Consider the following 67,805-nt stretch of genomic DNA (forward strand, 5'->3'; position numbering starts at 1 on the left):
CCCAGCACGAAAAAGGCCTCGCGGGCCCGTGCTTGGGCCACCGGTGAGGCCTGTGGGCTGGCACGACACGGCACGACGAACCCCTCGTGACGGGCTAGGCCCAGCACAAAAATCAGTGGGCCTTGTCGGGCCCGGGCCGAATCGGGCCAGGTGGTCCGAATGGACATCTATACGCACGCAGATACGATTGCCCTAGTGTAATGGAAAGTTTAGAGAGAAGATAACACCATGGGTGCGTTGGTCTAGTGTTAAAAATGGTGGAAAAGTTTAGCTAGTGTTGCGAAATTTTAGTGCATTATTGTAGATGTCTAGGAAGATGGGTAGCTAGCGACTCAAGATTCAATGCAGTGGAGATTTCTTCCTCGATGCTTCCCGTTCCCTCCTCTATCATTCGCCCCTCTCCTCTTCCTTCGAGTGTGCTACTATCTGCACTGATATATAGGAAGATTGGTGTGCACGCAGATATGATTGCCCTAGTGAAATGGAAACTTTAAAGAGAAGATAAAATTGCCCTAGTGAAACGGAAACTTTAGAGAGAAGATAAAATGATGGGTGCACATATGATTGGTACGGTGTTAGAAAGGGTGGTGAAGTTTAGCTAGTGTACATGTCAAGAAAGATAGAAAAAACAACTCGACTCCTATCAGTGGACCACACACACTTCTCTAAAATGTAGCACAGAGTGGTCTCTTTATGGTCAAAAACGGGGAGTCGAACTCCCGACCTGCAGGTTGCACATCTGCTTCCCTACCACTGCACTACGCACACGTTCTCTCAGGGAAGATCCTACACGTGCTCCGATCGTCTCTCCGCCCGTGTGCATTATCAAGTGCAGATGATCACCTCTTGATGGTTGTTGCTACTTGCCAGTAGAGTTCTGGTTGGGAGATATGGGCTCATCCAACTGTTGGATTTAGGCTCGTATGTGGTCCAATCTGAAAATTTCAAAGCATACACAACCTTTACTCCTATATTGCTAATTCAAGAAGAGGTTGCCTTGCTTAAATATGAGAGTCTTCTCTCTATGCAAAATAGGTGCAAATAAAAGAGAAGGAGACTGTTGCTACACGCACGCGCAGCTCACGTGCATTTTTGCGTGAAAAATCGCGTGACTTGTGACAAGCGTGAGCAGACTATTGTTTGTGCAGTTACTATTTTTTTTTAAACAGCAATAAGGTGTGTCAGTTTCAACAATTTGATGGCAGCAGTTTCTATCATTCAAATTGGCCGTCTTCACGCGACCGTTTGGTGATTCTGCAACATCTGCTTCAACAAGTTCGACTACGTTCTGAGCTGGATCATTGTTTCCTTGCGCAATCTTGTTCTAGATAGTATATTGTCTGCTTACTTGTATTATTTGCTTGCATCATTTTTTATCAATGTGTTTTTCTTTCAAATAAAATCTGGAATGTTTTTTAGGCACATATTTCCAACACCAACTGCTCACACAAGTTGTTTGCTGACTCTTGTGTGGTACGAGGTCAAGGATTGAGCATGAATTTTAGCGTGATTGGTTGAAAAGTCAAAAGTGTAGGGAAAGAAATGAAAATAATAATCTCCACAATATGGTCATGTTCAGACGAAGTATATTTACAGGAATTACAACTACTCTTCATAAACGGCCAGGTACGTCTGATAATTATAAGTTGAAAGAGATGGTGTCATGTAAGACTTTGTAATGAATCATAGCTCTTAGACTACAGGGGCATCTTAAAAAGGACTCACAACTTGGTAGCTCAACAACAACACGAGCAGACGCAAATTAATCACTAGTGAACCGGAGCTCTTAAACGATCATAGCATTAATTAGCATGCATCAGCTTACCGTGTAGGCTTTCCACATGGATTTCAAACCAAAACAAAATATGCACTATGATACTGGGTCAATTTAATTCAGCAGATCGTTCTCGTGATGCTAGAGTCCAACCGACAGACCTAACGGCCTTGTATCGACGTGTGAGTCAGTTCTCTCGTAACCAAGACCCTTGTGTCTATGTCTATGTGTGACTCATTGATTTTCTCGTAACCAAGTGCTTCATGGATGCAGAAGGAACCGTTGGACGAGTGGGGAATAGAGACAAGAACGTAGCGATTCTCGGATACGATGTGCTGGCTCTTCCTCCGATTCCTCCCATTCCCAATGGACCTCCCTCACCATCTCCTGTTCTCCTAGCTAGCATGCACATCCTCTCCCCCCTCTATCTTCTGGTTTATTGCCAGTAGGTCTATATACACAAGTTATGAGAATGGTGGATACATATTTGGTGGATGCACACTTTTTTATTTTATAATTGCCAGTATGATTGTATCATATCTTCCGTACAAGTACCTGGCATTATATTCATGACCACTTATCTCCACTGTCTATGCTGAGGTCACAACATAAGTGGAGACAATCACTTCAACCCTTCGTATTTATGTTCTCTTATTATCATCTGGACCGGTTCACATGCTCGGATTTATCACGGAATTAATGTATTGTGTTCTGACATACTTTTTTTTTATCAAATAGTATAGCAAAAATAACATCTTCAGTGACATCAACATGGCAACATGACCAGGTGAATGATAGAAAGAAGTAAACACTCACCTTGAGTAGCTTCAAACTCTATTTGGAACATTGTTCAAGGAGGTTAATATTGTCAGTCGCTGATTCATTTTAGTGGAATGTTCCTTTCTCCTTGCCCAACATGGCAACAGATGTGTTTTCTTCGGTTTTGATTTCCGGTCATGCCTGAAGGTCATCCCTCTGAAATTGGCGTTGTGGAAGAAGCATGCTGAATCAGGTTCAGAAATGAAACACATGGCATGAATTGAACAGGAGCTGGAAGGTCCTTCACCTCGGCCCGGGTTGACCATCTGCTTCTATACCATGGCCCAGTTGCGTCTTCACCATGGTTGGCGTGACAAACGGCTCGTCGACAGCGCCGAGACCGTGAGACGTAGCAGCTGCATCTCTTGAGAATAATTAAGGTCGGTTTCGCTTCTCCATTAGCTTTCTCTCCACGAATGACCCGTTGGTGTTCCAGATTACGCGTGTTCTTCAGCCTTCCAAAGACGCTAGGAAGCCGATGCCACAGACCGTGTTCTTTGTTGCACCACGACCGCCATGAAACTCACGATTTTGCTAGCCAAACACCAACCCGCTTAGCCAGTGAATCACGCACACCTAGACGACCGAGACACATGTCTTCCTTATCCCGTAGCAGAATCGCCGTATCATGCGGCCTCGCAGTGTCGACAAGCAAGGGTGTTGCGGCGGCGGACGCAGCAGGCGCGCGCCCGGCCGGAAGAGGGAGGAGGAGGGCGGCACATTTTTCTATTTTCTTTTTTTCCCTTGTATATTGCGATTAATAATAGCGATGTTCGATCAAGCTCACACGGCTAAGATCTAAGAAGTCAAAAGAAGTCGTAAAAGAATTTTTATGGGTGGGCACTGTGCAGCCCCTGATCCGGCCAGATAATTGCATGGATTGCATATCGTAACGTCACTTGCCTGATGACCTCTATCAGCTGCAATAATGGTGGACTCATCGCTCCTCCCGTGATGGCCTGAAGATGGGTAAATAGTGCATCCTCTTCATTTCGAGACAACCCAAGATAGATGCTGGAGGTTTTCGATTCCATTTTCCACTTTTTTCGGTCTCCATTGAAATCATCAGAATTTGTGAGTTTTTGTTTTCATTTTTATAAAATATTTGCTTAAATTTGGAAAATTTAAATATTTAAAGTAGAGAGTTGCCAACGTTTTATTTTTTTAATAACGTAATGTAGGGGAACCGTTGGTCAGTGAAGCAAAAAAGATGTGCCGAGCACAAGAATAGATCCTAGGACGCCATCTTTTTATTTTTAATAACGTGACGGAGGAGGATCCCGTTGGTGAGTGAAACAAAAAAATGTGCCGAGCACAAGAATAGACTAGGACGCAACCTTTTTATTTTTAATAACGTGACGGAGGTGGATCCCGTTGATGAGTGAAGGAAAAAACTGTGCCAAGCATAAAAATGGATACTAGGACTTACATAGGAAAGCAAGCCGGACCACTAAACTACGCTTCAGCACATGCTCACAATAGCTTAATCAGTGTAAATAAAGATAATTTAATTCAATTTTTTAAATTTTCTTGGCCCAAATCAACTTTTTTTTTCGCTCCCCATTGAAAATCACGAATTTTGCGGTATCTCCGAGGCGAGGAGATGCGCGCGTCTAGCCATAAGAAGAAAGATTGCTGCTGCTCAGACTCAACAGGAGGAGGGGAGTGGCCGTTTCTTCCACGATGCTTCCCATTCCCTCCTCCATCCCTCCATAGCAAAAGCATTCAGGTGGGCGTCTATACTTGTCCTGCGAGATCGTACGCGACACCCCCTTTCGCTGGTACATAGAGGCCATCGTTGTAATGACCTTGACCTCAACTCGGCGGCGACGGTATGGACTTGTGTGCCACTTCAGTGACGAACGGCTCTCCAGGGCTTGTGGCTGTGGACTTATCGAATTCTCAGAGTTAGTTGCGCAGACTTTGGAGGATCAATCAATTCATGCCGCTCTATATATGAATAAATCTGCACAATGATCATGGTGCATACATATGACAAATGGCCGGCCTTCCGATTCTGTTCGAAGAAGTTCAGAAATACACTGTGCATAAGATTGAGCTGGAACTGAGAAGCTCCTGCTGAACTGGCTAGCACATCAGATGTATAAGTGTAGCCAGGAGGATGTGCGCATGAAGATGCTGAGAGAGAACGAGAACGACACCATACGCGCAGTAGCAGTACACACTTACGGTTCCCCTTAGATGATCAGCGGCAGCATGTTTCTCGTAAATAACGCTACATACCAGCAGAAGCATGTTGTAGCTGCGGTGAACCTTTACGCATAGAACTTCTTGGGTCCCAAGCCGTCGTACTTGCAACTTCTCCATGGCCAGACCGTCCACGCCCACCACTACTACGGCTCCTCTTCGCGTTCAGGGGGCCATGTCGCGCGCTTCCTCTCCGAAACCAAGACCCCCGCAGAACGAACAGACAGCTCGAAGCAGATACACACATTGCTGTTGGGCGAAGTCCAGATCCCCAACACCAGACTCGGCAGCAGAGTATCCAAAGTTTGCAGGAGCCGCGCCTCTCTTCAAAGGCTAATTAGAAGGACTAAACATGAGTTAATTATAAAACTAATTATATAGATAGAGGATAATTCGCGAGACGAATCAATTAAACCTAATTAATTCATGATTAGCACATGTTTACTGGAGCATCACAGTGTCAAATCATTGACTAATTAGGCTTAATAAATTCATCTCGCGAATTAGCCTCCATCTATGCAATTGATTTTGTAATCTAACTAGTATTCGATGTGACAGGGATTAAACTTTAATCCTAAGAACTAAACGAGGCCTTAAGCCTGTCGTTGGGAGGGTACGGACGTATCCACGCTTAGAGCAGCAGCAGCGCGTATGCGTTCAAGGAAGTAGCTCCAAAGACATGTCACCAAGATAGTTCAGCTTTATTTTGCTCCAACGTGTAGCAACCCATACCCTGGTACCAAGCTAAGCTAAGGCCTATTTAGATACCCTGCTAAAGTTTAACATTTGTCACATTGGATATTTAGATGTTAATTAAGAGTATTAAACATAGGTTAATTACAAAACTAATTGCACAGATGGAGTCTAATTCACGAGATGAATCTATTAAGCCTAATTAGTTCATGATTTGACAATGTGGTGCTACAGTAATCATTTGCTAATGATGGACTAATTAGGCTTAATAGATTCGTTTCACGAATTAGCATAAGGATTCTGCAATTAGTTTTATAATTAGCTCACGTTTAGTTCTACTAATTAGTATCCGAACATCCGATGTGACGCTGCTACACTTTAGAAGTACCCAGACGCCCACTGAATAAAAAACTCACGGATCCAACTTTTCTCCTCCCCCTTCTCTACCTGCTCAGCCAGCTTTTTGATCCAGAAAACATATTTTAATCGGAGCTCCCGGCGCAAAACGAAGCACCAGACCTAGGGTGCTGCTAGCTAGCATCCCATGCTCCAGCGTAAGCAGCCTCAGAATTTTTCTCCCCCTCCCCGGAGCACATTCATACCCATGCCTCAGTTGCCCAATCAACACCCTCCCCAGTTTTCCCACACCCATTTTATCCATACCCATCGGGTAATTATTACTCACTGGGTAATACTAGCAGCAGAAACAGTGTTGTATTCTCTTTGCGAGCTTGCATAGCCAAGCACGGCAAGATTGTGAACTGTTATTCAAAATCAATTAATAGAAGAAGAGGAAAGATATGGACACAACGAATCGAAACTCCAAGACACAATCCAGTTGAGGAACAAATCAAAACTTTGAATCACGACCTTTCCAAGTAAAATTGGAAAAACGAAAAATATTTTTTTAACGAACCGCACAAGATAGTGCGTGTTTCATTGATATAGCAAAAAATACAAGACTACAGCCCTGGAAGGCCATAGGCAGGAAAAGGAAAAGAAAAGAAAAATAAAACAGACTTGCTCGGTTGGATTGGGACATCAACGCGGGTAGCCACTCAAAATTGCCACACTTGACCGATTGGATTGGGACGTCAACGCGGCCTAACCACTCCACTCGCCACGGTAGCACCCACCAACATTCATGCTCATGTATTCGCCGAAACTTCCAGGCGTGGTCCTGCATCGACAGGGAACCGATAGAAGCAGACTGCATTGTACCGAGAAGGTCACCGCCATGCGGGACCCTCTGATGTAGTGCCGCTGCAACGCCGCACTCCACTTGACAGAGTGATACCACCGAATCCGGATCTCTCGCAGGGTGCCTAGTAGTCGCCACCACGATAACACAACGCGCGGGGGACTCGCCACATCTGCTGTTGGACTCAACTTCGCCCCTGTCGCCTCGAAGAAACACCATGTGCTGGGGCCTCGCCACGCCCGCCATAGTACTCCACGTCACGAATTCGTTTCTTTTGTCGTTGTCAGAGTGGTGAGCAAAGTTGCCCCGCTCTATAAGATCTCCGTCGATCAGCCAAGGCGTCGCTGCAGATCGACTTCACCTCGTTGCTTCATCCGCGTAAAAGCATCCGCTACCATATCAGCAAGTCGGAGAAGCCGCTCGCTGAAAAACAAAAAATATAGCTTCAATGTAGAACGACAGCTAGTGATTCCTAGAGCTGATGCCTCCTGCAATCAGCCAGGACGGAATCCCAAATCCCAGCACCGCGGTGCTACTGCTTAGCGCGGCAGAGCTAATGCCTCCTGCAAGCCGACGAGCGACGCTACAGGGGAGGGGCGGACGAGCTCAGGACGGCGGGCTCGCGACTCGCGAGCTCTGGGCGACCAAGAGGTCCTAGACGTGCGCGACTGCTCGATGGAGCCGAGGACCGAGGAGCGGCCGCACGATGAAGGCGGTATGTATTTTTTTAGCGGCGGCGGTGCTATGAGCTCTGCTTGGGAAGAGGAAAGGCTGGAGACGATGCGCAAATACGGGGATTACCCTACCCATCGGTAAACTAAGGGAGTGTCTACTCGTCACTCAGGTGTTTTAGAGCTCCCAATCACTTGATTTTATTCCTCCGCCTGCCGCCCCCTTTGCCTCCACCCATCCTGCACGGGCCGCCGGCGCGGAGCTCCGACGGGACCCTAGCTCGCCCGCATCGGTCGCCTTACTACCCCTCCCACCGCCTCCGCCGCCATCGTCGGCCGGCGCGGAGCTCCGGCCGGACCCTAGCTCGCCCGCACCGGCCGCCTTCCTACCCCTTCCGCCGCCGCCTCCCACCGCCTCCGTGCCATCATCGTTCCCCCTGACCTAGCACCGCCCAACCGCCATCCACCACCGCCTGGCCGGCGGCGCCCCTGCCGCCGTGCCTCACCGCCCCCGCGCTCGCCACCTCCACTAGGCCGGCCAACCGCTGCCGGCCTTCCCTCTAGGGCCGTCGGTGAGCACCCACCCCGGAAATCCCGAACCCCTAACCTCGGCGCCTCTAATCTTGCCGGAATTTAGCCAAAGTTGGAGAAGAGCATGCAGATGGGGAGGAAGAGAAATTCGGGTGCTGAGGAGCTCTAAAATATCCAGGTGATGGTTAGCTTTTCCCTAAACTAATGGGGATATCCATACCCTACCCTTTCTTCTATTGGGTAGAGGAACCTGTACCCGTACCTGACCCGTTTGAGCGGGCGTGGATTTGGACGAAAGATACCCTTATCCAACGACAGGCCTACTCCCGTTCCCTCCATCCCGGCCTCCATGGCTACTTCTCATCAAACTCTCCCGCATCCTTTTCTTTGAGCATCCATCTCTCTCCTTGTCATTCAAGCGTGCTTATTGCTCCAGTGTTAAATATTCCCTCTGTTCCAAATTATAAATTATTCCAACTTTCTTGGAAGCATCTCGAAGTTTGACCAAATTTATACAATAAAATACTAATATTCATGATACCAAATAAGTACTATTAGTTTCTTCATTAAATATATTTCATAGCATATCTATTCGGTGCCATAAACCTTTGTGATCCTCTCTATAATTTTGGTCAAAGATAAAATGATTTGACTCTCCAAGAAAATTGAAATGACTTGTAATTTGGAACGGAGTGAGTAGGAGAGGAGCCTGTTGGGGGCTTTGTATCTCGCACAGAGGATCTTCCACCATTTACATGCTCTGATTGCCTCCATCCCGGTGTATACGAATGAACTCAACCACTGCACATCATGTGCACATAATTGCTTTCATAATAGTGACTTACTACTTATAAGGGCTTGTGCACGTCTCTTGCAACTCAGACAGCGTATGGAAGAATAATGTGGAGAGGTCGTACAACAAAATGAACTAAATAAAAATAATCATACAACTCCACAGGTGTGGCCGTGTGGGCCTTCAAATCAAAGTGAGGTTTGACCGAATTAAGGAGGAATAAGGTTGAGACATGAGTTGACAAAAGTACCACAAAACATTTACGTCGTGCCAGAAGTCTTTCTGGGCAATATATACTAATTCACAAAAAAGGCGTTTGTTGTTTAAAAAGTTGCAGGTTTTAGTTGTGCGCATAGTTTCACCAGTCCTGTTTTAGGGACCTTCTGCTGCAGTTTTTTTATTACCATTGAAATAAAACAAACAAATTAAATTTATTATCCATGAGTGTGGCTGTTTGAATTAATTGGCTTAGAGTATCTCCGACCTCTCCATTTGACTCTCTATCCAAGTTGGCAAAAAGATTCCTCTCCATATTGAGTTGCTCGTTCCAATAGATTATCCATTTCCCACTCTCCAAATCTCAATAGCTAGATTCCTCTCTAAAAATATACACCCTCCATCCACTCCAACAGTCTCTCCATTTCGTACTACAACAACCTCTCCATTTTGCACTCTCCATTCTAGCAATTACTGTGCGTGGGACCCACACTTTGGCAAGGCAAATTGACTTGTCAAAGGCTTGCCAAGTTTGGCAAGTGTGAGGGAAGTTTGTCAAGCTAGATAGGATGGAGAGCCAGATAGCAACTCTGTTGGATCACGATTTTTTTTTACTGTAGCAAGTCTATTCGAGTTGCTCTTATGAAACAAGGCAAAGTTCCTTCAGTGCTTTGACCACGTTCTTCTTGGGTTTACATTTTATTTTTCCTCTGGTCTAAAGCACATCAATCAACCAAGGAAAAAATAGGGACAGTGCTCATCTTCCTTTTCCCTCTGATCAAAATTCGGTCCTTCACATCATATGTTATCATCGTTGTACGTAACTCAATCTCCAATCATGTAAATAAGTCAGAAAAAGAGATCCATCATCATATGAAGTTTAGCACTTACAATTTTTTTTTGACAGAACACGAGATAAATGTAAACTCTTACATACACGTAACCACATCTATCACTCCTAAAATACACGTATGCACACCTTATTCTTGTGAACGCGCACACTCACCGTATGAACACACACCTGCCCACCCTATCCCTATGAACCTATGAACGTTTAGGAGTAATGTGCTAGCGGATCTTGAGATTGACAAATCCACAAACATGCACGCACACCCACCCTAATGCTGGATGCACCATACTGATCCTGAAGTCTAGTTCTTGGAAGTACTTGCAGCATTATACACACATCATTAAAAAAAATTTGGGGACATACCGATATGAGTACTCTACCGATATTCATCAGGAGTTGTGTTGTTTCAAAATAAAAGAACATTCACTCCGTCTTGGATGTTGTAGCAAAAATAGCCTCTTGATCAATCAAAGCACGAAGACCCAACACCCCTTAGCAACGCTACTTGCCTATCTGGTGATTGTAAGGAAAAACATGAAGACCCAACACCCCTTTGCAACGCTACTTGCCGATTACAGATCTGGTAATTGTAAGGAAAATGGACCTAGTTAAGCCATTAGTAATTTTGGTGATTGTGGGTCAATACTAACCTATGGACTAACAATGTTTGCGAGTATACAAGGTTTAGTCTCATGGATGCGAGTGATGGACTTGAGGAATCAAACAACAATAAGCAAAGGTCAAGAGGACATGCAAAAAGAAAACCTAGAAAACCTTAAAAGCAACCTAAGACATCATAGAAGAGAAGCCGGGACAAAGCACGCGAAGACTTGAATCGAATCCTGCTGAAGACAGTGCACTGACGCATTCACCGATTCATACGGTGATGTGTCTAAGTGTCACCGAATCAGTCGGTGACCAAGGATCAGCAACAGGGCCAAGGGACTGTAGTCGACGAATGATATGGCGTGAAGAATTCCAAATCATCGAATCAATTGGTGACAAGAAGACTGCAGCAAGACTAAGAAGCGTGTACTATGACCACTGGCTCATTCGGTGGGCACAAGGGATCACCACCGAATCAGTCAGTGTGATCGGCTCGGCTCACAATCAGCTCAGATTTGGCTCTGTCTAGTTTGAAGCAAATAAAAGCCCTCATTGATTCATACGGTGGGACAACAGGCAGGGTAGCGATTGAGTCGATGAAGCATGAAGGCAGCGACACATACATTGACAAGTCCAGCAGGGCACCGAATCATTCGGTGACCCGGACCCAAGTGTCAGTGTCAGTGGGCGTAAAAGCCTAATGGCTAGTTGAGGTGGCTCTCACCGATTCATACGGTGACACCTCCTGCACATCACCGAATGAGTCGGTGCTACGCAGAATGTTGCAATGGCTAGTTCTTGAGTTGGGGCTATTTATACCCCTTTGCCCGGCCATTTGAAGGATGTTAGAGCTTGGAGAAGTTATGGGCTTAGTTCTCGCATTCATACAAGTGCTCTATCCACCAAAGTGCTAAAGAGAAGATTAAGGCAATTAGTATAAGGCTTAGATCTTGATTAGTGCTAGTTTAGGCCCATTAGCGCATTGCTTTAGGGATTAAGGCAATTAGCATAAGGCTTAGATCTTGATTAGTGCTAGTTTAGGCCCATTAGCGCATTGCTTTAGGGATTAGTCTAGAGTTAGGTGAGGTTTGCACACCTTCTTTGTATCGGTGCTTGCGTACACCAATAGTTGTAAATCCGGGGCTTGTAAGTCTTGCGAGACCCTCCGACCGCGTTTGTAGAGTGGCCGCTGGTAGTTGTGATAGGGAGGAGAGGCCCTAGGCATTTTGCCAAAAGCTCTACCTAGTGAAGAGCGGCAAGGAGCATCCGGGAGAGACTAGGCGGAGACCCACTTGCATGTGGGAAACGCCCGTCGGCTATCCTACGGAGTTACTTGACCAGGAAGCTTATGCTCTGGCGCGGGCATTCCCTTGAGAGGGGCTCCAACAACGAGGACTAGTGGAAAGCGTTGTTTTTCGATACCTCGGTAAACATCACCATGTCGCCATGCCGGAAGTTTGCTTTCTCTACCTCATTTACTTCCGCTTTTTTTTCCCACTTACCTTTCCGCGTTACCTTTCCTAGAATTGCCTTGTGTAGTTTATAGGATTGGAACCTAGGGTGCAAACTTTTTTCAGTAGAGATAGCAACATATAAAAAAATTAGTGCACAGTGCACATCTAGATAGAAATTGGAATATGTTTTATATGTGCTTGGAGCCTTAGCTTTTAGAATACGCAATTCACCCCTCTTAGAGTGTCACGGTCCATTCGGTGATGAAGGTCAGCAAACCAGGAAGATCATCAGAACGGTCACTAGCTACTCATTTGTTGGTAACAAGTTCGGACTTGGGGAAAGAAAGTGGCCGTTTCTTCCCCAAAGCCTCCCGTTCCCTCCGCATCCATCCATGGCTAAGCTAGACTCCGATCCCCCAGACCCTTCTCTTTCGACGTCCGCGCCTCTCCTGCGCTCTTCTTTCATTAGATGTGATCGCTGTGCATGCAGCTGCAGTGCTGGGGTAAAACGGCAAGTGGGTTGAAGCCGATGTTGGGGCAGTTGGAGTGATGTTAAATAGGAGAAGCCCAAGCTAGCGTCCTGTATGTTGGTTATATTGAATTGCTTTGGAGGGGGTTCCTACCTAGCCTTATATATCCGGAGGCAGGGTTACACAAGAGAACTAGTCGGATATGACTACAAGAAGCCTACTCTGTTACAACAAGTATTTTCCTAATCCTTAACTAGTCTATGTTCCTTTCCATGTAGATCACGTCGTCCTGCAACGTGGTCTCCATGTCAGACACGAGTATATGTTCAGCCCCACATCTAGGAATGTCGAAACCTTCTGGTGGGCTCATAGATGTATGTACGACACATGTTATTAGTACCGCTTGGCTGGTCTGGCTAATACGTACTGCTTATTGTTACTAAAAAATCAAATAAAAATCTAAAAAAATAATTCAGAAAGAGAGTAGCTGAAGAGTTACTCATTTTACTATCCATTAGCATTACATTATCCGTGATGAACAAGACGTGACAGCTATTTTCAGTAGATCAACTCGCTCTTTAGCTTTTTTAAAAAAAAATCGCGTTCAACAAGACATCTTCTTAACACTTACAAGAGACTGCAATATGATGTTCAGACTAATACACGGATCACTAGATAAGCTTGCGCTGAGATATCAAGAGGCGATGTCTTCTTGTCCAGCGAGTTTAGCAATGTGAACAACAGCAGCTTGCAGACAATTTGTAGTGATCGCAAACACATCGGAGAACTGTCTCTATGAAGTGCATGTGAGCGCTCATGAACTCACGCATGCATGGTTGACTTGAAGTTCACTTTGCCATCTGCAGATAAAAACTCTGCCTTTACCTGAGCACAATGGAAGAAGGTACATGATGGAGCAGTGTGCTCTGTTCTGGACGATCCCGTGTAAACATTATGTGCTAAAACATTATTTGCAATGCAATCGAACTGGGGTGCTTCTCTTTTTTTTTTAATGGAACACGCAGAAGATTAGGAGGGTGCTCCCCTGGAGTTCTCAAAAAAAAAAGGAAAAAAATAGAAGAAGGTACATGAGATTGAAATTATCATCAGTTCATACAATGAGAACCCCAATGTAATGTGCCCGGTTCAAGATGCAGGCCGAGGAACCACAAAACACAAATCACTCCACTCCCGGTATCTTTTTAACCAGACATTTCAATAGAACGTCTCAATGCAGTTCTGGATTCTGATGCTCGAAGCAATTTACTTCAGTTTTGTGGTTCAGTTGTGAACTAGATAAGGGAAAATTACTACTCCATCAATTTTGTGGGGGCGAGCAGACTGCAGACGGGTCTTCGACTGAGATAATGGCGGACAAGCAGGGGAACGGTAAGCAAAGGCGCCAGAGGTGTGCTCCAGCGGTGCTTTGCTCACCGCCAAGCGGACGACCACGAGAGCTTCGTTGGAGGCAAGCGCAACACTCCGTGACGGCGTCATCCTGCGGCAGCGCTTGAAACCAAGCACAAAAGAATTGGGATACTAGGTTTGGCAGAAGTCTAACTATCATGGAAAAAATGACTTATGCATGTTTGGATACGAGGTGCTAAACTTTAGCAAGGTCACATCGGATGTTCGGATGCTAATTAGGAGGACTAAACATGAGCTAATTACAAAACTAATTGCACAGATGGAGTCTAATTCGCGAGATGAATCTATTAAGGCTAATTAATCCATCATTAGCAAATGGTTACTGTAGCACCACATTATCAAATCATGGACTAATTAGGTTTAATAGATTCGTCTCACGAATTAGACTCCATCTGTGCAGTTAGTTTTGTAATTAGATCATGTTTAATACTCCTAATTAGTATCAAACATCTGATAGGTGCTAAAGTTTAGAGGGTGTTCCAAACACCCCCCTTAGTAGCATAACAATGTGGATCGAAGCAACATTGGGAGTGGCTGAGAAAATGCAGCACGAGTTGGGGGCATCATGCTGAAATCTTCCCAATTGCCCCTCATTCCCAATGGATCTCGCCAAATCTTCATTGTTATTGCTAGCATTTTCTCTCCTTCTTTCTATGTCTTCTTAATAGTTTGCTGCTATCTAATTGATGCATGCCCCTCTATCTAGGTGAACGTTGCAAATGGTGGTGTAGATGCTTACATTTTATACTTGCCAATAAGCTTATATCGAAGAAGATATCAATTATCAACATTATATTTTCTAGAATAAATCCATATTTGGCACCAATATTGTATAGATATGGTACTTCAACTATCAATACTATTAAATTTTGACCGTGTAGATGCGGTCCTCAAAGGAAAGATACCGTGTAGATGTGGGTTCGTTGGATCTCAGCAAAACGAGCAGACGCACTCGACCCACTTCCATCCTGTCAACTCCATCTCGAGTCCATCCATGCACCGCAGAGGAGCTCACGGGGCCACCCAGGGGAGCTCCGCCGCCGGCCAGGGCGAGCTCAGGCTTCTCCGGGGAGGGTCTGCTGCCAACCGGGGTGTGCAAGCTCTGCCCAAGGGTGCTCCACCACCGGCTAGGGCGAGCTTCGCTGAGTGAACTAGGGCCGCACGGTGTGGGGGCACGGGCGACGGCGGCTGGCGCGGCAGGTAGGGGTAGGCCATCGGGGGAGGACAGCGCGGTAGAGAGGAGGATGTGGTGGTGGACGGCATGGTGGGGAGGCGTTGCAAGGGATCGAAGGATGGCGCGGCAGAGAAGATAAGGCCGGCTAAAAGAAAAAAGAAAAAAGAAGGAAAATGAGCATGACACGTGGGACCCGTTGATAAGCGTGGCTAATGATGTTAAAATGGCATCCATTCCAACCCTCTCAACCCCTCTAACCAAACAAAAAATTGGAATGGAATCATCCCGACTAGCTAAACACGAGATGGGTTGAACCCAACCTAAAAAAGTGGGACAAACCCAACCTATTCCACTTGGTCCCCAATTAAAACACATAGTATACAATACAAAGACTGCTATTATATTTCCATTCCCTATTAGAACTCATTCAGTCTACCACTACTCTACTCCCTGGAGCGAGGATAGTGGCAAGTATGTCAGTTGAATACAAGTAACAGACTAAACAGTCATTGCAGTTATAAATTATACTCAGTTTGATGGCCTTGGGCTGAGGAAGACCCATAGCATATACACATGTATGTCAGGGGTATGGGCCCCTATCTGGGCTGGGTCCTAGGCCATCACACTTTTGGTGAATTTTTTTATTTTTTATTTTTATTTTCTGATTTTGCAAAAATAAATACCGGGTAGAAAAAATTGCAGAAGTATAATTATGTCGCCGATTGAAACGGCGGTAAGTAGGCCTACCGCCATGGGAAATGGCGGTACGTAGGCCTACCACCATGGGAAACGGCAGTAGCATTTTGAACTGGCGAAAGGACAAAATCGTGACGCCGCGTCAGCTACAGCAGGACACCGTGGCGCCAGCTCACGAAGAATGAGGCGAAAAGATGATACCGCTGGTTGAAATGGCGGGCGGCCCACCGAGGGAAAAAACTGCCTGGTGAACTAGCAGAATGCTGTCGACACCAAGGGCCCACGAGCCTTCTGCCAGTTGAATTGGTGAGAGCTCCTTCCACCCTTTCAAACGGCGGAAGCGGGTAAATCCCGCCGTCTGTGGTGGTAAGCACCCCACGCCTTCAAAAGGCCAAAACTGGCCGGCCCTGCCTTTGATTCAGGAAAAAGAGAAAGAAAGGGAGGAGAGGAGAGGATAGGAGGGGAGGGGAGTGGAGAAGAGAGGGAGGGAAGGGGAGGGGAAATTGAAGCAAAGCTCTGCCAGATCTGCGCTTCGCTTCAGGTAATTTTTGAAATCTAGTAGTTTATCTTAACTCATAGTTAGTAGATGTAGTAGTAGCTATGATTTGTAAATGGTGTAGTAATCTAGGTGTACATATTAGTCATGGATAAAGATTAGTTATTTGGCACAGTAGATTTAGCTTAGTTTACTTACTAGTAATTTTGGGTAAAGTAAATGTATTTTCTTGATATACTTAGACAACTCTAAAATTAATATTATTGACAATGCATGTTTTATGATTTTATATACTCTTTTAGTAATAATTAGTAATTATGTGTTTTAGGTTAGTTTAAATTAATAAAATTTAGTAATAATATTTCTTGATGTCGTGTATGTTGACAAGCATGTCCGATAGTTTGTTTTTCCAAGTGTTCTATGGTCCAGGGGATGTTAGATATGGTCTGAAAGGGATAGATCTGTCTGAATTTAAGTCATTCTGCAAACAAGTAACGAGAGCAAAAGAGAGGACTTGGGGATCAATATGCAACTGGCTATTTAAGACTTTCGAACTTGATAGAGACCAAGTTAAGTTGTTTGTCACGACTGTAGTGAGGTTTTGACCTAACATAATATTTTGGAAGTTGATACCACTTGAAGGAACCCAGAACTTGATGGCTTATGTAAATACTGCTACTGAGCGCGGTTTACCGCTCATATTGTTTGTTGAAGTGATCCAGAAAGTTAGGTCTAGCAGTCAGTTTCAAGAGGAAGTCGGTGGTGGGGAAGTTAGAGCTGAGGAAGGTCTGGAGTTACCGGTGGTCAAACTGAAGAAGATACTGAATATGGGGTAGAAGAAGCAGATGCAGAGGATAAGAGGCACCCCGTGAACCAAATGATGAGGCTGATGAGGGGGAACACATCCATGGGTTAGTTGAGCAAGTAGAGAGGGAGGGAGAAGAGGACCTTCATACCATGGATGATGACTCATCAAATAAGGATGATGCTAATCCTGTCTCATAGAACTGGTCAAGTTATGACCATTCGAACCTAGCAGTAAATGAAGGGGAAAATGTCCCTTGGAAGTATAGGGAGAATAAGGTCTGTGTCGATGCATTGTACCCTACTAGGGATGAGGTGAAGGCAGCTATAAATCAATGGTCAACTTTATCTTTACGACGATAGTTCAGGGTGGTAAAGAGCAACCCGACAATATATGATGTGTGTTGTGTCAAAAACAATTGCCCTTTTAGGGTGCACGCATACAAGGGCAAGTGGAAGGATTACTGGGAGGTGAGTAGATTGGTGGAGCATGAATGCGTGCTTGATGAATAGGAAGCACAACACCGCAACCTCACTTCTGATTTTATTGCTCAATACATGTATCCTCAAATAGTCTAGAATCCTAGCTATGAGCCCAAATCGATTATTTGTGCCATCGAGGAGAAGTTCCAGTACAAAATTAGCTACAATAAGGCTTACCGAGCGAAGTAGAAGGTGTTAGAGATTAACTGGGGTACATATGAAGAATCATATGATAATCTCCCTACTCTGTTGCTCACCATATGCCAGAGGAATCCAGGAAGCTACTATGATCTGAAAGCCTATCCATGTGCTCAGAATCCAGGCAAACAGGTTCTGCAACGCTCATTCTTGGCCTTGGGACCTTGCATTGGGGCTTTTCAATATTCTCACCCAGTCATTTGCATTGATGGCACATTTTTGACTGATAGGTATAAAGGCACAATACAAATAGCTATTGGGTCTGACGGTAACAACCAGGTGTTGCTGTTAGCGATCGCTTTTGTGAAGAAAGAGTCTAGAGATAGTTGGTATTGGTTCCTGGAGAGGGTTAAGCAGATGATTGTGAAAGATGTACCGAACATTTGTGTTATTCATGATCGGCACAAAGACATTCTACAAGCAATCGAACACATGTAGAATAGCAACGTGGAATGTCGTAGGACAGCGTAGTGGTCGGACTTGAAGAGTAGGTGGTGCCTGAGGTATATGGGGGCAAACTTTCATAGCCAATTCAAAAACAAGACCCTTATGAAACTATTTAAATGGCTATGTATCCAGAATCAGGAGAGGAAATTCAATCTACTTTGGAAGAAAATTGATGACCTTACAAAGAAACAATCTGAAGAGCTAGCTAAGAGGCTGGTAAACAGTGAGGTGGACCACCCTGTGTCTCTGGAGGACGTCGGACTGGATGGTCCAAATGTTAGGCGAAGATAGGGGAGGTCCATTAAGACATTCTCACAGTGGATTGAGCATGAGTCGAAGGAGAAGTGGGCACTACTATATGATAAGGGAGGTGCTAGGTATGGTATAATGACTGCAAACCTAGTTGAGGTGTATAATTAGATCCTGCGTGGTGTCAGGGAACTGCTCCTTGTTGGTATCATGGAATTCTTCTTAGATCGCACCATTAAGTATTTCAGAGACCGGTACGCGGTGGCCAATAAGTCAACGGCCGATAATCATAAAATTTATGGATACAAGATGACAGAGTACATGGACAAGGCGATCAAAAAGGCTCGTAAGCACTATGTTAAAGAAGTGGGTGTCGTTGAACACCACTACGAGGTTTTTTGCAGGGACATGGGTCAATTGGGAGGGAACCTCCAACACAGGGCTCCACCCAGGAGTGTGCGACACCAGTTACAGACGTAGCAGGACGTCCGGCTCGTGAGGTTGCCCTTCCAGAGCCTCTTACGTATGACCAACTCCAGACCACAGCAGCGCAGCAGGCGGCAAGACATGGTGCTGATGCTGTGCGTCACAAGCGATGATGTATTTAGTCCATAGGTCTTTCTTTATCTTTATGCAGATCATCTTTTGTAGGCCAGTGCAGACTACGATGTGTAGACCGGTGGAGGCTATGATGTCCATGCTCATTCTTTTGCTTTACTATGATGAAGATGGTCTCTGGACAAGGTTACTAGCGTTCTATATAAGAAACGTCCAGGCATACTTCGAACGCACTACTAGCACTATCGAACCAAAATCCAACTGTTGCAGTGAGTTTGTTTGTCATTATAAGAAAAGTGTCGTCATGGAGGGATAACCAACATGGGATTCCACCATGGAATAAGCGCCCCAAATGCCATTGTGGCTTCCGTGCATGGTTGCAAGTGTGGGATGATCGATTACCTCAGGGTAAGAAGGGGTGTAGATACTTCAAGTGTCCCGACATTGATGATGATTTCAAGGTCCGACCGTTCGTTACATTTTAAATTTATTTTCAATGTACGGGTACCTACAACTAATCACGAATCTACATGCAGGTTTGCACATTCATGGAATGGATTGATAGTAAGCTTTTAGGGGAGGTGGGCATAATCCTTCACAGACCAAAAGGCAATACTATGCTAGGCATACATAGGCTCGAGAGGCGGCACATCTTGCTCAGCTTGAAGTAATAGCGATGCATCCGCCAACAACAGATCCGTTTGAAGTGCAAGGAGGATGAGCTGCAGAGGTGGCGCGAGCAGTTAGGAGCTCAAGAGGCAGCACTGAAATGGCAGGAGGAAGAATTCAAAGCTCGTCAAGCACAAATCCTCCAGGAAGAAGAGCGACACAGGAACATGAAGAAGCAGGATGGAGAATGTTCCTCAAAAAAGCAAGGACGGGGAAACTTCCCCGGTTCACCTAATAGATCATTAGTTGTGATCCACCAATTTACATTACCTAAGGCATGTTATCCAAGGCAAGGTGCCCTTTAGGTTTGTCATGTTGGGCGCCTCACATGCCATTGTACTGTTGTTTCTACTGTAATAACATTGTTTCTACTGTGATAACATTTTGCTTCAAGTACTCAGATTCCACCCTATTGTCAGTACACTGCTCTGGTGCCAGTACAATACTCAGATTGTGGCAATCCACTGTTGACGTGAACCATCACTGAAAAGCCTACACTATAGAATGCAGGGATCCTAAACATGAGCCTTTTCAAGCAGATAGGACTCCACACTTATCCCTACGTCCATAGACCTACATAGCATATATTTAAGCCTTTTCAGGATGATTGAACATGATGGGGTACTGAACACAGGGTGGCAACATGCATCTCTATCTCAACTCTCATTATATGGACCTCTCTCTCATATCCTTCCATAAAATTGCGTAGGAGGAAGAACAATGGCATCCGCAAGAGGGAGAGGTCGTGGGAAGAGGGGAAGAGGAGGTGATGCTCTTATTCCCACCATCACTTGGCCAGGTTCTTTTGGCCCAATGGAGTATGAGGAACCCCCTCGACGACTTCCCTCTGCATGATAGGGCTAACTATGCCGCTCCAAACTCCCTTAGACCTTATGATGACCGGCATAATGCATAGCCAATGTGTCACCATAGCGTGGTGCAGTTGTTTGATGGCTACAGTGATGGTAGCCGGCGTTTCTTTCGATGCCCGTATGGCTCAGTGAGTCATGTTATTACTTCATTACTTTTGCTAGACTTTTTTCTTCTAGAAACTAACATCATATTCAGTCTTATCTCGATGAAGAAAATTGCCGCTATGCAAAGTGGGTGGATCCTCCACTTCCTGAGCCAACCCAAGAGTACATCCACTACCTCAAGTGTAAGATCTTTGACCTCGAGCGTAGGGTGAAGGATCTTCAATTCGAAGTTGATGCAAATCCGTGGGCGGTTAACATCGCAGGTGACTTGATTTGTATCGATCCATGGTGCAAGTGCCCCTACCACCACAACAAGGATCGCCCACCATCACCGCCTTCCTCTGGGGGTGCTGGATACTTATGAGGTTGGGCCCTCCCAGCTCTCGCAAAACCAGTTCTACTAGAAAGTAGAGATGGCTCTATCCCCGGCTATTTCAATGATCTGAGGCATGTTAGGTTTAGCAATGGCACATGTTTAGGATAGCATCCATGCTGCACATGCCACTACAATCTATAATTAATTTTTTAGTCTAGAGTCGTTGATGTTCATATGTTGTGCACGAATTTTATTTTCATGTGTTGTAATTTCGCTGGAAACAACTATGCATTTCATGGCTGGGAGTTAATTCAATTTGCAATATTTCATCGAAGCACGCTCTCTCTCCAATTTGGAAGTTTCATATTGCAACCAATAATAACATATTTGGATATTTAACGCTTCCGATCTAACTTACATTTTCATATCTGAGAAAAAATCATGAAATTAAAATAATAAAATAAAATTACTGGAACTTATAGCCATCTTACACGGCTATAGCCGCTCCAACTTGCTATAGGCGTGTCCAGCTCTTGCTACTGGCGGAAAGCAGGCATGAGGGAGCTTACCGCCGTTTCAAACGGCTATAGCTCGTTTGAACTGGCTATAGCCGTTTCAAACGACGGTAAGGTCCTGCCTCATCACCGCCACATGCCTAACCGCCGATTCAAACGGCGGTATCTATTTTTATTCTTTTTAAACTGACCTACCGTCATTTGAAACAGCATCCGGCTGTATAGATCTAGTTGTGCTAATTTTTTACACGGGTATTTATTTTTGCCAAATCATAAAATAAAAAATAAAAAAATTCCACTTTTGGTACTAGACCAGATACGGCCCAGGCGAGATGTGCGCCAGCTCTGACTCAGCATGTGTCGTCTGCGGTGCTCGTTTCTTCCCCGACGCCTCCCGTTCCCCCCTCCATCTCTCCATGGCTACTCTCATCGCACTCGTGCTACATCCTTCTGTCCCTTTCTGTCAGCTTGCGCCTCTCCTCTCCTCTCAAGCGTGATCTTGCTTGGGGCTGCCAATAGATCAGATTGGTGTGTATGCAGCTGCATTTCCACTGTGAAATATATAGTAGCATGCGCAGGTGCATTAGTGCATTAGATCTTGCACGGGAGATCCTCCGCATTTACTTTCCTCTAATCATCTCCGGCCCGCTAGCTGTCTTATCTCAGCCTAGACCGGCAGGCTGCAGGAATTGAATGAATTCAACCACACTAATGAAAAACAAGCGTATAACAGTGCAGCATCAGACAAGATTTGAATTTAGATGTCGTGATCGAGTTGTGTGATAAGCCAAAAGAAAAAAGAAGGATCAGATGCAGCTACCATTCCAGTTCCACCATAATAAAGGAGCATGAATTTCGTTGATGCTTTGTTAAGCATGGCTCTAGCACATGGTTTAAGAAACAAAAACAGGTCGGAGATTGTTAAGCATGGCTCTAGCACATGGTTTAAGAAACAAAAACAGGTCGGAGAAACTATCATTTTCTGTCAGCTATGCCACAGCACCCCAGGAACCTGCTCACACAATGCTCATGCTCCTACGTAGGTCCTTGCAATCTGCTCATAGTCCGATCAAATACCATGCTTCCCGGACTCCACTAGCTACTAACTACTTCACCCACTTCATGGCTCTCAAAATTTCTAAGGCAAATGCCCAAGAACGTCAGGAAGCCATTGACGTCAATGATCCAGCTACACGGGAGAGCACCGTCGCAGTGACACGGGCAGCTTGCCAGGGGGTCCTAGGGGTGCTACAGGACAGGCTCGTTTCTCCCTCGACAGCAACCAAACAGCCCCGCCCCCGTCGTAGGCTGTAGCTCTGTTGAACGCAACCGCAGCAGGGACGCCAGGCTTCAAGCAAGGGCTCGTGCTAGAGCTTCCTGTCGCTCGCCTTGCTGAAAACGAAGTCGCGGCTGCATCTTTTCCGACGCCTCCCGTTCCCTCCATCATCCATGGCTACTTCTCATCACACTCCCACATCCCTTTTTTTTTTTGTATGTACCTTTTCTTTCTGCATTCGCCACTCTCCTCTCAAGCCGTCAAATGACAAGTTTAAATAGGGTAAGGAATTGCTGCCTGCGTCACGTACCATCCACGTTTATGTGCGACGGTGGTTGGGTAATGAACGCATCACCGCGAGATTTGACAGCCCTGTCAACGCTACGATCCAGTGGCAAGACATCAAATACTTGCTGCATGCCTGCATCAGTGGCTAGTGGTCCATTTGCGCCACGTCAACGCGGTCTTCTCATTTATTTTGGAGTTGTACAATACACGAGTTAGGGATGTTTGTTTCTTTAGTGACTCCTAAAATTCCTATCATATCGAATCAAATGTTTAGATACTAATTAGAAATTCCTATCATATCGAATCGAATGTTTAGATACTAATTAGAAGTATTAAGTATAGACTAATTAAAAAATCAATTGCACAGATGATGAAGACTAATTTGTGAGACAAATCTATTAAACCTAATTAGTCCATGATTAATTAGTCCATGATTTGACAATATTATGCTACAGTAAACATGTGCTAATGATGGATTAATTAGGCTTAATAGATTCGTCTCGTGAATTAGCCTCCATCTGTGTAATTAGTTTTATAATTAGCTCATATTTAATCCTCGAATATTCGATGTGACATGAATTTTAATCTGGACTAAAGATCCAAACACCCCTTAACCTAAGGAGCAGCAACATTATGCCCACTCCTGGGGAATATACAAGGTCTACAGCACACAAGTGTAAACAGCAATTCGAAAACAAAGAGCCCCATACTGCTCCAAACAAAAAGGGTCCATCTCCAGTTCCAGAGTAATCTCTTGAGAAGAGGGAGTTCAGCCTCAAGCTTCAGTGATGCAGCATAGATCTCCGGGATGCCCGCACCAGGACCAAACTCTGCTCTTTGTCCTAGGATTATCCTGACTCCCGTTGTTGGTTCCAAACCCTCAGTGATACCCCTCATTTTTAGTCTAATAACCTGGGATTCCGAGGAATAGCCAGACAAGAGGGAGACGCTTCGGAGAAATGTCTCTATGAAGTGCATGTGAGCGCTCTTGAACTTAAGCATGCATGGTTGACTTGAAGTTGAGATCACTTTGCCATCTGCAGATAGGAACTCTGCCTTTACCTGAGCACAATGGAAGAAATGCATGAGGTTGAAATCATTGTCAGTTTAAACAATGGAAACCCGAACATGATGTGTCCAGTTCAAAATGCAGGCCAAGGGACTGTAACGAAACACAAATCCTTCCACTCCACCACCACCAACAACAACAACATAGCCTTTTAGTCCCAAGCAAGTTGGGGTAGGCTAGAGTTGAAACCCAACAAGAGCCACAAATCAAGGTTCAGGCACATGAATAGCTGTTTTCAAAACACTCCTATCCAGGGCTAAATCTTTGGGTATATTCCATCCTTTCAAATCTCCTTTTATTGCCTCTTCCCATGTCAATTTTGGTCTTCCTCTGCCTCTTTTCATATTACTGTCACGCCTTAGGGTTCCACTACGCACCGGTACCTCCGGAGGCCTTCGTTGGACATGTCCAAACCATCTCAACCGTTGTTGAATAAGCTTTTCTTTTAATCCTTCCACTCCACCAATATCTTTTAATCAGGAATTTCAATAGAACGCCTCAATGCAGAACAGAGGTCATCAAGCATACTTCTCCTATGTTGTTAACGTCAATTCATCTACAATGCTTCAATTGGATATTCTTTTCTTAACAGTTAAACATTGTCTTCAAAGAGATGAGTATGTAGAATGCAAAACCCAACTCCGTATGACCTGTTGCAATGCAAACCCAGCATAATGTGTCCAGTTCAAAATGCAGGCCAAACCACAAAACAAAGTACGAACCATTCCACTCCCGGTATCCTATAATCAGATATTTAAATAGAACCTCTAAATGCAGAACAGAGGTTAAATCATTATCTTATCATGAAGTCTATGCAAATAGAAGATGCAATGCAGAAGCATACCTCAACCTACATAGTTAGCATGAATTCATCTAAAAAGCTTCAATTGGATATCATTCTTTTCTTAACAGCTAACGAATGTCTTCAAATAGACTCGTATGTAGAATGCAAACTCCAATTCAGCGTGACCTGTTCAAAATGCAGGTCACGAAAAGCAGAAAAGAACAGAGACCCTTCTAATCTAGGTATCTTCTCAAATGTTTTTGCAGAACCTCTCAAAGCACAACAGAGTTCACTATTGTTATCTTTTTCATTAGTCAAGTATGCAGCTATGAGACGAAATGCAGAAACATGATTCAGACAACATTATTGCCACCAATTCATTCACAGAGCTCCAATTAGATGCAATTCTTTTTCTCAGTAGCCAATGGACATAGTGTAACCAGGGGAGAAATTTATAGATGGGTGCATACAACGCAATACCCAGCACTACCATTGAAAATGCATGTCAGCGCTGTTGAAAACATAACACAGACCCTTCTAAAGCTGGTGCCCTTTTATCAAACATTTAAACCCCTCAATGAATGATATAATACACAAATGTATCTTATCATTAGTCAAGTATATTATGCAACTATGAGATAAAATGCGGAAACATGCTTGTCTACACACATAAATTCATTTATAAAATTTCATTCAGATGGCATTCTTTTCTCTGTAGCAAATGAATACTTTCAAAGGGAAACATCATGCAAAGCTGCTTTTCACAAGAACCCATAGCAAATATACCTGGAAAACACCAAGCCTCCGGTTGTAATCGGATTCTGGCAGCGTCAGCGATACCTCAAGCTGCATTCGCTGATTCGGAGGCACCAATCTCGGCACCGGCACAAACGCCACCGGGCTAGGCTTGGTGTAATCGAAATTCAGGGTCTCGGTCACCTGAACAGGCTTCTCCACAATTCTTCCCACCAAGAGGCCCCCTCCCAGGAATGCCATAACCAGCAGTGCACACAGAACCACACAGACGTACGCAGCCCAGAGCGACCCCCACACCAGCCTCTGCGCCACCTTCCCCACGCCCTCCCCACCTCCAAACCGCGCGGTCAGAGCGCCCGCAGCGTCGCCAGCCACACCGAGCGCCCACGCCCTCGCGCGCCGGGCCAGTCCGAGCGGATCGGTCACGAAGAGGAACCACCATTGCAGCAGCCGGACCGGGAACGCGAGGCAGCTGATGAGCGCGCTGACCTGGAAGACCACCGCTTTAATGACGAGCACGGCGAGATACTCGAGAATGCTCGGGGCCGGCGAAGGAGCACGCGCCTCCGCCTCAACATCAGCACCATTGGCCTTCTCGTGCGCTTCATCCTCCTCCTCTTCCTCGTCGGGGGGTGGGTCAGTGCGGGGGGCGGCGCTGGTGGCCTCGGATGCGTCGGGCTTTACAGGCTCGTCTTCGACGGCAGTGACGGTGGAGGCGGCCGCGGAGGCCGAGGGAGAAGGGGAGAGGACGGGGTCGGGCTGCTTTAGAATTTTCGCGCTTCGCGGGCGGCGGCGGAGCGTGGAGGAGGAGGGGGTGTGGGGAGGGGAAGGGGAAAAGGAAGGGGAGGGGAGCGAGTCAACCGCGTCGAAAAAGGTGTCGTCGGAGGCGGGTGAGGAGGAGGAGGCAGTGGCGGCGGAGGGGTCGCCGTCGTCCATCGGCGGGTGATCGGTGGGACGGGTGGCCATGGTGGTACGGGATTGGGGAAACGAAGGAGAGATTCGTGGGGACTGGAAGGGGGAGGAATCGTTGCCGGTGGCGGTGGGAGAAGATGGGCGAGTATTTTCGTTTACCACCTCGCTATTTCAAGTTATTTGTTTCTTCTTCTTTTCTGAAATATAGTATCTGGTTTTCCCAAAAAAAAAACAGATATCTACTTTTCTAAATTTAAATTGGTAAATTTGGTAAAATACTTAAATAATACTACTATGGACTAGTAGAGAGTTAGGGGATCCCTTTATTTCACTGAAAATGAAATTGCTAAGTTTAGCATGGTTTACACAACTCGTGAGCAAACTATGTGTTCACGACAAAATGCTATATGATGTAAACTAAATTTTTTTGTGTTAAAAGCGTTTTCGATGCTGCAATTCGACAGGAGGGGCTTAGCCCACTGTTTTCATTATATAATTGGATGTTGCATTGTTAAGAACTTAAGACCATATGCCCTCAAAAAAAAGAACTTAAGACCATATAAGACTTGTTTAAATCCATAGCACTTTTAAATCTTAGAGATAGAGAATGTAGATATTTCCACTAAATAGTCACAAAAGCAACAAGTGGAACCAAAGCAAAACAATGAGAGTTCATCCAATTTTTGAGAATCACCAGGCAATGCTTTGCATCAGGCCGCATAGGACTCCGAGATGCATAAGATCTCGTACCAGCTTTTCCAGAGAAGAATGACATGTGCCTATACTCCTTCCAAAAATCCCCTCTGCAATGCCACAAAAACTACTAACGGAAGAAGACGTTGGAGAAGAGAAACAGGGCCATCCAAAAATCCACGTGTTGGGCTAGCTCATTGCCGGCACGCCACCTCGGTCCTCTCGCCGCTCCGCGTGTCCTCATGTCATGCACGTCAGGGCCTGTTTGGTTTCGGATCTAGCTCCAGGCGCTCGAAATACGTTGAACGTATGGGAGCGCTGCCTGGTTTGCCAGGACCGCATCTAAGGGTGCGTTTGGTTGCGAGGACCAAGTGGGACGGGACGGGACGATCCCACTTCGTCCCGCGTTTGGTTGGAGGACAGGTGGGACGGGGACATCCCTACGAGGGAATATACCCTCCAGATGCGGGATGCCCCCGTCCCACCAAAACGAGCGGACGGGGGCATCCCACTTCGCCCCCGTCACGCGCCGTCTGCACCGGTGGGGCTCCGCCCCAGCCGGCGGGCGAGCCGCAGGCGGAGGGGCCGGCGCGGGCGAGCTCCGCCCCGGCGGCGGGCGAGCCGCCGGCGGAGGGGCCGGCGCGGGCGAGCTCCGCCCCGGCCGGCGGACGAGCTGCGGGCGGAGGGGCCGGCGCGGGCGAGCTCCGCCCCGGCGGCGGGCGAGCCGCCGGCGGAGGGGCCGGCGCGGGCGAGCTCCGCCCCGGCCGGCGGACGAGCTGTGGGCGGAGGGGCCGGCGCGGGCGAGCTCCGCCCCGGCCGGCGGGCGCGAGATCCGCCACGGCCGGCACGGGCGAGCTCCGCCGCGGCCCCTGGGGCGAGCGGGGCGAGCGGCCGGCGGGGCGAGCGCCCCCGGTGCCGCGGCCGGTGCCCACGGCCTGGGCGGCAGGGAGCTCCGGCGGGGGCGGTAGGGAGCTCCAGCGGGGGCGGCACGGCTTGGGGCGGCAGGGAGCGTTGGAGAAGATACGGGTTAGGAGAAAAAAAAAAGAAAAGACGATGACATGTGGGCCCATATATGACATGTGGGTCCCACTAAACACATGCAGCTAACGGTGTTACCCGAGCCATCCGTCCCTCGTTTTCAATCCATCGTACCAAACAAAAAACTGGGATGAATTCATCCCTCTCAACCAAACAGCAGACGGGATGATCCCATCCCAAAAAATAGAGACGGCACCGTCCCATCCCATCTTGTCTCCAAACCAAACGCACCCTAAAGAAGCCCTCAAGAACTGCAATTATGCGAAATTGAGCCCACAGTCTCATGGGCTTGCCCATCAAGACGTTCTCCAGCAGTCCAGCTCATCTGTGGTTGTTGGATTTAGCCCGTGTGGAGAGTCAGACACCAATACCAGGCCAATTTCACACCCATGAGGCCCTTGAAAACGAGTGGCGATGCTGATTTGATGCTTTGGCGATGCAATAGTAGCCACTTGAAGCATGTTCTCCCCCTCAAAAAAAAAAAACTTGAAGCGTGTTCTGTAATTGAAATAGTTGGTTCAGGATGTATTGTATGCTGTGTCTAGCTAGGCCCATATGGATCCCTCTGAATTTTGTAACAGCTAGCTGATGCTCGAGGCATTCAGAAACCAAGCTGATGAGCAGACGAATGGCAACCGGGCAACCACGCAAACGGATGCTACGGAGTTCGACGGTGCTGCTAGTGTTTTTCCTTGGCAGAACATATCACAACACAGATAATTTTTAGGATGTTGTTTGCCGGTTCGGGAGAGGAACCACTCTCCTACTCCAGAGCCGCTTCTTCTGTATCTTCAGAGCCTAGTGACATTGGGAGGCGATCGGGTTCATCTGTGCCAGAAACATAAAAACGATGCACACTGATACTAAGGCCCTAAGACAAAAGACCGTTCCACACAAATTCTCACGGATCTTCTTTGAGTAATCCATTTATCTTAGCTTGATGACGATCTCAGAAGCTCTATAGCTTTTGTAATTTAGCACCCAATTATATCACCTTGTCCCAAGAGGAATAGACGCGGCTCTGTTTGTTTGAGTTTCATAGTAGGTTCTCGGTGTGAAAAGTCAGAAACTCGTGCAGCTTTCGAAAAGTCATTAGCTTGGAAAAGCTGAGTTCATATGAGAAGCGGAAAAGTCCAATTTTCCGAGCTTTTCATAACTTTTTTAGCCCAGAAAGCTAAACACATCTTCTAAATGCTAGTGCTGACTTTTCAGAAATAAAAAGCTAGCAGCAGCTTTTCAAAAACCCTCAAAAGATGCAGCTCAAACAAACAGACCCTGATGTTCATCACAGTTTCTTATGGTTAGCCACTTCATCTAGTGGAACTACAATTGGTTATATGAAAAAAAGAGAAAAGTTTGGAGGTAATTTGCCATAGAAGGTACCACATGTATAGCTACCATTTTATCTGAGAGGGAAAAGGAAAAATGAATGGTTACTAGGAGCAAAATTGCTATGAAAAACCCTAAAAAACAAGAATTAGCTATGTGAAAAGGAAGGATATAATAATCTAGACATATAAGTACTATTCTTAATTTCATGACAATCATTGTCTTTCCACTTGCGCCATCTATTTTGAGACTAACTTTGGGTGTTCTATATTTATCTATGATGGTGTGTTTGTATTGATTCCGTGGCTGGCTAGGCTAAGCTCAAGAGCGGGGCAACTTTGGCGTGAGCTTCTACGAAAAACTACAAATGAGTTGCCTAATAATTTGTGGCATGTCGAAACTTCATCAGGAACCAAACAACGACTTAAAAAATGCGATTCAAACATTAAACTATTTCATGCAAGAAAAAACAATTAGGAAATTTTGACCATTTTATCTCGAAGGGACAACAAATGACTACTAGAACTATCTATGTGAAAAAAAGAGAGGAAAAGTTCGCGCATGCCATAGAAGGTAAAAACCACGTGACAAGGAATCTTAACCTCGCTCCTTTTTGTCGCTACCATTTTATCTAGAAGGAAACAATGATTCGTTACTAGAATTGGCTTTGTGAAGAAAAGACAATAATCTGTAGATAAGTTGCCGTGCAAGGTAAAACGTGAGTGAAAACATAAAAAAGAAAACTGGAGGGCCAAAATCTCCTCCAATGGCACAGGCCTCACGTTAACCCCGCCTGCCTCTCCAAACGGCAAATGACCAAATTACCGACACGGCCATAACTCCGCCCCGATCTATCCGTCGCCCCCACCAAAAACACTCGCGCAGGAAGAGAGAGAGGAAAAAAATAAGGCAGAAATAATAATAATAAGAAAACACTCCCGTGTTCTACGACCGCAGGTGGTGGTGGTGCGAACGCGAGGCGACCGAGGGGGGAGACGCCATGAGGGGGACGAAGCGGCCGCTCGGCGCGGTGACGTCGTGGGTGCGGCGGCAGCCGCCCAAGGTGAAGGCCTTCCTGGCCGTGGTCGCCGGCATGGCCGCGCTCGTCTTCATCCGCTTCATCGTCCACGACCACGACAACCTCTTCGTCGCCGCCGAGGCCGCGCACGCGCTCGGCATCGGCGTCCTCATCTACAAGCTCACCAAGGAGAGGACCTGCGCCGGTTCGTTTCCGCCCGCCCCTTCGGCACCCGTTCCCGATCTGTCGAGATCGCCCGGCCCGTGCCAGCGTCGCTAGGGTCTAGGATTTTGTAGGGTTTGGCCAGTCGAATTAGCGTTTTAAAATACGGGGGGTTGGGAACATGATTTGCAATTTTTTTTAACGGGGAATCGGTGGTTTAATGTAGTGTTCATCTAGGAGGCGGCAGGTTGGAATATTTATTCGATCTATTTGGTGCCTGAATACCCCTTAGCTTTAAGATAAGATTTGTTGAGAGGCTAGACGGATGTGTAGCACTGTTATGTTTTGGGGTTCTAATAATGAGGGATTTGGTGCTAAATTACTGATTCTGGTATATTTTGGAGCTGCAAGTCGTGCTTGATTACATTATGCTTTCATTTGACCAGGGTAATTGTATAGGCTTATTGGACCCATTTTGAGGATGGTGTAGTGTGTGATGGTGTTAGCTGTTTCAAAAAGTTCAAAGAAATCGACTGTTGAATCAGTATCGTGTACTTTCCAGTTTTGGTCTTTCTGGCACTTTCAGTATCAATCTGTTTATTAGATTTCCCTCTAGTGAATTATGCATTCTGTTGTCGTATCCAATTGGAGGATCTCTTCATCCAATTGTACAGATTTTATCTTGTATGCTGCAGGCATTTCCATTTTCTCATGGATTTTATATGGGTCAGTTGTGTAGCTACTTGGCCTGGTTTATAATTTAGATTTGAAATTTCCATTATCAGAGGTCTACCGATTTCATTCATGTGCGTGATATAAACTCGTCTGAGGTGCAGAATATTGTGTTTAGCTTGTGATTCTGTTACTTGGTGGACCAAGTCTTATGTTGATCATTTGTTGCTAGTTGCAACCTTACAATTTTCCCCCACTTCTAGCTGTGAAAATTACCCTAAAATTCACCATTCAATTTATATGATTTCTTCAGTATTGTCCGTTGTATGTGGGAAGATGGCCTGCTAATACTAGTCTGTCAGAATTTCCCTTTAGCCACTTTTTGAAGAGTCTTAAGAGCCATTTTCATCTTGCAGGACTATCCCTCAAGTCTCAGGATTTAACTGCGTTGTTTCTAGCTGTTAGACTGTACTGCAGCTTTGTCATGGAGTATGACATCCATACCGTTCTGGACACTGCCACACTTGTGGCCACACTGTTTGTTATTTACATGATACGGTTCAAACTGAGGTCAACTTATATGGTCGACAAGGATAATTTTGCATTGTACTATGTGGTAAGAATTCAACTCATATCTTGGTAATTTCTGGGTTTAGATCAGTAACTGTACTTAGCTAATGATTTCAATTCCTCATACCCTTCCATCTTTTAGGTCATTTGTGAAACGCTTTGACATTCATGTCTGTTTTGTTAGTGATTGGTTTCTGCTGCTTTATGTACTTTTTTTTTGTTACACGCTTCTGTGGACCATATCCGAATAAACTGGACTAAAGTCATGTTGTCCTATCTTGCATTGCAGTCTATGGTTGTTTTTTTTACAATTGATTTTTCATGCACCTCACATAAATCTAGAACTTTGTTTTACCACCTGGGACATTTATCTTTTTTCCCTTCCCTGGGTATTAATAGCTCTATTTTGTTTGTGTGGGTCTTTATTTTGTTGAGAGCTGCATCTCCCAATTTCATTGTAGCATCTTTTGAAGTCATGTAAAGCAATCAAATAGACATTGTGAGTTTATATTATATTTGGGATCTGAGGCAGTGCTTATGATTCTTCTGCTAACAGAAGGCGTTGAACATATATTGCCTAGTTTTATTTGATCTACCACAATATTGCACTACATCTTTGTTTTATATATGCCATCTTATTGTGCTTGGGCTTTTTTTTTTCCTTTGAAGGTGTTACCTTGTGCTGGACTGGCACTACTTATTCATCCTTCGACATCTCACAACATTGTGAACCGGATCTCCTGGGCGTTTTGTGTTTACTTGGAAGCCGTTTCAGTGCTGCCGCAGTTACGCTTAATGCAAAACACTAAGGTAATTTCACCATCATGCCCTTGGGTTCCCTTGATTGCAGGATAATAAGCTGACTTCGGTTTACCATCTTTTGCAGATTGTTGAACCATTTACTGCTCACTATGTATTTGCACTGGGTGTTGCAAGGTTTCTTAGCTGTGCGCACTGGGTTCTACAGGTTCGTCCTTCTCAATAAACTCATGAGCTAATAAATATGCAGCTGTATGATTTTGCAGCAGCATTCAGTTTTCTGTTATTGTTTTTTATACCTAGCAGAGATATTCTGCAATGTCTACTGTCATTCATAGGTGCGTTAGGACTATTATATTTACTGATGCTTGTGTTTTTAGGGTCATTTCTGTTGAATAATCAGATTTCTTGTTTTTTGGGTGGTGAGGGTTAAGCAAATGAAGCAAAATCTAGCGTTCACTGTCTTGTGGCTATTGAAGTTACCCATAGCCATTTAATACATTCAGAATTCCAGTTCTCTAGTGTGTTCATGTTGGTGAAATGCACTTAAGGCAAATGGTATTCAAACCATGTTCATCGGAAGCAAAAAATTCTGTGATGTAGGTTTTGGACACGCGTGGCCGCCTGTTGACAGCTCTCGGCTATGGTTTATGGCCGTCTATGGTGCTTCTGTCAGAAATCGTGCAGACATTCATCCTTGCAGATTTCTGCTACTACTATGTGAAGAGGTACATACAGTATGGCTGTTAAGTTTAGTTGATTGTTAATTTGGACATGATCTAATAAGTGAATGTCGTTGTACAGTCTGGTTGGTGGGCAACTGGTGCTACGGCTTCCCTCAGGGGTGGTGTAAGAAGTTCAGCAGGTTACAAATTCCGCGGTTCACCCATTCTTATGTACCCAGAATAACAGTTATGCTCTAGCCCCCGACCTGCATCTTGTGTCTAATGTGAGACCGGAGCCTCCTTTAGTTGATGTTGCAAGTTGTGACTATTTATGACAGAATTGCTCCGAGGGTCCTCTTAAAAGATAGGTTGTCATTGAGACTGTTTATAGTGCGCGGGCCCTGATACCTAGTTCTTAGTTTCTGTATCACTGTCGTGGTCGTAGAACCAGGTGGTTAATGGTCTATTTTGGATTATAATCTTAGCATGCTTTCTTATCTTTTAGCCCGCAAATAAATTGGGTTGAGCCATGCAGAACTTGCCATGTGAGAATCGTGGGACGAAGGTCATCATGTCGTATTCTCTTGACATTGGGATCATCAGGAGTAGGGATTCCTTCCTGGCCATCACTTAATATTTCAGTACTACTAACATTAATTTTCTAACCGTCTCCTAATGGTCTAGTTGGATATAAGATGGATAGCGGTTGCCTCATGCTTTCTTAGCTTGCAGAGCTCACACCGGTTCCGTTTGCAATTCCTTGTGTTTGTTGCCCAAACAGACATAGCAAAGTCCAAAGGCGTCAGGTGTGCATGAGCAGAAGCCGTGCTCCTCGTGCCGGGACCTCGCGGTCGCGCGGCGCCGTTGGCTGTTGCCCGTCGCGTCCGAAAAGTGAAAAGACGACTGCGATTTGAAGTTAAAAGTTAAAACTCCTGTATGACATGTGGATGTGGATGACTCCTCGAACCCTTCCTCTTTACGACTCGGAGCAGGGGAATGTCGTCGTGAAACCTTTGCCATCGCCATCTCTGTCACGGCAAAAGCACGCGCTCTCTCTGGCCTTGGCTGGAAGCTGCTTGCGGTGCGGCTGCCGCCCAACGCCGGAAGCGGCGTGCAGAGCTTCTCTCTCTGCGTGACGTCGTGAAATCGGTCGCCCAAGGCTTACCGGGTAGAAAAATCCAAAATACTAGGAGAGGAAGAGAGATCCTATCCAACGAAAGCCAACGCGGCAAGCAAGTCGGTCGGACCCTGCCTGCGGCCCTACGCCCCTTCCGCCCGGCTCACTCTAGCCGCGGCCGGATACCCATTCCCAGGCACACCAGCTGCATCGCACGCCACGGCGTCGCAGCCGCAGGCCAGCAGCAGCAGCCACCGACCGACGACCCAAACAGAAACCGGCGCAGACCAAGCACGAAACTCTCGCCGAACTCATAAAAGCCCAACCCAAAACTCCCCTCTGCCCCCGTCCGCCTCCTCTCCCCCTTCCCCCACTCCCCGACGCGCCCCTCCTCTCTCTCCGTGGGCGCCTCCCCGTCCCCCGCCCCCAAATCGCCCCCGCCCCGCACCTTCTCGGAGCGCAGCGCCGGCAGCGCGGGAGGAGAGGGGGGAGGCGGCGGCCGGGCGAGATGAGCGACTCCTTCTGCCCGGACTGCAAGAAGCAGACGGAGGTGGCGTTCGACCACTCGGCGGGGGACACGGTGTGCACCGAGTGCGGCCTCGTCCTCGAGGCGCACTCCGTCGACGAGACCTCCGAGTGGCGCACCTTCGCCAACGAGTCCAACGACAACGACCCCGTCCGTGTCGGCGGGCCCACCAACCCGCTCCTCACCGACGGCGGGCTCTCCACCGTCATCGCCAAGCCCAACGGCGCGCAGGGCGAGTTCCTCTCCTCCTCCCTCGGCAGGTGGCAGAACCGCGGCTCCAACCCCGACCGATCCCTCATCCTCGCCTTCCGCACCATCGCCAACATGGCGGACAGGTCCCCTCCTCGCCTCCCGTCCCGTCCCCCTCTCCGCTCCAATCCTCCCTTTCTTGCTGCTCCCGGCCCGATTCGATTCGATCGAATTATGTGGTCGTGCCAGTGTTTTGCGCTGGATTGATGGTGCGCGCGCGTGTGCGACGCTGCCTGATTTGGGTTTTAGGTCCGGTTTCAGGGTTGGTTATGACTGCGGGGTCTAGATTTGAAACATCTGCTTGATCTAAAGTCGTCTAGTGCTTTGCTATATGGTGCCTGGGTGAGGTGCTGGATGATTTTCCCTTGGATCTACGGAAATTTCGTTCTTCCATTAACTGGGAATTGATCTAATACCTTTAATTTCAATAGGGAATGTCAAAAGTTTCATTTTTATTTGGCACACAATAGGTTCTAGTAAAATAGATGGGCTGCTTGCACTTCTGCATGATATTATGCACAGTAAAGCATTGACAAGTTGATCGTGATGGCATGGAGTACCTATACCTGAGGCATGTGATTGGCCTAGTGAAGGATCATTCTAGAGTGGGGCATTTAATACAAGTAAACAAATATCACAACATGTTTCTGATTTGGGTGAATAGATGCACAAGGCTCAAAGCTATGTTCGTCAATAATTTGATTTACTACCAAACCTGTGTGGACCTTTACCGTCATAGCATCTGGATTTCCACAACATGCTGACAGCGAATGATATGTCTTCTGCAGGTTGGGCCTTGTGGCTACTATTAAGGTAAGAAATCTTATGGCTATCGTCCATTATACAGTATTAATTTAGCTGCCTGCATTTTTTATGTAGCTACTTGGTTATACTTGCAAGTGCTAGCTGTGATTTACCATTTTTAGGTGCTGATGAAATGGCGTGTCCTGATAGTTGGCCTATTGTAAAATACTGATACATAACTCTTTGTATGCTCCCTTACTAGGAATATTTGTAGCCCATCAGATTACAACTAGACATTTTACAAATTTTGAGCTAGCGTATATGCTAAGAGTAGGGATCCATGTTCTGTACCATGGCTTTTCTTATCTTCCTGAAGATAGATACACGTAACATTTTTCTGAACACCCATTGTGTGATTGAAGTTGTTGCTGCTTCCAGCTTCCAGTGTTCGTTAGGATGGTAACTCACTGCTATGTAGTGATTATTTGTTTTTGTTTCTTTTTCCTCAAGGATCGAGCCAATGAAATCTACAAGAAGGTTGAAGATCTCAAGTCTATTAGGGGAAGAAATCAAGATGCCATATTAGCTGCTTGTCTGTATATTGCTTGTAGGCAAGAAGATAGGCCTAGAACTGTGAAAGGTACATAGTGTTCTGGAAATTAAGGACTTGCTGGACATTAGAATTCATAACCATACATGCATTAAATTCCATCGTTCTTGTTTTGTGTTGGATTGTTGCAGAAATATGTTCAGTTGCTAATGGAGCCACGAAGAAAGAAATTGGCAGAGCAAAAGAATTTATAGTGAAACAACTTGAAGTTGAGATGGGGCAATCTATGGAGATGGGAACCATTCATGCTGGAGATTTCCTGGTATGTTGGCCCAAATATATATTAGTTTTCCATTTTTTTGTCAGATTTGGTAATTATCGTAGTTCTTAAGTTGGTAGCTAGTAGCTTATAAGCTGACGATTGCAGAGGCGTTTCTGTTCAACTCTTGGGATGAACAATCAAGCTGTTAAAGCAGCCCAGGAGGCTGTTCAGCGCTCGGAGGAGCTTGATATAAGGTTTGGCATTTCAGGCTCTGCTAGCCCTGGTCCATTTCCATTTGATTGTGGTTAGGGCCTTCTGTGGCATGAAAGTTTAGTTTAGCTTTAAGATTGCTGCTTTGGTCTGATTATGGCTTTTGAATCACTGATGCTTAGCATAAACTTTGATCAATTTTAGTCAGGTGACCTAATGAATCATATATGATCAGATAAACAAAGTACTCATACATTCCATTAAAATTAGTTTATGCTCCAGGCTGCAGCACGTAAATCTATTACAAGCCATGATGCAGCTTAATGTTTTGTTTGTATCATCATGTATGATAGACATGCTATGAATCCTGAAATGATAATTCCAACTTGGTCAAATTTGTAGCGCACATTTCTTGACAGATGAAAAAGATATGCTGACACTTCCTTTCAACCTTTTGTGCAGGAGGAGCCCTATCTCAATTGCAGCAGCAGTCATCTATATGATAACCCAACTCTCAGAGGACAAGAAGCCACTTAAAGGTTTGGATTGGTGCCCTGTTATCTCTTCTTCGTATGACTGATGAATCGGTGATAACACTGACATTTTGTTGCAGACATTTCCTTGGCTACTGGTGTGGCAGAAGGCACCATCAGGAATTCATACAAGGATCTGTATCCCTATGCTTCAAGGCTCATCCCTAACACCTACGCCAAGGAGGAAGACCTAAAGAACCTCTGCACACCTTAGGAAGCTTTTTTCTTCTTTTCCTTTGTTACATAAGGAAACTTTTTTCTTCTTTTCCTTTGTTACATAAGTCGGGATTAGATTTGTCAAAGAAGAGTGAGTGATGTTGTCCCTGGTGACTGTACTGGGCAATGTGTCGCCGCCGCGGTTAACTTTATGTGGCCATGAGAACAAAAGTTGTCCTCATCAGATCGAATTTCTTTCCAGTGATGGCAAGTTTCGTACATTACCTTATCTCACCTACCTCCTGAGGCGCAGTTGTCATTTTCGTGTGCGCCCTGGGGTGCAACTGTAGGTAGCAACCAGACTCCTGATTTTGTTGAACTCTCATCTGCATCGTTCTGAAGAAACCATGATGCATCCATCTCTATTCAGATTTTGCACAAACTCTTGAGGAAACAGGGTGTGTGTTTCGGTTCATGTAGCGTTTGTCAGCAGCGGGGGGGTTGGTGGTGTTGTTCAGGTTCAGCAGCCGGCTATCATGCCGTGGGTCATGGGCTCATGGCTTGGTCGGCGGATCGTCGGATCCATCGAGAAAACGGGAAAAAGGGTGGTCTGCGAAGAACCCTCGTTTTGAGCGACGGACGCCCATCCGGTGGATGCGGCACAGCGGCAGCGCGAGGACGACAGGCGCGCGCGCCCGTCAGCGATGGGTTTCTTTGACGCACCAGTGGGGAACGCACTCGCCACTAGCTGACGGCCCTTGGGTAGAAGTTGGGTTGGGTGGCTTGGCAGCCTCACAGTTCACAGGAGTCGCATGGAGCGCGCGCCCGGGTCACTGGGGGTTGCCGAAAAGAAGCCGTCCATGGCGTGGGCGTCCGCCCGTTTAACGTGGACAGCCGGTTGCCTGGCTTGTCCGTCCAGTGGAGCCGCGCAACGTGCTCCAGTGTCGCCTCCAACTTGTGGTGGAGCCTCAGAGGATAGCTAACCAAAGCAGACGGGAACGCTCGTTCCGGGTTGCTCGTCCAGGCAAATTGCTCTTTGACCATGAACAGGTGCTTGATTCAGCTACCAAGTTAGGAAACAGGGCACCATTGGCAGTGACTGCCGACAGTCGGTTCTTATCTGAACCACAATCAGGTCGTAGCCTTTGCATCACTACTTCGACTGCTCAGCAGCTCTTGTTCCATCAAGTTGTGATCGTGCACGATCACGCGCAGGTTCTGTAGAGTTTTGCGTCGTACACTGGCGGCTGCCCAATCACGGCCCTTGGCATCTCGCCATGAACGGCATTCTTTTTGTCAGAAAGATCGCAGCACAAAACATCCCCAACGACACCAGTGAAGTAAATATTATTATTTCACGTAGTATGTTCCTGATCACTCGCTCACGTATAACTGAACTCCAGTCACATACAGAAGGTCTACGGGAACAAAAAATGGTGGCATCTTGCATTATTTCTGTCTTCGTGCTACAAATCAGCAAAACCAGGAGGAGGTGGCTGCGCACCATCACACGGAGCACCTCCCGCAGGCTTAGCTGCCTCTCGTGTGATCACTTATTTCTAACAGGGCGCATCAGGCTGCAACTTTCTTGGCAGTCACTGAGTTGACAATGGTGGCGAAATCAGGGCCCTGCGAACAACAAGAAATTGTTAAGCACTTAGCTGATAGGAGACTATATAACAGTGAAGGTTTTAGAACTAATATGCGGCATACAGAGTGGAGAGATGAATATGCACGCACGGTCCTACTCCCTCCGTCCCAAATTATAGGTCGTTTTGGCTTTTCTAGATTCATAAATATTTGTATGCATCTATACACACACTATATTTAGGTGCATACAAACATCTATGCACCTAAAAAAAGCCAAAACGACATAATTTGGGACGGAGGGAGTATTTAACACCACTGAGAACGAACACAAAAAAAAGGTTGCAGGCATAAACCACTACTGAACAGATATTGATGTAGATAGTCCGGTTAAACACCATTGAGATTTGGAAATACATAATAAAAGTTTTATTATGGGTTTAGGAGCTGTAAACATTCAAGATCTGATGTTAATTTCTCATACCTTCAGAGAGGCACCACCAACAAGAAAACCATCAATATCTTCTTTCTTTGCAAGCTCTGCACAATTGCCTGCATTTACAGAACCTGCAACAGAAACATAGGAAAATGATCATATCATAGCCAGTCAGACAGAACTGAAATAAAAACAACAGTATCAGTACAAAAATTTTAGCTTTAAGAGTTAATATTTCGTACTATAAATTAGTAAATCATGAATCCTAAGTTCCATCTTCCATTCTCATCAGTTTAGAAGGAAAGAAATCAGAGAAACACATTGATTCTGACATGGTGATATGACATGAAAACCTAACCTCCATAAATTATTCGAACGCTAGAGGCAACATCCGGTGATACGTTGGTCTTCAACCAATCGCGTACAGCAGCATGAACTTCCTGGGCTTGCTCAGGAGTAGCAACTTTTCCGGTTCCAATAGCCCAAACGGGCTCATATGCAATTACAACATCGGCCCAGTTTGAGATACTATCTGAAAGCAGATAAATGTTGGTATCAACACCTCAAAGTCTCAAAATAAATCAATGCTCTAAATTCCTTCTCAAGAAGGCCTAAAAAATTTTAGTAAAGAACAAGAAGTTTCACCTGCAAAAGCCTTCATCTGCTCAAAACATACATCAAAAGTTTTCCCCGCTTCTCTCTCTTCCAACAGCTCTCCAATGCAGGCAATAACCTTAATATTTTGGCTCAATGCATATGCAGCCTTCTTCCCGATAAACTGCATCCGAACAACTTGTTATACAATCTGAAACTATGTTCTGCAAGTACGGATCCATTTGCATATGGTGAGTATAATAGTTACCTCATCATCTTCGCCAATAATATGTCTACGCTCAGAGTGCCCAAGAATAACCCATTGACAGCCGATGTCTACCAATTGTTCTGCACTGTAGTTTTTATAAAGGGAAAATTCTATCAGTGAAGAAGAAGTCAAAATAAATCCGTAGTCATCCATTAACTATCATATAAAGTTCACCCAATAATATAAATGCAACAAAATGCTGCTTTTGTTACAATTACTGTACAAGTAGCTGCAATCTCCATGTATAGAAAAGAAAAGGGTAAAAAAGTTTCAGCACCAATACCCAACCTGATCTCTCCAGTGTAGGCTCCTCCTTTCCCAATCCATACATTCTGAGCAGATACCTCAATGCGGCCAGTTAGTGAATTCTTGACCTGGTCAATATAAATGAACGGGGGTGCCACCACAACATCTGCAGTATTGCCATAACTCCACACATTAGTATGCTAGCCGAATTAATCCAAAAACAAGCAGCAAAGTGCCATAGTATATTCTAAACAATCATATCTACTACATGTGTCTTCCACCACGAGATACTTCGTTCTAGTGATAATTTGAAGGCTATAGGTGAAATTCCATCTAAACTACCATACAATTAAATTGCTCCTAACATGCAGAACCTTACATAGATGTTTTGTTTCAACAGAAGAGCCTGCAAACACTGAAGTGTTTCCATGCCATATGGCACTCATACTGGATCAAGTTAGCTGTTCTTTAAGTTTCTTACAGACAAAAAGGATCCGCAAAGTCGCTAGCAAACCTTATCAGGAGCATTTAGCAAATAACTTGCCTCCTGCTTTCTTTCCCTAGAAAAACTTGAGAAGAAAATCTAAACATGTTGGAATTAGCGATGGATTTTTGCACTTTTGTTGTTAGTACTGTAAAGCATGTGAAGCAAATAAGTGGTACTAGTAAATAAATATTGCAAATATTCAGTAACGTACCCATATTAAAATTAATGGGAACCTATGTGAAATAAGAAAACATTAGAATACTGAATAGCAATCGAATGCATGCACCTGATGTGAACAACGTATAAAAAGGAAGATTGAGATATGAGAAGAAGAGACAAATGGCCTTACCTACATCAGCTTCAAGTGTAGCAGCATTCAATTCAGAGACAAGCTTGCTAATGGAGTCCTTTGTTCCATTCTGAAGTGAGGGAAAACAAGAGAGTAAAAAAAGACATTAAAGACCAGAACTGCTAAGATATTTGACTAAGCTAGGACATTAAACACCGATGACATTCCCTGGCTTCTCAATTACAAGTTTTCCAGAAAACGAAAGATGCAACATGCAAGAAAGTAAGAAACTTAGAAACATTTTCCATATATACCGAACAAAAATGGCTTTAGTAGGCCAAGTTAAGCTAGGCAGCAGAAATGCGATTCTATTTCTAGAAACGGCCATGTACGGAGTAAATCACGGGGTATGGGATGACGACAAAATCTCATCCCGGTCCCGTTGGAATGCCCAATGCGGCAACAGCCAAAAGATCATAGAGTTACAAAAGCATCATCAGTACTGACACCCCCAAGCTGCAGAAGCAGAACAGGCACTTACGCACTTCCAGTTGCCCCCGACGAAGAACTGCAAAGGAGACGCAGCAAGCATTAGCATGAGCGCAGAAATCACACGGGCAGATTAAACACGGCTAGTTTATAAAAACGGCCGCGGCGGCGGCGGCGCACCTTGCCGGATCCAGCCATGGCGACGACGCGCTGCGCGCGGCGGCGGGAGCTGCCGATGCGGAGCTGCTGCGGGGCGGCGGGGGCGGCCGCCGCCGCCGCCCGGCGGGGGTCGGCGAGGCGGGAGAGGTGGGAGGACGCGAGGGACGACGGCGCCGCGGCCATTCTCTCTCTCTCTCTGTGTCTCGCAGCTGCGGTTGGTGGGAGGAGGAGGCGAGGCTCGAGACTAGCAGCCGCCCTGGTGGGGTGAGACTAGCAGCCGCCCTGGCGGGGGTGTTCACGAGGTGGGATGATGCGCGCAGCCGCAGCCACCGGCCAGGGCAGGGAGGGACAAGGGAGGGTCGGGGGCGGGGTAGGCAAGGGACAGCGACCCGTGCGCGGGTCCGCGGCCACGGCTTTTTTGTATGGCCGCCTACGCGCCCTTATCGGCCCACGGATAGGGCACCAGGGCCCCGGACCGGATCCTGCCACGTTTCGCGCCCAGCGGAGATATCAGGGCGCCGCTGGGCCGGCCCAGCTGGACGGCGACAGGCCGTGCGTCGGCGTCCACGTGCGTGTTACGTTATTACGTACCAGGTGGGTGAACAGACCCCTCTCAAAAAAAAGGAGGTGGGTGAACAGACAGTCCCGGAGATAACGGTCCTAGCAGTTTTTCGCCGACGGTGATACTCCGGCGCCCGGCAGTGGCTGGGTGCGCCGTGAGCTGTGTTTCTTCTCCTTTTTGCGGGGGCTTTGTCTCAGATTCCTGGCTCATGAGCGAGACATGCCGTTGTCGCCCATGACTGAGATATGCCATGCTTTCTGAGTTTGTTGCAGTTGCAGTCATGACCACAAACGATGCCAACGTTTCGCCGTGAGCAGTGAGCTAGCCATGGACTTGATACGAGTTCTAAGCTTTTATTTGGACATGTCGCCAAGTTAAAAGCTCCAGAAGCAGAGAGTGTCGAGCTAGGTAGGACTGGTCATCCGGAGTTTATCGGCAATTTTCTTTTGTCAATTTACCTACACGGTGCGCCGATGTACGCCTCATGATCATATTCTGACTGGGCAGAGCCCAACGGGACACTACCCAGTTAAAAGTGGTCGCAATTACTTCAAAAAGACCTGTCTCCACAAGCACATACAACGATTAACGAATGGGATAACACACCCAGACAAGCAGGCGCTTGGAGAACAGTTAGCACCAACTTTGATTCGAAAAAGCACTTCATGTTGCATCTTGCTGCGAAAAATTCCACCTACAGGCTCTGGATATCATGATTACTGCAGACAATCAAGTATTACTACATTGCAAGGAACACCATCAGCATCTTGTGAGACAAACATCTTCATAGTTTTTCTTTTTTCAAAGGAAATCTTCCCTAGTTGACTAGCTATGGAGTTCTGGCTCTGGGGTCAGGATGGATGCACGGCAAGAGCACTGCAACTTCATAAGCAAGCCCATCCTTCTAGCTCGCCATCTCTGCTTGCTTGTTATCTTTCTGGCTTCTCTTCCGCTTCCGAACCCTCTTTCTCTTTGCCTCGCCATCAGCCGTAGCCCCCTGCAGAACAGATGTTTCATCAGTGCTTGCGAGTAGTGATTATGGAGTTCAGACATCAGCTAGAAATCAAGATAATTTACATGTGTTAAGTTGTCTTCCATTCTGTTCTGTCTCTGCAACAAAGTTGATTTTACAATATGAGGACAAATAGATACTCCCTCCGTTTCAAATTATAGGTCGTTTTGATTTTTCTAGGTTCATAGGTGTTCGTATGCATCTAAACATACACTATATTTAGATGCATACAAACACCTATGAATTTAGAAAATCCAAAGCGAACTATAATTTGGGACGGAGGGAGTACTTATGAAGCACATGCTTCGGCGGGGGGAGGGGGGGGGGAACCATATAGCTACAAAACAAGGAAACTATGCGGCAAGGAAAATACCTGATTTTGAATAGCTGAGGGCTGGGGCTTTGGTTTCTTTTTCTTGCAGGAGAGTGGGTTAGGACCCTGCAAAAGGATACTTGTTAACATTTTGTACAAGAAATAGATCTAGAGTAGCAAACTCGGCCACTGCTGATGCCTACTAGATAATAAACACCAAATACAGTCAACCACAAAACAAAAGATACCAAAAAGGCAATGACTGTAAATATAACCTTTGCTCTGTTCCTTTTAAACTTGCTTTTATCTGCAACACCAAGTGCATTTTTTACAAGAGAACTGATAGGCCTCTCATGTTGTTCTCCGTCACTTCCATTTTCACTGGCTGTTGTCTTTCCTTCTGATGCAGCCTTCATTAACTTCTTATACTCAGATATGTCCATATTGAGACGCTTCTCCTCGTCCAATTGAGCAAATTTGCGTTGCTGAACAGAGGGTTGCTCTATAAACAAGGAGTTCTTCAGTCCGTATATTACAGGAACCCCAGGAATCTACATGGAAGCAAACAAAGTAAATGAGCGAATTGCTTCGACCCAGACAAGATTGCAAAGTACATGGAAGCAAATAAGGAAGATCAGCATCAGCAGCAAGAAGAAGAAGAAGAGAGACAGCAGATGACGATGGTCAATACCTCTCTTAGCTTTTCCCGGAGATCAGCATCCTGGGTGGCAACAAAGAAATGCTCAGGATTTTTATCACCTATCAGTGATAGGACACAATTCACTGCACTGACAACCTTGTCATGCTCACACCTGGTAACACAAAAGAAATCCAGAAAAACAGAAAGTCAGTGCATCGAAATTAGGCTTATATTATAAAACCAATGCCCGTCTGATCCCATATGCAAAACTCAAGCTGGAACACAAGACCATGTCCAGAAATGGCACAAAACTAAAGGCACCAGGTACTCAATTGTAATTGGTATGCCAGTGAAATACGTGACACCTAAAACCAGTGAAAAGGTTCTGTGCCAAACAAAGGCCACCAAAATGCACTCTGAAGTGATCTAAATTCCAATTGCAGCTTAGGTTCCAGACAACAAAAATTGAGATTGAGACAAATTTGCTACACAGGCTCTACGATAGCATGCAGGAACAATGCAGTTTGGTTTTCCGAAGTATGAACCTGATAATCATATTCGTGTAAGTACATTTGTGAACTGAATAGCAAAATCAAATTACCAGGGCCTCAGAGCGATAGAGATACAACCAAGTTGGGAGTGATAAAAAAGAAAGAATGGTACTAGTAGCTGAGAAGGTGGCAATACTGTGGAAAGAAAAGGAACCCACTTGGTTGTGGCGAGAAGCTGCGCGGAGTCGAAGGATTCGGCATGTGACTTGCCAAGTCGCCTGAGCTCTGCGACGATGCACTTGGAGGTGAAGAGGGCTGGCGTCCTGGAAGCCGAGAGGAGGTCGCGGAGAGCATCGTCGGCCGGGAGGAGGCGCTGGGTGAGGAGGTGGTGGACGAAGGTGCCGTCGATGAGGACCTTGTAGGGCTCGCGGAAGCCGAAGCAGGTGGAATAGAACTTGACCGCTTTGCGGTTCTTCGACCGCTTCTTCACCCGCATCCTGACCGCTCAGTTGGGAGCAGACGGCGGCAGCCGGCAAGGGAGGGGACGGCGGGCGGCGAACAGGTCGGTGGAGGCGGCGGTGAACGGGCAGGAGAGCGAGCGAGCGAGCTAGGGCAGGGCTTTGCTTCAATCAATCCCGCGGCTTCTCTGCGTACTGGGCTAAATTGGGCCTCAAGGGAATAAGTGACATTGGAGCCCACTTAGAGTTCCATTTTCGGCCCGAATTGCAGACACGTTTTGAAGAAGAAATGGATATTTCTCGCAATATTTTTTCTCTTTGTGGACTCAACCACAAATATCCGCCTAACCAATTAAACGCACAAATATCCGCCTAACCAATTAAACGCACCAAGTGTACCGACAAATATTTTGTTAGTGAGGAATCAAATGTTAGAAAATTATTTTCTAATAGATACTTGAACGAAAAAATCCAATTCACACAATGACAAAGATATATGATGGCCTTTTGCCCTGCTTGACTAACGACGAATGACTGATAAGGACCTTTTGATCTCATTTTGATTCTGCAAATCAGCTAAAATCAGTTTTCTAAAAACTAAAAACACTAAGAGATACTTTATAATTGGATGGATTGTAAAAATCTGATCACCCATGTTATGATAATCCCACTATCTTCCTTCACCCTATTACTTTGATATTACAGACAACCACCTTATAATCTTAGGATCCAAACAACCTAGCAATTTATAATCTATATTCCATATCATTATAATATATAAGAGATCCAAACATGTTCTTAAAATAAGTCGACATGAATCCAAAATGCAGAAATGATGAGACGAAAGTTCAATTGATTTTCCGAGCAAGAGTCTGGGAGTTAATCACGAATTCATGAAGACTGGTGTTTTGTGAATTTGTGTTTACTCAAGTACCTTGGATTTTGTTTGTAGTTTCAGGTTTTGTTTGTTTTAACTTGGAAATTGTGATGCATTGCTTCTCACGGGCTAGTAATTATTTTCAAAGTAGAAGGAAAGAAATATGAGAGGGGACATATGGCTTCCCCTATTGATTTATCTATCTATGGCCAAGGGATCGGATTGTAATAATCTAACATGTGAAACGCAAAGAGGCGACGAAACATCGTACGTCACCTTACCCTTCACTCCGTCATCCCGCGCTCCAGGGCGTCCGCGCCGTCCGTCGCCGTGAATCGCGGCACGGGGAGCATCACCACCCTACGTTCCAAGGAGACGCCCCCACCCGCGCCCTCGGGACATCCATCGACGCTATCCAACGATTGTAGGCCATCAATTTTCCCCGCGCGCTGCCTCCCATCAATTCGTTCCTCTCTGCCACCACCACGACACCCTAAATCGCCGACTCGACACCCTCCTCCATCGCCACGAACGCCGTCCTCGACCGAGTCCCTGACGCCATCCTCGACCGCAGCATCGACGGACAGTGTCCTCAACCGACGCCCTAACGACGTGCATCGCCACGCCTTCACCGTGCCATCGACGTGCCATCACTATGAGTGCCTTCGCTGTGCCATCGACGTGCATCACCATCGTCGGTTTAATCTCTACGTAAATCTCGCTGTAGCCTCTGTACTTTCACAAGGAGTGGATGCGATGGTGGCATCCATGACCCGATCCACCCGCACCACCACAACCCATTGTGACATTCAAATTGAGATCCCCTTTGCGTCCTCTTTCTTTTTTGTGTTTCTCGTAGAAATCCGTTGCTTTGTAGACCTTCCTATGCTTTCTCCGGCGAAACTCCGGCCATGAACGGCGAAGCTCATTCATGGCACCACCGCGTGGTCATCGTCACCCTGGATGGGAGCCAAGAAGATGAAGATACGGCCTTTAGATTCAAAACCGACGGCTTAGATCATATAGGACTCATACCCTTTCGCGTGTACGTGGTGCACCGTAGACCATACACAAGCAACCCCATCTGCGGATTCTGTAGACCGAGTCCATGAGTCCTAGGATCCCCGATCCCACAAGTCCATCGCCGCTGCCTCCTCCTCCTCCTGTGCCTTCTTTCACTCCCCCGCATGCCACCGGTCCAAGCCCCCTCCCCCTCCCTCCTCCGCACCTGCATCGCCACCATGTCCTCCTCCTCCTCGGTCGCCGCCCCGGTCGAGCACATCGTGCTCCTCAAGGCCCGCCCGGAGGCAGTCCCCTCGAGCACCGCCGTGGCGATGGTCTCCTCGCTGCAGGCGCTCGCCACGCAGGTCCCGGGCCTGGCCTACATCCACGCGGGCCAATCACCAATCACCGTCGCGTCAATGTCATTGCTTGCCAAGGCTCCGCTTCCCTAATCAAATGTGGCGGGCGGGTCGCGGGCTGACAACAATGAGACAATTGTGACGGCGGCCTATCTGGAGGAGCTGCTCATCGGGGTTAGCAGCCATGCCATGCTGCAGAAGCTGCTTCACGCGGCCAGCAAGTGCGAGGTGACCCTTTCGATATGCGCATGTGCCGCCATGCGAGGGGCGACAGCAGCTCGTCATGGCAACTACAGAGAGCTGCCGGTAGGTGCCGTAGGAATCCCATCTATGCACTTATCCATTTATGCTGTTTTTAGTGACATGGATCGCCCAGCCCTTCTATTATGAAATTCTAAGCAGGAGGCAAATCGGAGCTGAGGGCTGCCGTCCTTCGCCTCCCGTGACCAAGATTGCCCAGCCCGACGAGATGATGACCGTCGCTTTGCAGTCGTCACGAGTGGGCAGCGTCGCCTTCCTGTCCACCTCGACGTTCACCACGGGGGTTACTGCAAGGGATCGTTTTCTCCGAGGAAAGTAATCATACTTGAATTCCTCGATTATTGTCTGTTTCCACTGCATTGTGGCAAAACTTTGGACCTTCAGGTGACTACCACTACCAGCACCAGCATCATCGAAGGGAGGAGAATAGAGACTGCATTGAACGGTTGTGACGTGTCCAGGCATTGCCATGCTGTAAGGTTTCTTTAGTTATTGACGTGCAAGAATTTGATGGTGTTTGACAAACAGGATATGGCAATGAATATGACGATGTAGGGAATCCAGGATCCAATTTTAGGCTATTATCATAATTTGAATACAAGGTGAATCTTATTATCATTCTGATAATAGCAAGTTGGGTTGTTGCTACTGATGGGGTAAGAAAATAAATCTCCCACATAGTTGTCAATGTTATGCCTTTTCTTAGTTCTTTCTTGAAAAAAAAGGTTTCCAGTACTGTTGAAAAGGAGTTGTAATCTGAAACCAGTAGCTATCGCTCATCCAATCATGCTTATTTTAATTGATTTTATTGAACAGAAGTTTAGATTCCTATATGACTATAAAGTGAGCATGCTATTGATCAAATCATTGCGAATTTTCCATCATGCTAATTAAGATCTCTTGAGCTATATTTTATATGTTGTAATCAACGTTACTTTTGTCTTGTGCAGGCAACATGCTTTCTACACCGCAAAACTAAGGTCCTGTTTGGTTTAGAGCTGCTAAAGTTTAGGGCTAAAGTTTAGTCCCTTTTAGTCCCTAAACTGTCAAACATGGTGACTAAAAGGGTCTTACCCTCCGCTTCGTCGTCCCGCGCTCCAGGGCGTGCGCGGCGTCCGTGAATCACGGCACGGGGAGCATCAGCGCCCTACGTTTCAAGGAGACGCCCCCACGCGCCCTCAGACATCCATCGACGCAATCCAACGATTATTGCCCTGCTGAATCGAATGTTGAAGATTGTTCAAGTCGCCGTTAGAGCTTGCTAGAAATGAATACGATGTAAAGGTGATTAACTGTTATATATTGTTTAGGAATTGGTCACATGATTGTTCTTTTGCAAGTTGAGATAAAGAACATCCAAGCGTACTGTGCTTGTGTTAATACTCATTGCAAAGTCATTTTTTGTTTCACATTGGATGCATTTCGCATGTTATTACTCATTCCAAGGTTGTATGACTTAATTAAAATGTAGTGTTGGAATTAGCTGAAACCTTGCAGAAACATAATGCACATGTCTAAGGAAAAAAATGCCTTATGTTTTTGAGTTCGTAGAAGCAAATATTTCACAGGATAATGTTTGATGCTTATAGATGAAATTTATTTTGCCTGTAGCAATGCACGGGCACGATCCTAGTTTCGAAGTTGAAGAGAAGTATCCAAATGACGTACCCTTTTGTTGAAGGTCGTTCAAGCTTAACGAAGAAAACTTGTTCGTTTCAATTTGTAGAACTACAACAACCTGTAAATCCTTAATTGCAACCTATAGGCTGATTGTTGGTATTTGTTTTGTACAGTATGTCCCGATTTCTAAGCATGTTGAAATACACCAAATCAAAATTGGTTCCAATAAAAACACGTGAACTTGTGTCAAAGGAAAGGAAAATGAAATAAAACATTTGTGAACCCCAAGAATGGTACAATTTTTTTTTGGCTTTGTTACCCCCTCAGATATCGGAGTGATACAGTTACAATCACGCCCTCAGCGGATTAAGTCCCGGTTGAACACTAACCGAAAATTTAGAAATCATAAAGTTTCTGCATTACGAATCAAAAAGCATGAAAGTACCGTTGGCCGAATTCGGCACGAACCTCCAGGTTGTCACGAGCAGCAGGAATGTTTGGAGATTCTATCGGAAGCTCAATTGATCTTCCCCCAAGGTGAATTCTGAAAGCAATGGTCAGATACATCGAAGACACACGTGGGTCCAAGTACGCAAGCCCCACAGGTCGGTGACATGACCTTCCAGGCCGAGTAGGTGAACCCCCACCCGTTCCCTGATGATGTTGTACGGCGCGGCTCCTCTCTCCGTTTCCTCACGGCCAGCAAAACCCTCTGCACCGAAGATAAATACCTACATCCAAGTGACCAGTGGGTCCAGGAAAGAACGGGCCCAACGTGTCACAGAGTAACACGCAAACAACTCGAAGTCGGTTCCGAGGCCCCGTCTTATTAGCTGAACCAGAGCCCCGGTTTAAACCTAAACCGCACGGGTAATCCGCCATCAGTTTACGCAAACGCGACATCATGATTTGATTATTTTCCCGTCGCCTCCCCCCGACTGGCTTAAACTCGAACTCGAGTCGCTAATCCTTTTCCTCGTCACGCCCCGTCTCCGAACCTCGCTCGCCGCCATGGACGATTCGAAGGGGAGCGGCGGCGGGGGCGATAAGCCCAGCGCCGAGCCCAACCCTAGCCCGAATCCGCCCCCACCTGCCGCGGCGGCTGCCGGGGCCGGGGACGACGGTGCCGCCGCAGCCGCGGCCGCGGCTGCGGCCGAGGCGGCGAGGCGGCCTTTCACGGCCCTCAGCCAGGAGGAGGCCGACCTCGCCCTCGCCCGCGTCCTGCAGGAGCAGGTAAGCGGCGGCGAGATCTCGCGGCCTCGGGGACCATTCCTAGGGTTCCTCGACCCCCCGCGATTAACCCGTGCTTCGGATCGGTGCAGGAGCGGGCGTACATGTTGCTTCGGATGAACGGCGGCGGCGGCGAGGGCAGCGACTACGGGAGCTCCGTGGCCGGGAGCTACGAGTACGACGAGGAGGCCGAGGAGGACTACGAGGAGGAGCTGGAGCACCACCTCCGCGTCCACCACCACGAGCACCCCGCGGGCGATGTTGATGGCGAGGGCGAGGGCGCCGAGGGCTCCGAGGGTGCCGAGGGGAGCGACTACGAGGAGGAGTTCGAGGAGGATGAGGAAGGGGAGCCAGAGGTAGATCCCGCGGACTTTGAGGACGACGAGGCATACGCCCGTGCGCTGCAGGATGCTGAGGAGCGTGAGGTCGCTGCGCGGCTTATGGCTCTCGCTGGTCTCAGCGATTGTGAGTACAAACGATTCGTTTCACCCCAGCTCAGTTCACATTTTAGTTGGTTGCCGGTTTGTAATTTTGGCTTAAGTGCAGGGCGAGCAGTGGATGTGGAGCATGAGGAGGATCATGTGAATGATCCACAGGTTGTGATTCATCTCTTATAGTTGATTAACTTTTACCTTTATTGAGAGGGAGAATCACTTGAGTTTGCAATTAATGGGTCTTGAGAAACAAAATGGAAAATGCTATTACCATCTCCTCTATTTGTTGGTTTCTGTGCATATAAACTAGTGATTGCTTCTTCTTTGATTAATGTAAAGACAGATGAAGTAAGTTCCATAGAAGTGAGCATGATTTGCGCCATATTTTATTGATGCAGTTAAAATAATTCTGATTTGTTGTTTATCGATACCATGATACTTCCCTTGTTAAATTGTTGACATTCTTTCCTACCTCAAACACATCTACTGTTTTTCTTTCAAAACCAATGCACTTTGATTGCATAGATTCTATGGGTCTGCCTTTCATTTTTAATTTCTCATTCATATGCTAGTTATTAATTGTATTTCTAACTTAAAACAAAATGATGTTGCAATGTGAATGGCGGCTTAAATGTTGATGGTAAAATAAAGCCACGCTAGCCTGATGCTTCTTTGGAAGTGGTCACGGAGACATTTAAAGTGCTATCTGTATGCGCCTGGAGTTTACCTTTGTTCTACCAAAAAAATAGCATGGATTCATTGCTAGTAAGTTAGATTGCAACTTTTTCCTTGTTTGGCTTCATCATTAAACGATAAGACGATAAGGATTTTTTCACAGTTACCTTTATAGTTCAGGACCTAAATAAGAAACCTTATCTAGTTTGGTGTTTGAGTTACCATGGGGTTTTGCTTACCAAGCCTGAATTATCTATCCTTCTAGCAATAAAATCAAGTAGCAACTTAGTATCTATAATTTTATGATACCTGGTCAGGTTCTACTATTTTTCTTCACACCTCAATCCTCTAGGGATTGTGGCATATTTCGCAACTAGTCCTACAATTTCAATACAGGAAATTTATGTCTTTACTTTCTTTCATACTTAATAATAATCAATCAGCTACGACAAATGATTGACAAACTACACTTCTATATGCTTTTATAAAACCCAGGAGGCATGGCAGGAGGTTGATCCAGATGAATACTCTTATGAGGCAAGTTGCATTTCTTGTTATCTTACCCTTAACTCCCGAAGCTCTTCATTTTGAAGCTCTAAATATCAATATGGCATGTTAATGGTTCTTGTATTGATTTCAGGAGCTAGTTGCATTGGGCGAAGTAGTTGGTACAGAAAGCAGAGGTCTCTCTGCTGATACACTTGCTTCTTTACCTTCAGTGAAGTACAAGGCACAAAATGTTCAGGATGGCAACACTGAGCAGTATGTGCAAATAATTGAAGTTTATAGCTTTGTAATAATCTTTGTTCTGTAGGCAAAGTTCTGATGTATCATTATTGTTGATAGATGTGTAATTTGCCGTGTGGAATTTGAGGATGGTGAATCTTTGATTGCCCTTCCCTGCAAGCACTCATACCATCCTGAATGCATAAACCAGTGGCTGCAAATAAATAAGGTATGATGAACCTTTCTTAAGCTCCACATATTTGAATGGCTAGAAAGTTTTACTCACGACCTTGAATGCCACCAGCATGCACCTGGAGGAATTTTCGCATCACAACTAGGTTGCACAGTATTATTATGTTTGCTAGTCAGTTCTAGTCATTCTTTATTTTATCAAAAAGTTCAAGATCATTCTGTTGACCAGTATGCAGGCTCATGGTTATGTACCAATGCCATTCCCTTTTATCCTAATTGTGTAGCTGTTTTTAGTTGCACCCTTTGCGGCCTTGCACCTTTGTTTGCTATTGGGAAAAAAAAATGGTTGCAGATACAATATACAATTTCAATGGTATTGAGGAATGCAGTAACAGGGCACCTTGTATACATTTGAAATAACAATATTCAGTTATTTGCTTCATAGAGTAACACAGTAACATTTGAAAGGTTCAGCAAATTCACAAACCTTCGAAGCTGGTAATGGTATGCTGTATGATATCAACACTTGGGGATATTGTATATAGGTTTTGCGTGCTGTTTTGATAAATACTTCTATAGTTTTATATGTTCAACCACATTAATCTTGGGTACATTTGGATGTTAGTTAAACATCCGTACTCTTTTCAAATATAAGAATGGTTCAGGGACCTTTTGTTCTGCTTAAATCACTCCAGCCTGTCAAAGCATTTACGTCTTTCTATTAGTGTTTTAGCAGTAGTAGCCGTTTCCTGTTTATTCATTCATTGAGCTAATGTTTAGTCAGTGTTGAGTTGTTATACTCTGTTAATCAAGAAAACTTGGTGCCTTCAACAGATTTGTAAGTTTTATTATCCGTGGAAGCTGGCAAAACCGATGTAGTTGCTGCAGAACTGTAGTCAGGTCAAGTTAGTTTTCCTGTCAAATAGTCTGGCACAGTGACAAGCTGTAGGCTACAGCTGTATGCATATTGTTAGCCATTTCAGCATTCCTTGCTATGTCGATCCTTATCTTGCAATGAGGCTGTAGCTTTATACATATTGTTATGTTAGTCTGTTTAATCATTCCTACCGGCAGATCCTGCCATGTTGATCGTTACTGTGAAAAGTAACTCCTAGCATACCATCTGCTTTATGGCTATTTCAACATGTTTTACAGAAACATGATGTGAACACTTCTAACCGTAACAGTATCTGTTGGCCCAAAATCTTACAAAATATCTCTGATTATTGCAGGTATGCCCTATGTGCAGCGCAGAAGTTTCAACCTCAGGCAACAAGGAGGCGTAAGCGTGACCGCTCTCTCATATGGCCATTTTCGGCACTTGATGGGAATAACTAGCGGCGTCACAGTACCATCTGTATTGTTGAAACAAAAGCAGAAAAAACGTATCAGAAACATGCAAGGAGATTGTGTTTAAAAAAAACATGCAAGGAGATCAAGAAATATCTAATCCTCGTTTCTGTTTTTCTCCTGGCTCTGCTCATTGAACTTTCTTTGCCTTGCCGCTATGCTTTATGTTCCCTTGGGACGCCTTATGGCTGTTGTACGATCCATAAGATACACTAATTATATTATATATATTATATTTAGTCATTCTTTTTATTGATCCCATGGTCATCGTATATATCTATTTGTTAAATGTTGGTAAATTTTTTGCTTATCGCACACGTTTCTGCGTAGTGCATACTAGGTTGAGTGGTCTCGAACAAGTTGACGTTTTGACTGTGTTGTGGCCAATTTGGGAGGAATCCAACATTATTGAGTGCTTTTACAAATCGTAGCATCAGTCTATGATACTCCCTCCTTACTAAGGGCTGTTTGTGAAGGTTTCTCCTAAAATAGCTTCACTGGTGAAGTCAAAACTTGTTAAGAAAAAAAATGGATTTCACCTGACTTCTAGTTTATTTTTTTCTTTGATATGTAAAATAGTTTCATACTAGTGCTTTGATTTGTGCAAAATGGGTGAAACCAAAATTGGGATAAATCCTTCCAAACAGGGTCTAATTACTACGGAGATTTTATTATGTATCTAGATATAATATGGCTAGTATATACTAAGTTAAATTAGATCGAAATATGGCCCACTGCTCGTGAATCCTACACTTATTAACTCTCCAACTAATGCACTGATGAGATATACTTTTATAAACTAATACACTGAGATATTGTATAGATAATTTAAAATTAATGCACTTAGTTGTATAGATACATAAGATGAGATATGCATAGATAGTCTCAAATTAATGCACTTAGGTGTATAGATACATAAGATGAAAATCGATTGCTAGAGATAGATGTTTATTAGGATATGTCGTGGAACTATAGCTACCAGCAAGGATTTTTTATAGAGATTTCTGTACGTAAGCACTCCTGAGATCAGCCTTGAGCATTCTTTAATTGCTGTGGACGGTGGAGTGCTGCATGGTGGGTACTGGGGGCGTCTCTTATGGATTTGGATACTAATTCAGTTGGTAAAAACAAAATTACCTGTGAGAATTGTCTTTTGTGGATGTGCTACCCCTGCCATTAGATTGGCATGATCATTGATATCGACGGCCAAAGCCTCACTGTGACTAGCGCTCAGTTACAGCTCGGTTACTTGCATGTGAACAAAGTGAAATTATTTAGCAGCAAGCAGATACATCAACCCGTGCAATGTAGAGGTGGGCGAGCAGAGCCTATAAAAGCAGAGTTTATCCCAGTTCACAAGAGCATCTTCACTTGCCCATTTTCCCCTTCTCTTCAAGAATATTTGCACAAAACACAGATCGATTTGGTCGAGCAAAAGAGATATCTGCAATCGGGTATGTTTTTGCTGTTGCCCTCTAGCGGTTTACGTTTTAGATCTCTATGATGTATTTTATTTCTACATCCATACGACCATAACATAACAGTAAGAAGAGTTGTCTATTAAAAAAACTTGCGGGCACAACGGTCGGACGAACAAGTGTCCACCCAAACACTTCTCGTCTTCCCGCTTCTTGATATGATACGAGGTGGGGGTGGGGAAAACACGTCAATTTCTGTTTCTTTTGAAGTTTTCAGCTAATGAATTTCATGTATACCAATATATTTTTGTAAAATTCTTTATTGTCTTTGGACAAAAGCAAGCTTGGTTTTTGGAAAGATTGCTACGAAACTAAAATTTGCATACATTAAAAGCACGTACAAGTCTTGATCAAATATTGTTGACTAGGTCATCAAAGTTTCCAGGAATAACTTTTTTTCACGGCATCACCTCAAGATTACTATATTCACTCGAAATTAAGTGTACATTAAAAACACAGCAAAGTCTGAGGCTGTATACCGGTAGCTCTTTATTGTCTAGGAAGGAATGCAGATCTCGGCCTTTGGAGCTTAGGGTGACTCTTCTTACTTCTTCCTCTCTCGGCTCGGCTCCATTATTCGTGGGGAGGTGGGGGGCTCAAGCCCCCATGCACTCTAGTGGATCCGCCCCTACTACCGTAAGTTTGTTTGTCGATGTTCTCTTGCCACCGCTTTAGAAGTTTTTCAAGTTTGCTCTCTTTAAATTGTGTCAAAAAGCTCTAGCATTATTGTAATAAGAACTAGGGCACATGCTTCATAAGTTGTTCTGGTGCTCGAGAGATTCCTTTGTGTTCGAGGAGAAAAGAAGTGCTCAACGGTACTTTCTACCAACCAACTTATTTTTTGAATTATCGGTCCGTCATAAATTCTGAGAAATGTTTGTTTTGATGCAATTTTTTATGGGAGTTCTTAAACTTAGCCATCATCAGCGTGATTCTAAACGAGTTGAAGTATCTAGTGTTCTCTGTAGCAGTATAATGTTTATCACTTTTATTGTTGTTCTTGAGGGAAAAATTGCAGCGCCCTTACGCATCACGAAGAATAAGATTTTAAGGGAAAATTCTCTTTCTCGCGGTCACTCTATGCGTCTTCTTGCAGTCTCTAAAGAAAGCAGCTCTCAAACCCGGAGACATGGAGCATCAAGGAGGTTTTGGAGGAAACCCGTCGGGCCACTTCACGCCGTCTTTCCCGACTCCGGCCAACATCGGCGCTCAGGCAAGTCATCAGGCCCCTTTCCAGGCAAACGGATCCGAGCCTTTCATCAGTGGCGCGGGGATGCCGTGGCCCGGTCATCCTAATGCCAACGCGCTGGCGCCGCCGGCGGCGGCCGTGGCGCCCCAGACTTTCCAGCCCGAGAGCCACCCCTACTGGGCCATGCCGCCGGCTGGTGCGCTGAACGCGAGCCCGTTCCAACACTTCAGCGGCGCGGCGGCGCGGCCGGTGCGCGGCGAGGAGCTCGCGGCGCGCGTGGCGGCCATTAACATAAACATCTTGGCGTCCCAGCCTTTTCATCCCAACAACTACACCCACGGCGGCTGGCCGCAGCAGGCTCCGCCGGCTGGGGCGAACAGTTATGGCGGCGCCACGGGCTGGGCGCCTCCCATGCCGCACCCTGCTGGTTGGCAGACGAGCTGGGCGCCTCCAGCGCAGCAACCTGGTGGAGAGGCGATGAGCTGGGCGCCTCCAGCGCAGCAACCTGGTGGTCAGATGAGCTGGACGCCTCCAGTGCAGCAGCAACCTGGTGGACAGGCGATGAGCTGGGCTGCTCCAGCGCAGCAACCTGGTGGAGAGGCGATGAGCTGGGCGCCTCCAGAGCAGCGCCGGCGTGTTCCGGCGGCGCCTCCGGCCAGCGGCTCAGCCCAGGCGCAGCCGCCGGTGATGATGACGAGCAAGAGCTTGGAGGAGTTCCTCATGGAGGCCGGCATCATCGACGAGCGGGCCGTCGATAACATGATCATTGAAAATCTCATTAAGGATCTGATGGGAGACGGGACGGCGGAGTCGGGCCCAGTGCAGCCTGGCGGCCCGGTGGTTAGCCTCGGGGGGTATGGGCAGCCTCCTCCTTCGGCGGCGGGTTCCTCCTCCTCTGTCTGGGCCGGGCAGAGATCAGATCAGGTTGGCCATCGCATGGTGCGCGCCCAGGAGGAGGAAGAGGACGACGACGACGAGGAGGAGGAGGAGGGCCGCGACCCAGAAGCGGTGGCGGCCAGGGCCAGGGCGCGGCGCAGCAGGAGGATGACCAAACGAAAGGAGGCCATTGCCAGAGCTCGCCCCGGAAACTAGCAGGTGCCAATTACTCAGCATCATTTCAGAAGCATTTTCTTTTTCTCTCGATCAGTTTCGTGTTTGGTCGCTGAAAATTGTGTTGCTGGTTTGGTGTCTTTTGCAGCTGCTCGCGGAAGCCAAGATGAGGATCTGGAGCGATCCGAAGTCATCAAGGAGCTGAATTCTTCGTCTATGCCGGCCGTCGCAGTTGTCTATTGCCATTCTGAATAATTTCTGTTCTAGTGTCGTCTTAAGTTATTACTAGCATAAGTTAGGGAGCCTTGCTCAGTTGAACTTGTACCTGCATGGCTCATGAACCTATGGCTGTTAAACTTCTCCTGCTTTTGTTACCTGGATCGTTCTCGATACTAGTTAAATCGCTGTAGCCTTTTACCTGCTATCCGGATAAGCAATGCACATCTTTGCTTTTGCTCAAATTCAAAGTATCGATTTTCCACCCCATTGGTGATGTGTAAACGGAGGGCTCGCCCCGCGTCGCTCCTGCGTGAGCGACCCTGGTGGACGCAACCGCCGCGCTGCCGCCCCTTCCTCCACCTCCCCACGGCCGCACCACCCCCTGAGCCAACCGCTGGGGCGCCCTCGTCTCCTCCTTCGTCCCATGGTGGCCGCGGCCGCCATGGCTCCTAGAGGAAGCCGCCGTGAAGCGGCACGCAGCGGGGCCGATGAGGTCGGATCCGGTGCCCACAACGGCGGATTCGCCGTCTCGAGCGGCGGCGGTGGCCTCCCCCATGCGGGCCGGCACCCCCTGCCTGGCGTGGCGAGGGCCGCGCTGGGGCCGCGTGCCGCCGGATCCGGTGCCCACGGTGTCGGATTCGCCATTTGGAGCGGCGGCGGCGGCCTCCCCCATGCGGGCCGGCACCCTCTGCCTGGCGTGGCGAGGGCCGCGCTGGGGCCGCGTGCTGCCGGATTCGGTGCCCACAGCGTCGGATTCGCCGTTTGGAGCAGCGGCGGCGGCCTCCCCCATGCGGGTCGGCACCCCCTGCCTGGCGTGGCGAGGGCCGCGCTGGGGCTACGTGCTGCCGTATTCGGTGCCCACGGCGTCGGATTCGCCGTTTGGAGCGGCGGCAGCGGCGGCCTCCCCCATGTGGGCCGGCACCCCCTGCCTGGCGTGGCGAGGGCCGCACTGGGGTGGCTAGGCCTCATGTGTGGGGGCGGCGTCGGCGTCTAGGCAAGTGAGGGGGTGGCCGCGGGTCGGCGGTGAGGAGCGAGACGGCGTCTGAGCAAGCAGTGAGCAGTGGAGGCTGCACGCGGAGGCGCTGCGTGTGGGCTATGGTGGTCGGATGGCGGGCTTGCGGCGTGGAGGAGGCTTGGTGGCACGGTGTTGCGACGCCCCGAGGAGATGCCCGGCGACAATGGGGCGGTGGCCGCATGCGAGGAGTAGAGGTCGAGTGGTGGCGCCTTGGGGCGGCGACCGTAGCGAAGGTGGAGGTATGACGGCATGGCGCGTGGAGGCGCGGCGGCGGTGCCGTCCCGGCTAGGCCGTGGCTGTGGTCCGGGAGTGCCGAATCGTGAGTGTGCAGCGAGGGGTTGGGATGCTCTGGGCGAAAGCACTCACTGGCCTTTCGTGCTAGTGGAGATGATGCTGGTGCCATAGGGCGTCGTTTTTCCCCGTTGGGGCGTCATGTTGGAGTTTGAACCCTACTGCACGGGGTTTCTCTGGGTGAAAACCCTGTCCAGATCCTAGACGAGCGACGGCGGCATCATTGACATCGTGCCCTCCTTGGAGGCGTTGTCTCTAGAGACCCGCCAACTCGGTTTGAGGTATTGCTGATCCATTGGTCATGGGCGGCAACAGCTGGTGGCGACAGGCCCGCCACGTGGACTGCGTCGGAGGACGGCACTTGCGGCAACAGCATCGTGGGACAGCTAGTCTTGCATCGGACCGCAACGGGTTCCTTAGCTTGGCTGGGCCATCTGGTGTGGTACATCATCGGAAGACGGCGCAAGCGACTTCTTTGGCTCACTGACGTGGCGGCGGAGGTTATCTGCGCGGGTGAAGCAACGAGGCGAGGCCGACCTGCGGTGGCGACTCAGCTGATTGATGGAAATCTGGGGAAGCGGGGCAACATTGCTCACCACCCTGACGGCGACAAAAGAAACGGATCTATGACGTGGAGTACGTGTGGCGGGTGTGGCGAGGCCCCCTGCGCGCGGTGTTTTTTCGAGGCGACGAGAGCGAGGTGGAGTCCAACGGCGGATGCGGCGAGGCCCCATGTGTTGTTTTATCTGATGGTGACTGCGAGGCAACCTGCGAGAGGTCTGGATCCGGTGGTATCACTCTGTCAGGTGGAGTGCAATGTTTGCAGCGACACTTCAGCGGAGGATCCCGCATGACGGTGGCGTTCTCGTGTGGTGCAGTATGGTTCTGTCAGGTTCCTATCGACATACCTAGAGGTTTCGGTGACTACATAACGGTGAATGTTGGTAAGTGCTGCGTAAGCTTCATTTCTACTACCATCGGGAGGAGTCAAATCCGCTTGAGAGGTGTTTGAGTTCAACGCGTGGTGATGTCTCAATCCAACCGATGTGTTGTTTAGTTGAGCTGAGTGCTATTGCATGATGCGGTACGTGTTGATGACATAATCCAACCTGCTAATGTTTATTGTTGTTTTTTTATTTTGTTGTGTTCGCTCAGTCCGCACTTCATCTTCTTTTTAATATAACCAGCAGTACTCTACCTTGTTCGTTTCCAAAAAAAAAATATCTATTTTCCACCCCTGAACATGGATGTGCAAATTCGACGACGTGTGGTGAGTCGCCTGTTGGGCTGTCATGGGCCTCGATAAGACGTGGCCCAACTTAATAAGGGGTCAAGTTTAAGTCGGTTAGGCCCACCTACCTAAGCACCCGGTCGGCTCGCCGGTGCCGCAGCCGCGAGTCGCTCGCAACCCGACGGCCGACGCCAAATCCCTGTTCCTTCCGCTCTCACCGCCCCGGCGGCCGCCTCCGCCGCCCTCCGTCCGGCCGCGTGCCGCGACTCTACGCTGACCTAGGAGGAGAAGGTCGAAGGGCGTAAGGCTCCCTCACGGGAGGTGAGGAAGATGTCGGGGTTCGGTGATGGGTACGTGGGGACGGCGCAGGACGCGGTGAAGATCCGGCGGCTGGAGAAGCAGCGCGAGGCGGAGCGACGCAAGATCGAGGAGCTCAAGAACAAGTCCGCTGACGGGCAGCCCGGCCTCCTCCAGTTCGGCTCCAGCACCTCCGAGGTTATTGCCATCACGGCCGCTTTCCTGCCCTCCCATCTGCCTCGCTACCAAATCCTATCTAGATCATTTTTGTGCCCACGTAATTTGCCCACTAAGCCACGAATGCTTCTCTTGTAATCGCCTGTAATTTGACCGATTAGTTAGCTTTTCTTGAGTTAGCAAAAGCAGCTTATGCGTCTATAATCAACTCATGCGCGATGTTTACTCTGTTTAATTTACACCTGTACGATTCAATTTCGAGTAGCTTTTCCACGCATCACTTTTGTTGCGGGATTGACAGAGAGATAGTATTTTACTATTATCTGTGTTTGCCATATCATAGGCTGATTTATGTCTTCAGTTCTACAACATATATATACAGCTATTCAGTTATTTAAAAACATATTTGATTTTTTGGAAGCAAAATGGCACTGCATATAGTATATATCCTCCTTGGGTTTGTTATGCAAACTAATGTTAAAAGCTGTTACATTCAGATTCTTGAGACTGCATTTAAGAAGGAAACAGTTGGTCTCGTCACAAGGGAGCAGTATGTCGAGAAGGTAATTGGCACTTCATACATAAACCAGTATTTACGGGCACCATCTTCTGAAAAACTGGGATTTTCCATCTCATTTATTGTCCGATTGAGCAGAGGGTTAACATTCGGACCAAGATCGAGGAGGAAGAGAAAGAGAAACTTCAGAAGTTGCAACAAGAGTGAGTTTGAACTTTGAATCCTAGTCTGATAGAACCACAATTATTGCTGTGTTGAGTGTATTCTTTACTTTAACCAAACAATGATGTGTTGTCTTTCTCAGAGAAGAAGAATTGCAAATGCAGAAAAGGAAAAAGAGGAGAGTGAAGGGCGATCCACGCCTATCTTTCTATGACGACATTGAGAACGGAAGTGATGAAGATGATTTTGAGAATCGTAAGCTCCCTCTATTTTTCCCTTACCTCATTTATGGTCACTTCTCACGCACATCTGTTCATTTTTTGATACCATCTGCTGTCTATTGCACTGAACGAGTTTTTTTGCTTTGTTTCACTATTTCTCTACTTTTGTGTGGTGATTCTTGTTTATCATTTCATATCTCATTTGCTAGCATAGCCAGATGTAGTTGATGATTAATATTAAAATGTAATACGTGTGTACAATTTGGTCATGTACTTGTTTCCTCCTTCCAATAATTTGCAGCTCTCAAATTCTACAAGCTTTTTGGTGAAGTATTGTGTTGTCTTGATGCTTTAGGCCAATGAGCATTCCTGTGTTTCTTTTCTTTCCGTAACATTCTTGAGTTTCAGAGCCAAAGCGAATTAAATGGGTATTGTACAGTGCTTAATCTAAAACAGCTTTGTTCTCTTTCAGTGTCACTGGCAATGTGTCTCCGTATCTTCTGTCTGGACTTGTAAACTATTACTTGAAATTACCCAAGAATTATAGAATTACTCCAAAGCTAATATTAACATAAATTCTTGCTGTTTTGTTCAGAAGAAACTCAAAAGAAAAATGGCCCTATCAAACTTGGAAAGGATCCAACCGTCGAGACAAGTTTTCTGCCTGACAGGTATTTCTCTTAGTTCATGACTAGCACTTAGGAGTGTAGTTGATTCTTCATTTCCAAGCTTTCTTTGACCTGCAAGCTGTTTGCTAAGAATGATCCTTCAGAGAGAGGGAGGCAGAGGAACAAGCAGAACGAGAACGACTAAAGAAGCAGTGGTTGTGTGAGCAGGAATTGATCAAAAGTATTGCCACATTCTGATAGCACTACTCACCTTGAATCAATCTATGACTTACATTTTTGGATAATTTTTCTTCCGATACGATTAACCATTTTATATCCCATTTCAGATGAACCTCTCTCAATTACTTACAGTTACTGGGATGGGACTGGACACAGGAGAGTTATCCAGGTTAATTTCTAACCATTACTAAACTAGCTTCTCTTGTCTGGGCTTGCGGTTTTGGGAGTTTGGACTATACGATTAAAACAAAGACTACTATGATGCCAGGTCCGTAAAGGTGACACTATTGGAGAATTCCTAAGGGCAGTTCAACAGCAGCTTGCCCCTGAGTTCCGTGAAGTACGGACAACGTCAGTAGAGAACCTACTTTATGTGAAGGAAGATCTTATTATCCCTCATGTACGCATACTTCGTTTCTTCTGTTGTAATAAGTTACTTGGTACATAGTTTTGTTTAGTTTCATTCAATCCTTTTCTTATTTCATGTTCCCTCTTTTCATTTGACAGCAACACAGTTTCTATGAATTGATCATCAACAAAGCGAGGGGGAAGAGTGGACCGGTAATTCCTTCTTCTTTGCTCGTGGATATTATTTTCTGATCAAATTTCTTGTTTGTTCTGAAGCTTTTTCCTAGATTTTTGGAAAATTTATGTGGTTCCTTTCTGCACTGTGTGTTCTCAACATGTGTACTCCTTGCCTTCTTACAACAGATCCTTTTTTTTTTATTTCATCAAGGAAGACTAGCAGTTTATTCTATCTTTCTTAGCTTCACTAATTAGCCATTCTAAGAATATTGGAGCTGAAACCAAAATATTTTATAATCTAATTTGGAAGGGAAGAATTTTTTGCTTACTGATTCCTCTGTTTTCCAGATGATAGCTCTTCATGGCCTAAGAGTTTAAACATTTACTGACTGAATTCTATTGGCAGCTTTTCCATTTCGATGTTCATGAGGATGTTCGAACCATTGCTGATGCAACAAAAGAAAAGGATGAGGTGATGGATGTTTTGCAATGTCTTATCTGCATTTCCCAGTTTGTCATATGTTGCATTCTAAATTCATGTTTGATGACTGCAGTCTCACGCGGGCAAAGTTGTAGAGAGGCATTGGTACGAGAAAAACAAGCATATATTCCCTGCCTCAAGATGGGAGGTTCGACAACTCACTCTCTTATCTTTCATGCTTAAAATTATCCGTTATTCTGTTCACCAGGTTTCTCTTTGGTTTCACAGCAATTTCGTTCATTCACTAATGATTCGAATCGTCTTGCAGATCTATGACCCAACTAAAAAGTGGGAGCGCTACACAATCCATGGGGATTAGAGTGTACAATATCACAGACAGCTAAGTTATTTGTACTTGGGATGCCTGGAAAGAACACGACATGAGAATGAAGTGATGTGACATGAGTGGAATAGGAAGGTTATTAGTGTTGTTTGCGAGCATATACTGCTAAAGCTGTAATTGTGTCATTGTGCTATTTTACATCTTTTGATCGACTGTTGTCACCTAATATTTTCAATGTTCGATTCTACTCTATGTTGTAACATTTTAGTGAATGCCAAATTTTTGCATTTTTAGCTACTTGTTGCAAGTGAAACCTTTACATTTTTTGTCGACCATGTTTCCCATATTATTTTCTGAATGTTTGAGAAAATATCCTGTTGCAAATTCATCTAACATACTCGATGATTGTCGTTAGTCTGCACTGCGACATCATTGACTCCTCATCTTGATGGATATATACTGTCTAGCTTGCCATTCATTGATTCGCTGAATGGGTTCACGCTTTACGACAAAATATGATAGACTTCGTTGGTGGCATAATTTAAGTTTCATCTTGTTTATGCATTAAATCAAACTAACGGCGCCAAAGCAAGTCATCCTGAATTGTTTGAAATAAAGGCATCCTTTCTCAATGCTGGGAGATGGCACCGTGGCAGCCTCGTAGATGAGTACTTCGCTACATCAACTGCACTTGCCTATCACCTAATGCCCTACCTGACCTGTGGAACAGGTGAGCACATATAAGAATGTCATGAGCCATGACCCCCAATCAGTTGCACTAAGCCACACTAGCATGAGCCATCTTAACTGACTGAAACCTAGACCAAACAGGATTAGGACTAAGATTCCCTCTGCTCCATGCAATGCTCACCTCTCTCCTACCACTACACTGGAGTTGCTCCACAAAGCTGCACCAAACCCTCCTCTACCTCGCTTCAAAAACCCCTACCCCTCTCATTGCCAGCCTCACCACACCTCGCCATGGCTTCTCTCGCCATCCTCCTCCTCTTGGCGCGCTTCTCCAGCTCCATCGCCGTCTCCTCCAACTCCTACATCTCGAGGAGCGCCGAGCAGCAGGTCATCGCCACCGTCGCGCCGGCCATTGTTCCTGACGTCGACGGCCAGAGCGCGCAGCCGTTCCTCACCTCGCCCTCCGGGTCGTACGCCGCGTACCTCCGCCGCGCGGTGGACGCCGCCGCCGGCCTCGGCGGGGACGCGTGCTATGTCCAAGTCCAGCAGGCGGGCGTCGGCGCCGGCAGCGGCAGCTTGTGGGAGTCGGACTGCACGCCGGTGGGCGGCGCCGACGCGTGCGACCTCGCGTTCTCGCCGGTGGGGCTCGAGCTCTTCGCCGGCGGGCACTCGTTGTGGGACACCGGGGTCGACGGCAACCCTGGGACGCTGAGCCTTGACGACGTCGGCGACATGAAGATTGTTAGCAAGGAAGGTGTGACGGTGTGGACGGCGAGCGGCGAGCCATGGACGGGGCAGCAGTGCGGGGCGCCCTTGCCGGTGTCATCGGCACCTTCGGTGGACAGCGTGCTTCCACCGCCGTCGGCCGCCGGCGCGAAGCTTGTGACGCCGCCGTCAGCGACTCTTGCCGGTGCAGGGAGCACGGACTTTCCTTCCGGAGACCAACCAGCGCCGCCACCAGTCGACACGCTGCCCGACTTGCCCGTCCAGCCGCCCGTCGACACAGCGCCCGAGCAGCCACTGTCGCCGCCGCCAGCAGACGCGTCTCCCGACTTGCCGGACCTGCCGTTGCCGCCGCCGCCGGCTTACACGTCTCCCGACTCCCCAGACCAGCCGCTGCCGCCACCCCCGCCAGCTGACATGTCGCCGGACGAGCCGCTGTACTCGTCTCCACCTCCTGCTCCGTCTACCTCTGGCCCTGACCCTGACACGCCAGTGCCACCTTTCGGCGTGCCGCTCGCCGCCCCGCCGACCGGCGCCTCGTCACTCCCAGGCACCGCCACGTCGCCTGGCGAGCCAGGCTCACCAGGCGGCGTGCCCTTCTCGGGACCATCGCCTGCGGGCATGCCGCACCCGCACGGGCCGGCGCATCCGCACCAGCTGCCGCTCGGAGCCTCGCCGCCGCTGCCGGACGCGGTGGCGCCGGGCGTGCACGGCGGGGGGGCCGGGAAGCCCGGGGTCCCCTTGGGCCACGGGCAGCAGCCAGAGGAGCAAGGCGTGTTCGGCCAGCAGCCGCAGCTGCTCAACGGCGAGGGACACTCGCTGGAGGAGAGCTCCGGCGGCTGGTCGGGAAGCGAGCGCGGCAGGGTGGCCGCGTGCATGGCCTTGCTCGCTGCGATGACATTGGGCTTTGGCTTTTAGTTTGTTTTTTCTTTTCGTGGTTTTGGGATTGGATGATCATTTCTGTAGTGTTACTCTCTGATGGTCTGATCTGGGGCTACCGGGCTGTGGTCTGTTTTGTGGATTGTGGTGAATTCTGTGTAAAACATGTTATGGTTAGCTGCCTGATTTATCTTGTAGGATAGTATGATGTACCGTATGTATGCTGCTGCTTTTGTGCATTATCGTGTATACGTGTCAAATTTGAGCACGATTCGTGAATTTGAACTCCAGCTGTTGTGTTACTAAAAGATGATTCGTATCCACACTATTCAGAAATGTAATATTTGTACAGGACCACAATGCAGCTTGGATTAATTTCCTAAAGACCAGCTGATTACTGTCAGTTTTAAGCCTTTCTTACAGTCACAGCGTTTCGTCCATCCGCTCTGATGGCATCAGTGTTCAGAGATTCAGAGGACGGCCAGGCCTCGCCGGCGCCGTCCTCAGCGCGCGCCAGCCGTTGCAATCTGCTCTTTTGGAGCCACGACTGCTTCACGTGCAGTCACCGTCACGTTCAGCACGGCCACGGCGACAACGGTAAAACGTTTGCAGGAGGCTGTAGGTGTCAGTTTCTATCTCTATCTGATGGGCCAGGTCGGCCGGGTTTCCTGATCTGCCATGTGCCCATCATCAGTTCATCACCGATCGCCCGCGCGCTGGCACTACGGCAGCCTGCTGGCGGAGTGGCCCTGCCGGGCAGCTCGGGATCAGGCCAAAACGCACCTGTTTCTTTCGATCGGTGCCTCGGAATGTGATCTCTTTGGTCGTGGTGACGTGCCGCGCAGTTCCTCGGCGCCGCCATTTCTGGGTCTCGAGATGGCGGGTTGTGCGGCAAGCTGGACAGGGATATGCACGATCGAGCACGGATCAGGACGGACACGCCCGTAGCACAGTGCATGCACCAACCATGCTGCTGCTACGTGCATCCCAACGCGGTTCAGCAGCTGGATACTAACTCCCCAATAATCACCATCATTGATCTCAAGAAAAAAAACGTTGATCTAGCACTAACATTTCATCTCACTGAACGAATCGATGTTATCATCTCCTTTTGCCTACAACGAGATGCTGCGTTCTT

At 46.9% G+C, this 67,805-nt stretch overlaps 10 protein-coding genes and 1 long non-coding RNA gene across 13 annotated transcripts in view; 7 read left to right on the forward strand and 4 right to left on the reverse strand.

Moving 5' to 3' along the window:
- Positions 1-23,379: 23,379 nt before the first annotated feature.
- Positions 23,380-26,505, reverse strand: LOC101772089 (seipin-2). Its single transcript, XM_004957408.2, has 2 exons — positions 25,500-26,505; positions 23,380-23,922 (listed from the first exon to the last, which is right to left on the reverse strand). The coding sequence occupies exons 1-2, from the start codon at positions 26,433-26,435 to the stop codon at positions 23,476-23,478; spliced, it is 1,383 nt and encodes a 460-aa protein (XP_004957465.1). The 5' UTR covers positions 26,436-26,505; the 3' UTR covers positions 23,380-23,475.
- A 3,826-nt stretch (positions 26,506-30,331) lies between these two features.
- Positions 30,332-33,817, forward strand: LOC101772497 (putative ER lumen protein-retaining receptor C28H8.4). Its single transcript, XM_004957409.4, has 6 exons — positions 30,332-30,664; positions 31,710-31,909; positions 32,533-32,673; positions 32,750-32,830; positions 33,226-33,350; positions 33,427-33,817. The coding sequence occupies exons 1-6, from the start codon at positions 30,442-30,444 to the stop codon at positions 33,473-33,475; spliced, it is 819 nt and encodes a 272-aa protein (XP_004957466.1). The 5' UTR covers positions 30,332-30,441; the 3' UTR covers positions 33,476-33,817.
- Positions 33,818-34,740: 923 nt separating this feature from the next.
- On the forward strand, positions 34,741-37,923 carry LOC101772902 (transcription initiation factor IIB). Its single transcript, XM_004957410.2, has 7 exons — positions 34,741-35,265; positions 35,968-35,992; positions 36,434-36,563; positions 36,665-36,795; positions 36,901-36,989; positions 37,408-37,484; positions 37,559-37,923. Exons 1-7 carry the CDS (start codon positions 34,913-34,915, stop codon positions 37,690-37,692), a joined length of 939 nt encoding a protein of 312 aa, XP_004957467.1. The 5' UTR covers positions 34,741-34,912; the 3' UTR covers positions 37,693-37,923.
- Positions 37,924-38,959: 1,036 nt separating this feature from the next.
- LOC101773317 (triosephosphate isomerase, chloroplastic) lies at positions 38,960-42,498 on the reverse strand. The gene is made up of 9 exons (XM_004957411.4): positions 42,211-42,498; positions 42,083-42,109; positions 41,602-41,671; positions 40,808-40,931; positions 40,520-40,604; positions 40,303-40,435; positions 40,016-40,189; positions 39,706-39,788; positions 38,960-39,263 (listed from the first exon to the last, which is right to left on the reverse strand). Exons 1-9 carry the CDS (start codon positions 42,370-42,372, stop codon positions 39,207-39,209), a joined length of 915 nt encoding a protein of 304 aa, XP_004957468.1. The 5' UTR covers positions 42,373-42,498; the 3' UTR covers positions 38,960-39,206.
- Positions 42,499-43,395: 897 nt separating this feature from the next.
- On the reverse strand, positions 43,396-45,816 carry LOC101773729 (rRNA-processing protein UTP23 homolog). Of its 2 annotated transcripts, XM_022823951.1 has the most exons (6): positions 45,426-45,816; positions 44,768-44,888; positions 44,352-44,627; positions 44,137-44,202; positions 43,829-43,861; positions 43,396-43,748 (listed from the first exon to the last, which is right to left on the reverse strand). In XM_022823951.1, exons 1-6 carry the CDS (start codon positions 45,701-45,703, stop codon positions 43,656-43,658), a joined length of 867 nt encoding a protein of 288 aa, XP_022679686.1. In that variant the 5' UTR covers positions 45,704-45,816; the 3' UTR covers positions 43,396-43,655. The 2 variants fall into 2 exon arrangements, with proteins under 2 accessions (XP_022679686.1, XP_004957469.1); XM_004957412.3 differs by lacking the exon at positions 43,829-43,861 and having other exon boundaries at positions 45,426-45,815.
- Positions 45,817-47,767: 1,951 nt separating this feature from the next.
- On the forward strand, positions 47,768-49,519 carry LOC111256483. The gene is made up of 3 exons (XR_002676587.1): positions 47,768-48,209; positions 48,306-48,820; positions 49,115-49,519. It is a non-coding gene; the product is annotated as an uncharacterized LOC111256483 (long non-coding RNA).
- Positions 49,520-50,679: 1,160 nt separating this feature from the next.
- On the forward strand, positions 50,680-54,650 carry LOC101774136 (E3 ubiquitin ligase BIG BROTHER-related). Its single transcript, XM_004957413.4, has 7 exons — positions 50,680-51,017; positions 51,107-51,479; positions 51,561-51,610; positions 52,619-52,660; positions 52,764-52,885; positions 52,970-53,078; positions 54,274-54,650. Exons 1-7 carry the CDS (start codon positions 50,796-50,798, stop codon positions 54,325-54,327), a joined length of 972 nt encoding a protein of 323 aa, XP_004957470.1. The 5' UTR covers positions 50,680-50,795; the 3' UTR covers positions 54,328-54,650.
- A 2,348-nt stretch (positions 54,651-56,998) lies between these two features.
- LOC105913805 (trithorax group protein osa-like) lies at positions 56,999-58,313 on the forward strand. The gene is made up of 2 exons (XM_012843719.1): positions 56,999-57,982; positions 58,257-58,313. Exons 1-2 carry the CDS (start codon positions 56,999-57,001, stop codon positions 58,311-58,313), a joined length of 1,041 nt encoding a protein of 346 aa, XP_012699173.1.
- Positions 58,314-60,993: 2,680 nt separating this feature from the next.
- Positions 60,994-64,705, forward strand: LOC101774542 (protein XAP5 CIRCADIAN TIMEKEEPER). Of its 2 annotated transcripts, none has more exons than XM_004957414.4 (12): positions 60,994-61,359; positions 61,836-61,901; positions 61,994-62,058; positions 62,160-62,272; positions 62,834-62,909; positions 63,011-63,087; positions 63,194-63,255; positions 63,355-63,486; positions 63,594-63,647; positions 64,018-64,083; positions 64,166-64,240; positions 64,361-64,705. In XM_004957414.4, the coding sequence occupies exons 1-12, from the start codon at positions 61,195-61,197 to the stop codon at positions 64,409-64,411; spliced, it is 1,002 nt and encodes a 333-aa protein (XP_004957471.1). In that variant the 5' UTR covers positions 60,994-61,194; the 3' UTR covers positions 64,412-64,705. The 2 variants fall into 2 exon arrangements, with proteins under 2 accessions (XP_004957471.1, XP_004957472.1); XM_004957415.4 differs by having other exon boundaries at positions 62,837-62,909.
- A 651-nt stretch (positions 64,706-65,356) lies between these two features.
- On the forward strand, positions 65,357-66,952 carry LOC101775206 (basic proline-rich protein). Its single transcript, XM_004957416.2, has one exon. The coding sequence runs from the start codon at positions 65,357-65,359 to the stop codon at positions 66,704-66,706; it is 1,350 nt and encodes a 449-aa protein (XP_004957473.1). The 3' UTR covers positions 66,707-66,952.
- Positions 66,953-67,691: 739 nt separating this feature from the next.
- Positions 67,692-67,805, reverse strand: part of LOC101774155 (probable E3 ubiquitin-protein ligase ATL44) — a 792-nt gene continuing 678 nt past the window's right edge. Inside the window, exon 1 of the mRNA XM_004959568.3 lies at positions 67,692-67,805. This exon is cut by the window's right edge and continues 678 nt beyond it. The gene's annotated coding sequence lies outside the window, so the exon portion shown is untranslated.

The sequence above is a fragment of the Setaria italica genome, chromosome II (genome assembly GCF_000263155.2).
Source record: "Setaria italica strain Yugu1 chromosome II, Setaria_italica_v2.0, whole genome shotgun sequence".
Classification (NCBI taxonomy): domain Eukaryota; kingdom Viridiplantae; phylum Streptophyta; class Magnoliopsida; order Poales; family Poaceae; genus Setaria; species Setaria italica.

Coding starts and splice junctions, on each gene's coding strand:
- LOC101772089 (XM_004957408.2), bottom strand. CDS start 26,435: ATGGCCACCCGTCCCACCGATCACCCGCCGATGGACGACGGCGACCCC. Junction 23,923..25,499: donor GGAGGCTTGGTGTTTTCCAG/GTATATTTGCTA, acceptor CATTGTGCTCAG/GTAAAGGCAGAGTTCCTATC.
- LOC101772497 (XM_004957409.4), top strand. CDS start 30,442: ATGAGGGGGACGAAGCGGCCGCTCGGCGCGGTGACGTCGTGGGTGCGG. Junction 31,910..32,532: donor ATTTTGCATTGTACTATGTG/GTAAGAATTCAA, acceptor TTTCCTTTGAAG/GTGTTACCTTGTGCTGGACT. Junction 33,351..33,426: donor TGCTACTACTATGTGAAGAG/GTACATACAGTA, acceptor GTCGTTGTACAG/TCTGGTTGGTGGGCAACTGG.
- LOC101772902 (XM_004957410.2), top strand. CDS start 34,913: ATGAGCGACTCCTTCTGCCCGGACTGCAAGAAGCAGACGGAGGTGGCG. Junction 36,564..36,664: donor TAGGCCTAGAACTGTGAAAG/GTACATAGTGTT, acceptor GGATTGTTGCAG/AAATATGTTCAGTTGCTAAT. Junction 36,990..37,407: donor TCGGAGGAGCTTGATATAAG/GTTTGGCATTTC, acceptor CCTTTTGTGCAG/GAGGAGCCCTATCTCAATTG.
- LOC101773317 (XM_004957411.4), bottom strand. CDS start 42,372: ATGGCCGCGGCGCCGTCGTCCCTCGCGTCCTCCCACCTCTCCCGCCTC. Junction 41,672..42,082: donor TCGGGGGCAACTGGAAGTGC/GTAAGTGCCTGT, acceptor CCCTCACTTCAG/AATGGAACAAAGGACTCCAT. Junction 40,605..40,807: donor GCCTACACTGGAGAGATCAG/GTTGGGTATTGG, acceptor TAAAAACTACAG/TGCAGAACAATTGGTAGACA.
- LOC101773729 (XM_022823951.1), bottom strand. CDS start 45,703: ATGCGGGTGAAGAAGCGGTCGAAGAACCGCAAAGCGGTCAAGTTCTAT. Junction 44,628..44,767: donor TCCGGGAAAAGCTAAGAGAG/GTATTGACCATC, acceptor GCTTCCATGTAG/ATTCCTGGGGTTCCTGTAAT. Junction 43,862..44,136: donor CCTCAGCTATTCAAAATCAG/GTATTTTCCTTG, acceptor ACTTTGTTGCAG/AGACAGAACAGAATGGAAGA.
- LOC101774136 (XM_004957413.4), top strand. CDS start 50,796: ATGGACGATTCGAAGGGGAGCGGCGGCGGGGGCGATAAGCCCAGCGCC. Junction 52,661..52,763: donor CAGATGAATACTCTTATGAG/GCAAGTTGCATT, acceptor TATTGATTTCAG/GAGCTAGTTGCATTGGGCGA. Junction 53,079..54,273: donor AGTGGCTGCAAATAAATAAG/GTATGATGAACC, acceptor TGATTATTGCAG/GTATGCCCTATGTGCAGCGC.
- LOC105913805 (XM_012843719.1), top strand. CDS start 56,999: ATGGAGCATCAAGGAGGTTTTGGAGGAAACCCGTCGGGCCACTTCACG. Junction 57,983..58,256: donor CCGGGCAGAGATCAGATCAG/GTTGGCCATCGC, acceptor TGTCTTTTGCAG/CTGCTCGCGGAAGCCAAGAT.
- LOC101774542 (XM_004957414.4), top strand. CDS start 61,195: ATGTCGGGGTTCGGTGATGGGTACGTGGGGACGGCGCAGGACGCGGTG. Junction 61,360..61,835: donor TCGGCTCCAGCACCTCCGAG/GTTATTGCCATC, acceptor TGTTACATTCAG/ATTCTTGAGACTGCATTTAA. Junction 64,084..64,165: donor CAACAAAAGAAAAGGATGAG/GTGATGGATGTT, acceptor TGATGACTGCAG/TCTCACGCGGGCAAAGTTGT.
- LOC101775206 (XM_004957416.2), top strand. CDS start 65,357: ATGGCTTCTCTCGCCATCCTCCTCCTCTTGGCGCGCTTCTCCAGCTCC.